The sequence below is a fragment of the Canis aureus genome, chromosome 29 (genome assembly GCF_053574225.1).
Source record: "Canis aureus isolate CA01 chromosome 29, VMU_Caureus_v.1.0, whole genome shotgun sequence".
In the NCBI taxonomy this organism is placed as follows: Eukaryota; Metazoa; Chordata; class Mammalia; order Carnivora; family Canidae; genus Canis; species Canis aureus.
In genome coordinates, this window is record NC_135639.1 from 7,434,758 (window position 1) to 7,504,717 (window position 69,960).

A 69,960-nucleotide genomic window follows, 5' to 3' on the forward strand; every position below is an offset into this window, starting at 1 on the left:
CCGGCCGTGCGCCCTGCTCCCCGGGAAGCCAAGAAAAGTTTGGCAGAGGCCGACGCGGGGAAGGACGCCAGCCCAGGGGACTCAGCTCGGCAGCGGGAGCCCTCGGGTAAGGACGCGAAGCGGCCCCGGGTCCCGGGAAGCCCCAGCCCAGGTGATGCGATGGGGGGGGGGGGGGGTTGGGACGTGGGTGGACAACCAGGGACCGATGAGTGGTCGTTAGCGGAGCCTTCACCAAAGAGAGAAAGCGCACAGGACAAGGTGCAAAGTGTCGCCTCGTCTCTGTGTTGGAACTAAATTGAGGCAGAAGAGAGCCCCCCCCCCCCCCCCGCCCCGCATCCTGGGTCAGGGATTTGCCTACCCAAGTCCGTCCCTGCTCACCGGCCAAGCCACTAAGCAGCACAGCTGTTTTGCTCGCGCTGGAAACTAAGCAGCCAGCGTCCACCTTATCCAGGCCCATTCACCGATGGGGCATTTGGTGCACCCAGCACGTGCCAGGGCCTAGAGCAGAGACTGAGATAAAAGTCATGGAAAACTTCAGAACCTGCGAGGTGTACACAGCATCATGAATATTGCCCCCATTTTACGGATCAGGGAGCTGAGGCTAAATCACGCGTCGGTGTCTTGGAGTGCGAGGTCAGGTGGGCGCACCTAGTGCCCACTTCCAGCCAACTAGACACCTGCAGAGATTCCGCTGCCCCACGCGCTCGGCCCTCTCTCCCCAGACCCAATCGCCGACTGGGGCGGGAGCAGGGGTGGGGCGGGGTGATGGGAGGCCTTTGGTCCTTTCTCCTGGAAAGCTTTTCACTTACTCCTGACTCTGGCGGGCACCCGATGAGAGGTCTGCGAGAGTTTGTGTCTGGAAGGACGGACAAAAGACAGCGGGATCCGTGCTGGGTGGAGCGTGGGCACGAGGTTCCCTGGAGGGACGCGGAGTCAGGGGCGCAAGTCCGAGGGAGGCTGGATGCGGCACAGCCCCCCCCCCCCCACTTCTCCTCCCTAAGTTTGGCAGTGATTGTCTGGGGTCTCGGGGCGCCTCTGGCGGCTGTGCTTGGGCCCGGGCAGTCCGCCCGGTAATTGTTCCGATCGCCCCTCCGAGGGGCTGCGCTCCCCTCCCCCCACAGCCATGATCGATATTCTATTACTGGAGCCTGCATATCTCCTGCCCGCAGCTTGCAGGTACCGACTTCAAACCCCCTTTCCCTGTCTGATCCTAATATTGTTCGATTAAAACTTACCTTTAATAGATGACATCTATCGATCCGGTCCCGCACAAATCTGAAACTCTATTAACACGGCAGGAGAGAGAAGATGGGAAAGAGGGAATTTCACTTTAAAGGGGGGAGGGGGGGGAAAGGGAGCTTAATAACTTCTTTTTTAATTGCTAGGAGTTCCAGACCAAAATAGGCTTCTAGGGACTAGGGAGGGAGACTGAGGCCTGAACGCACCCGACATCTCGATGTCTCCATCCATGTACAGTGCTCCCACCCGCCCGATACCGTGCAATATGGTTATTATATATTCTTAATGGGGGATCGTCATTCATTCATTCATTCATTGCAAATTCATTTCTTGGACGTCCACTAGATAGCAAGTGCGTAAAGGGCAAGAGGCCACCGCACCCCTAAACCCCAGCTCCTGGGAAGGGTTTGCGAGGGTGCGTGCCCGCGGGGTGGTGGAGGGAGCGAGAGGCGGGGGATGCGCAGGGCTGGGGGCGCTGGAGAAGAGGGCGGGGCGGGGAGGGGGGTCCGGCGACCCCGAGGGGCTGGGTCGTCCCGGGCTTCTGGTCACGCTCCGCTTCTCCGCTAGATGCTGCGGACCGCGGCGCGGGCGCGGCGTCCCCCTTGGAAGGCTCGGAGGCCGAGGAGGCGGAGGACGAGGACGAGGAAGCCGAGGACGCGGGCGCGCGGCGGCCGCACGGGCGGGCTGAGCGCCTGCAGGCGGCCCCGGCGCGCTCCCCCGAGCCCCGGGCGGCGGCGCTGGCGGCGGCGGAGCGCGGCCCCCGCGGGCTCGCGGGCTCCCCGGGCTCGCCCGGCTCCCCGCGGCCCCGGCGGCGGCGCGCCGAGCCCCGCTGCGCCAAGCCGAGGCGCGCGCGCACCGCCTTCACCTACGAGCAGCTGGTGGCCCTGGAGAACAAGTTCCGGGCCACGCGCTACCTGTCGGTGTGCGAGCGCCTGAACCTCGCGCTGTCGCTCAGCCTCACCGAGACGCAGGTCAAAATCTGGTTCCAGAACCGGAGGACCAAGTGGAAGAAGCAGAACCCGGGCGCCGACGGGGCGGCGCAGGCGGGGAGCGGCGCGCCCCAGCCCGGGGCGCCGGGGCCGGCGGCGGGCGCGGGCGGCGGCGGCGGCGGCGGCGGCGGCGCGGGGGGCAGCCCGGGAGCGCCGGGCCCCGCCGCGCTGCCCTTCCAGACTTTCCCCTCCTACTCGGCGGCCAACGTCCTCTTTCCGGCCGCCAGCTCCTTCCCGCCGCCGGCCGCAGCCGCCGGGGGCCCCTTTGCATCCTTCCTCGGGCCCTCCTACCTGAGCCCTTTCTACGCCCCGCACCTGTGAGCCCCGCGCCTCTCGGGCCTCTCGGGGCCCACCGGGTCGGAACTCGCGAGTGACTGGCGTGGTCGGCGGCTCCCGGTTCCACCGCGGGCGCCCACGCGCAGGGACCGCCCCCTCGTGGCGAGCGGCTGTCTGCGCGCCCCTTGGCTCCCGGCCGTCGGGAGGCGCCAGCAGGGGGCTCGGCCGCGCCCGCTCCGGCCTTAACCCCCTCGACTCTCCCGCCCGCCCCCCGAACCCACGCGGGCCACGGAGGGGGTCAAGGAGGGGCCCGGCATCCCGGCCGTCCTCTGCGCCTCCCGCTCCTGCACCGGGCCCTTCTCCTCCGCTCAGGCTCCGTTCAGCTCTGGGGTCTGCGTGTCCCGAGCAGGGATGGAGATTCGGGGAGCCAAGGCTTCCTCCTGCCCGCCCGTCGCTCACGCTAGGATGGAATCTTCTTCCAACATTTTAGCTCCCTCGGAGGGTAAGCAGCCTCCCCCCCTTCCCAAGCGGATTGTTTCCCTTTTCATACTCGATGTTTGGCCCAAACCCAGCGGTTCCTCCCAGATACTGAACGAGCTGGGTCCACGAGCACACACTGCCGCTGTGAAATGGACTATTTTTAAATGCACAAAACTGCACATTTTTAGATCTTCGTTTCAGATTGGGACTTGAGCGCAGTTCTTGTTCCAAACAGATTCCCCACAGGCTGTCCCTGAGAGAATAGGCATTTTACTTTTCTAAGAAGACCAGAAGTTTCTGCTAAGAAATGTTAGTAACTTTCCGGCTAGACTTACCTGCTCACGCACATGCGGTTCCACGGTCCTGCAGATTTTGAGAGCAGCTTTGACCAACCAGGCCAAGGCCTCCCTTGCTTAAAAATGTTAATGAACGGACTAGTGGCTCAACCAAAATCTTGACGTCTATGCCTCAGGCTGCCTGTTTTGCTTTGCAGTATTTGATTTGCAATATTTGATACTTTTCATACATCTGTCCTGGCGTTGCCTACGCTCCCAAATAGTGAACAGTGCAGAGAGAGCACAGCTCTCCTGCTACACACGAAAGTCATGAATCAGACTATTTTTTAAAGGCACAAACTCAACATTTTTAGAGCTTCATCTAGAGCAATCCTTGTTCCAAACAGACTCTAGGATGGCATGACATGCGAAAGATTGTCAAGGGTGTGAAAGAAGTAGTTCTTGGGCTGCAGGAGGGCCTTGGAAGCAAAAACATTTCCATCATGGATCCAACCGTGGGAACTTAACGCATGGCCCTTCGTTGAAACTGCTACTTTTATGATGTCCTTGAAAAAACTAGCTGTTTTATAAAATTCTCATGTCAGATCTGTTTGGAATACTGCCCTTAGTTTTCTAGGTATTATGTTTGGAGCTCACATCTCAGAAACCCCAATGTTCCCAAATCAGGTCACGTCTATCTCATTCTCACCTTTGTTATTTGAGGCCCACTGACACCTACACAGACACCATACTGCTTACTCCTCATTGATAGCCTGTGCCATTAACAATTTAATGAGCAAAGGCTTCTAAGCAAACCCAGTTTGGTGTCATGAACACATGATATAATTTTAAAATGTCTAGTTCTGTTATAATCAGGAATGATAGAAGATTTCCCCTGCTTCTGATAAATTAAATGAAAACTTCCTATTCACAGGACTCTTACAAGATTTGAGAATGGGTATCATTTAATTACATATCCTGTACTAATTACTCTTTTCCTTCTATGTTAAAGAAGAGTGTCCCCAAACAACACATTGTGACTTTCTAGAAGACAATTGATGCCAGATGAGATTAGAAATGCAGTTACTATAGATGAGAATGTTTGATTCACTTTACCTTTTGAGAAACACTCCCTCAATAACTGTTCATTGGATTTTGAAAAGCAACAACCCATGTGTCATGAACAGGCAGTCCAGGTGCACAGAGGCAAGATCTGTAACGAGAAACTGAATTTCTGTAAGATGTGGGAAACATTCCATCTCTCTCAGGTACCAGAGTCACAGAAGACGCCAGTTGAACAGAAAGGGACTAGGGAGGGAGGTGGGAGGCTTATCTGTCTGTGGACTAGCATGGAGTGCTGTCATTCTTCATTTTTCTTGTTTCTACAAATTGTAGCAGTCACTCCAAGTATGTGACTTTGGACTTCTGCTGCTTCGAAAGGCCCAGTGGCTTTCCAACCAAATCCTTAGACTCAACCTATTGATGTGTTTGTCTAATAAATCCTTTTTTGTAATGATTTCTCATTTAACTATTTCTTGTTCTCTGTTGGCCAAGTTTTTTTTTAAATATTTTATTTATTTATTCATAGAGACAGAGAGGCAGAGACACAAGCAGGCATCATACAGAGAGCCTGATGTGGGACTCGATCCAGGGTCCCCAGGATCACGCCCCAGGGCTGCAGGCGGCGCTAAACCGCTGCGCCACCGGGGCTGCCCTGTTGGCCAAGTTTTAAACTAATTTTATTTTATTTTATTTATTTATTTATTTTTATTTATTCATGAGAGACACACACAGAGAGAGAGAGAGAGGCAGAGACACAGTAGGACACAGGCAGAGGGAGAAGCAGGCTCCATGCAGGGAGCCCGATGTGGGACTCGATCCCGGGTCTCCAGGATCACACCCCAGGCTTCAGGCTGCGCTAAACCGCTGCGCCACCGGGGCTGCCCTTAAACTAATTTTATAATTATTGGAGTTTGTATAGGATATGTCTCCCTCTCCCTGCTAGTCTCCATAAATAGAGGGTATTTGTACCATGCTACTTTTTCATGCCACGCTAGATGCTTTTCCAAACCCATGCTAGATAAACACATAGTGGCCGTACCACTGGCAGGCAGTATATACAAACACACAGGGCCATTTTCATGGCAAAAGTGAAGCATCTTACAGAATTTTATTAGTGGTGACAAAATTAGATCAACACCTAGGTACCAGATTTTTGGGACATTAACTTCTTAGACTCACAAGTTCTTAATACCCCCATGAAGAGCCTGGCAAATTACTTTTTAGGCTTGGGATGTCCATTGGGCATAGATTTCTTTTCTCTTCTTTTATATTTTATTTATTTATTTATTTGACACAGAAAGAGAGCACAAGCAGGGGGAGAAGCAGACTGCCTGCTGAACAGGGAGCCCCATGTGGGACCCTGTCCCAGGACCCTGGGATCAGAACCTGAGTTGAAGGCAGATGCTTAACCAACTGAACCACCCAGGCACCTCTGGTCATGGACTTCTGCTGTTAAAAATGACCATTGCAGGGCAGCCCAGGTGGCTCAGCGGTTTAGCGCCGCCTTCAGCCCAGGCCATGATCCTGGAGACCCGGGATCGAGTCCCACGTCAGGCTCCCTGCATGGAGCCTGCTTCTCCCTCTGCCTATGTCTCTGCCTCTCTCTCGCTTTCTCTGTGTCTCTCATGAACAAATAAATAAATTAATTAATTTAAAAAATGACCATTGCAGATCCCCCACTTGAAACCACACAGCCAAGGAGCTACATGTGTTTAAGGGAGGGAGTGGAGAGCATACCATACATTGAGAAATCCCCATCCATTTTATTGGCACAGATCAATTTGGTGTATTTGTCTTTTTAGAAATAACTAATAAGAACCTAATTACCTAGCTTTAGGGGCGTGGGCATCAGCCTCTCTGCCCAGTGGGGAGTCTGCTTCTCCCTCTTCCCTCTCTTTCTGTGCTTTCTCTCCCTCTCTCAGATAAATACATAAAATGTTTAAAAAAAAAAAAGGAACCAACTTAATTAGCTTTAAACATTATAAGTAGGCTAAAAGATATTCTCCAATAAATGCTAATGAGTACACTTAAAAATGTAATTCCACCTTAAAGTCAGTAAAGGGAAGCATCTAAGGGTCAATGAAGTGGGAAGAGCCACTTAGGGAAAGAGATACAGGAAGTGCCCCCTCCACCTCCAGCTGGGAGCCTGAGGCAGATCCCAGAGGAACCCAGTTATGTAGACAAAGGGAGAGCCTTGGAGGAGGGTCGCTCTTGGAGGGGGGCAGCCGGAGAAAGCCTTACTTGCCACACCTAACCCTCCGTGGTTCTCTTGGGCTGTGGTTTTCAAGGGCTATAGAGGAGGCCCTTGGCCTCTGAATGGCTGGGCTTAAAGCCACTTCCAACTCTGAGTCCATATGTGAATTTGGCAAGTTCCTCCTGTCTTTGGGGCTCCATTCCCTCACCACATGCCTAGCTCAGGGGACTACAGAGTCTTTGTGCTGAAAACACTTAGCTCAGTGCCTGGCACAATGAAGGTAGCTGTTATTCCACTTGAAGCTAGAAAGGACATTAAGCACGCTGTACCTAGCCCAACCACCTCATTTACCACATTTTTATTGCAGTATAATAAACGTTCAGAAAACTGAAAATACCAGATGTGTACAGCTTGGTGCATTTTTACAAAAAGAGTACACCTGGCTGGCTCAGCTGGTGGAGCATGCGACTCGAGCTCAGGGTTGTAGGTGGAAGCCCCATTTTGGGTGTAGAGATTACTTAAAAATAAAATATTAAAAAAAATTCACCCTTAATCATCACTCAGATCAAGAAACAGAACAAATGAGCCCCTAAGAGACCCCTTGGGTCCCTTTCCAATAATTACCTCCCCTAGGGTAACCACTATCCCGACATCTAACCACATCGATTCATTGTGTCTGGTTTTCTTTTCTTTTAATTATAAAAATGGAATCCTACAGTATGTACTCTTCTGTGCCTGGATGTCTTTGCTCAGCATTTCTTATGAGTTTCATCCATGTTGTGCGTTATTCATTCCTATTCCGGTTGGTGTGTTATTGTATACACAACTTATTTATCCGTTCTGCTATTGGTGGGTAAGCAAATATTCTTTCATTATTTTTTTAAAGATTTTATTTATTTATTCATGAGAGACACAGAGAGAGAGAGACAGAGACACAGGCAGAGGGAGAAGCAGGCTCCAAGCAGGGAGCCCCACGTGGGCCTTGATCCCAGGTCTCCAGGATCAGGCTGAAGGTGGCGCTAAACGGCTGAGCCACCCAGGCTGCCCGTTCTTTCATTATTTTGATTATGGTCTTACACACTTCTTTTGGTAAATGTATCTTCATACTTTCATCGGTAATATAGCAGTGGGGTTATTGGGTGCACATACACAGGGCTTTAGTAGATACAGCCAATCCATTTTTTGGTTGTAACAATTTACATCCCCACCTGCAAGGAAGGAGAGTTGTAGGTGTTCCACATCCTCCCAACACACAGGAATGACCACCTTTATCATGTGATGATCCTGGAAGTAATCACTTCGCCTTTTGGCTAACATCAAGTGTTGATGATTCTGGAAGATATGTAGTAGTATCACATTCTGGTTTTAAATTTCATTTCCCAGTGAGTAACGATGTTGATCATCTCTCCATATGCCAGTTGGCCGTTGGGGATCTGTTTTGGTGAAGTGCCTGGTCAGATCCGCCTGCTGATAAAATAAACGGAGTCTTGGGATGCTTGGGTGGCTCAGTGGTTGAATGTCTGCCTTCAGCTCAGGGCGTGATGCCAGGGTCCTGGGATCAAGTCCTGCATCAGGCTCCCCACAGGGAACCTGCTTCTCCCTCTGCCTATGTCTCTGCCTCTCTGTGTGTCTCTCATGAATAAATAAATAAAATATTTTTAAATAAATAAGTAAATAAATAAATAAATAACTGAGTCTTAGAGGAGGTGACTTACATAAGGTCATCTGTATTACCTAAGAAACTGAGACTCAGTGAGGTTTTGTGACTAGCCCAAGGTAACACAGAGAGTAAGAGAAGAGCAGAGGGCAACCTGGGTGGCTCAGTGGTTTAGCACCTGCCTTCGGCCCAGGGTGCAATCCTGGAGACCTGGGATCGAGTCCTGTGTCAGGCTCCCTGCATGGAGCCTGCCTCTCCCTCTGCCTGTATCTCTGCCTCTCTATGTCTCTCATGAATAAATAAATAAAATATAAAAAATAAAAGAGAGAGAGAGAGGGAGAAGAGCAGAGCCTGAAAGCTGGGCCTAATGACTCCAGGATGATTTTTTTTTTAACTGGGAATATTCACAGGGTCTCAAATATCAGCCCATAAATTATTATATTAATTACAAATGGAAATGGGTTTCTTTACAGTGGTGAAATCTGGAGGATATTCCTTGACCAACTAATCACATTCATTCACATCACCAAAATTAGACAAATTAACATCATGTCCCTCCTGGTGTAATCGGGATGATTTAAATTGTACATCAGGCCACCAATCATATACAAGTTTTTAGTAAAGTATTTTTTTTTTTTAATGATCTGATAGCTATTTGGGCTATTTGTAGTTACAGTGTCAGTATTAGAAAGAAAGGGTATTCCATTGCTCGTCCTTCCTCTGTCCCCTGCCTCTTTCCTTCCTGCCACAGACATGTACAGAGTACCCATTGTGTGCCAACTGTTGTGGATGGTGGGAATTTATTAAGCAAATGAGTCCCCAGGCACAGGGTAGATTACACTCTGTGTATCTCTATTTTTTCTGTGACCATGGTAGTTTATGGAGCCAAAAAAGAGGACGACCCTTTATTTCCTCTCTACCGTGTACTAGCTCTGCAATCTGAGGTGAATTTTTGCAAGTTTTTTGAGCCTGAGAGGTGCACAGTACACTCTCAGCAAATGTTAAGGTTCTCCCTGCCAATGTATAAATTGGCTTATGTAGGTAGCTGACTGAGCCAGCCAGGTGCCCCGGGACTGCATTTTAAATAAACGCTCTTCCAGGCAGCTGCTAATCACACAGTGCTCATCCTTCGCAAGATTTAACCTGGCCAAGAACACTGGGGGCGGGAGAGAACAGTAGACAGTCCACACAAAATAGCTGAGTGGACAATCTTAGAAAATGATTTATTTTACGAAATCGATTCCCTTCTTTGAACCATTTTGTTTCGTGCATAGTTAATACGTTTACAAAATGTTCTCTTTGCTTCTAAATAACTTGCAGATCCGAAGGTAGAAGAGGCCAGGTGTGGGGGAGATTTAGATAGCACTTACAGAGCACCATATCCACGAGATCCAAAATTAACACGGATGTGCAGGAAGGTTTAAGAATAACCATAAAAAGGCTAGTTTATTTAAAAAAAAAAGATAAATAAATAAATAGCTAGTTTATTCCCTTTTTGAAAGTTCTCTTCTGGGGCACCCCGGTGACTCAGTGGTTGAGCATCTGCCTTTGGCTCAGGTTGTGATCCCAGGGTCCTGAGATCGAGTCCCACATCGGGCTCCCTGTATGGAGCCTGCTTCTCCCTCTGCTTATGTCTCTGTCTCTTTCTCTGTGTCTCTTCATGAATAAATGAATAAAATCGGGATCCCTGGGTGGCGCAGCGGTTTAGCATCTGCCTTTGGCCCAGGGTGCGATCCTGGAGACCCGGGATGGAATCGAATCCCACGTCAGGCTTCCAGTGCATGGAGCCTGCTTCTCCCTCTGCCTGTGTCTCTGCCTCTCTCTCTGTGTGTGCCTATCATAAATAAATAAAAATTAAAAAAATAAATGAATAAAATCTTAGGAAAAAAAAGAAAGTTCTCTTCTTTCACAACTGCATTTTCTTCTAAGGGATTCTAGTTTTGCATGGGAGATTCTCTTTGGTACATCATCATTGTGGCTGGCTAAGTAACTCCAAGTTCTCAGGGATTCAGGGATTCAAAATATTTAGTTCCTATGAATATATCTACGGGAAGAAGGAAACCAATCAACTCCTATTGGAACCTAAAAATCCCCACTTCCCTTTAAGCAAGATTCTGATGGAATCTTTCTAAAGACATCAAAGTTCAAGCCTGTCTCTGATTTGAAATTAGCTTCCTTCCATATAAATCAGTACAGTAATATTGGTGAATTGGAGCAAATGGCAGTTATTCAGGAGATATCAAAAAGATACCATGTCTTATCTGATAAATTCACAAGCTGACTTAATAAAAATACCTTACATGTGAGTCACACTTCTTAATCTCTCAAAACACTTTAAGTTCTTTAAGCTTATTTATTTATTTTTAAAGATTTTATTTTTTTATCTGAGAGAGAGAGCGCATACAAACCGGGTGAGAGGCAGAGGGAGAAGCAGACTCCTAGGTGAGCAGGGAGCCCAATGTGGGGCTCCATCCCAGGACTCCAGGATCATGACTTGAGCCACAGGCAGCAGCTTAACGAACTGAGCCACCCAGGTGCCCCAGTTCTTTTCAATGTGTAAGTAGGGGTGGCCATTCTGTGTTAAGCCATTGAGGAATCCCAGATTATTTTGCACAGCAGCTAGAGTACTGTACTTTTCCCATCAGCAATGTATGAGGGTTCTGATTTCTCCACATCCTTACCAACACTTTTTATTTTTTATTTTTATTTTTTTAGATATTTATTTATTTATTTATTTAGAGAGGGGCAGAGAGACAGGCAGAGGGAGAAGCAGGCTCCATGCAGGGAGCTTGATGTGGGACTGGATTCCGGGTCTCCAGGATCACACCCTGGGCTGCAGGCGGCGCTAAATCGCTGCACCACCGGGGCTGCCCTTTATTTTTTATTTTTCTTTTTTTAAAAGATTTTATTTATTTATTCATGAGAGACAGAGAGAGACAGAGAGAGACAGAGAGAGGCAGAGACACAGGCAGAGGGAGAAGCAGGCTCCATGCAGGGAGCCCAATGTGGGACTTGATTCTGAGTCTCCAGAATCACACCCCTGGGCTGAAGGCAGTGCTAAACTGCTGAGCCACCAGGGCTGCCCACCAACACTTTTTATTATTATTATTTTAAAATTAAAGCCAATCTGGGGCTCCTGGGTGGCTCAGGGGTTGAGCGTCTGCGTTTAGCTCAGGTCATGATCCTAGAGCCCTGGGATGGAGTCCCATATCGGGCTCCTCACAGGAGCCTGCTTCTCCCTCTGCCTGTGTCTCTGCCTCTCTCTTTGTCTCTCATGAATAAATAAATAAAATATTTTAAAAGTTTGAATTAAATTGAAACCAATCTAGCGTGTGAAGTGTATCTCATTGAATTTTGATTTGTATTTCTCTAATCACTAATGATATTGAACATCTTTTCAGGTGTATGTTAGCCATTTATATATTTTTGAAGAAATGTACATTCAAACCTTCTCATTTTTTAATTGGGTTGTCTTTTTGTTGATTTTTATTTTTATTTTTTTTATTTTTTAATTTTTTTTTTATTTATTTATGATAGTCACACAGAGAGAGAGAGAGATAGAGACATAGGCAGAGGGAGAAGCAGGCTCCATGCACTGGGAACCCTACGTTGATTTTTAATAATTCTTTATGTATTCAAAACACATACCCCTCCTCCAACTTTTTTTGTATATTAAAATAAACATATAGTTCAAAGACTCCCTCCTCCCTTGCTTTGCACAAAGACTTATTGAGCACCTGCTGTGTGCCAGGTGCTCTTCTATCATCTGGAAGTGCAACAGAGAGATCCTGGCTTATGGATCCAGGCAAGGGAGGAGAGGTGGGGGGAGTGACAATCACAGACGGCTGTGCACTTGGTACAACAGAGTGTAGAAAATGCCATGGCCTTCTTGTCGCTGTTTCTGTATGAAGGAACACTCTCCTTAGCACTGATGTCATTTGGAATTCAGGCTAGACATAAATATGCCACTAATGCCACCTTTGCCGTGCTAGTTCAAATGATCTGATTTGTGTTATACAAAGGTCTTGCCAGACATTTATAACTCCCAGGGTGTGGCAAAACATTGATAAAACACTATTATCATAGAAGTTAATGGGATTACCAGGATAAGTTCCAAGAATCAGAGTTACTTGTTTTCCTGAGATGAGTCATAATTGTTTCTTTCTCCCCTACAAACTTTCTAGCTCCATCTTAGTTTTCCAAAATAATTGTTTGAAAATATTTTATTCATTCATTCATTCATTCATTCAAGAAAGAGAAAGCAAGAGAGGAACAAGGGAGAGGAAGAAGCAGACTCCCTGCTGGGCAGGGAGCCTGACTTGGGGCTCAATTGCAAGACCCAGGGATCATGACCCTAGCCAAAGGCAGACGCTTAACCTACTGAGCCACCCTGGCGCTCCCCAAAATAATTATTTTAAATTTATTTATTCATGAGAGACAGAGAGAGAGAGAGAGGCAGAGACACAGGCAGAGAGAGAAGCAGGCTCCATGAGGGGAACATGATATGGGACTCGATCCCAGGACTCCAGGATCACGCCCTAGGCCGAAGGCAGGCATTAAACTGCTGAGACACCCAGGGATCCTTCCCCAAAATAATTTTAAGTAGAACTACTTCCAATGGTGTAGAGAAATATATTGCTTCCTGGCAGCAAGGTTTATGGAGTATAAACCCAGGTAATTGGATTTGCCAGTGGATTTCTAATTTTTCTTTCAACTCCAGAAGACAAAAACACTATGTTAAAATAACAGTTTCATGGCAGGACAGATATAGGATGTTTTGTCCTATCTTTCTCTTTGGAATCTTCAATATTTAGCAAACACACCTACAGAAGCAGCTGGGACCTTGACACCAACACTTATTTTCAAAGCTGAATTGGATCCCACATAATCCTTCTTTGCTTGCTGTGGGTCAGGCACTGTGTCCCTGGGAGTACACTGGTGCACACGACAGACCAGATCCCTCTCCTCTAGTCCTGCCACATACCAGTGCAGTGGTATTCCAGAATAAAAAATAGTGAGCCTACATCCCCGTGTATGTATTTGCTTAAATTGTTACACGTCTACTACAGTGCTAATAGGTTATTTACATTGCAAAATAAAAACACACATTGAAAAGGATAAGGTTATAAAATATAAATCAAATTTCTAACATTTCCTTCCTGCACATTCCTATTTCATCCTTACACCCCGTTCCTACTTTTTAAAGATTAGTGTCCTGGGGGCATCTGGGTGACTTGGTGGGTTGAGCATCTGACTCTTGATTTCAGCTCAGGTCATGATCTCAGGGTTGTGGGATCAAGCCCTGCATCCCTGCATCGGGTAGGGCATGGAGTCCATTTGTCCCTCTCCCTCCCCTCGCTTGCAAGTGCTTGTGCTCTCTTTCTATGAAAGACATAAATCTTTTTTAAAAAGTAACAAAATAAAGATTGGCATCCTGGCAGACAGGATGATTCCTGATACATTGCTCTTCTCTGCCTGGGCGGCCAGCTCCTTCTGCAGGAGGACTTAGCACCTACTACATTTTGTATTATGTCATGTCTGCTCCTCTCATCTGGGACAGCCTGCCTGTTTCTTTCTCTCTCTGTCTCTCTCTCTTCCTGTCAATTCGCCCATATATTTTGGGGGATCTTTTACCTCTCACACTGGAATGTGTTGGCACTCAATCAATTGCTATTAAATGATTGAAATATTTTTTCACTTTTTGATTAGTCTTATTTTGTTGTATTCTCTGGTGTCCAGGGATGGTTCTGTTTTTCCACTATCTTTCTGGAAATTTGGATAACAAATCTAAGGCCACATCACATTAAAAAAGAAGTCATTCATAACTTTTGCCTCGCAAGGGACGTAATTTTGTTCTTACCAGTCATCATAGGTGGATAAGATCAATAAACCCAACTGCTTAGAAATATGACCATGTGGGTGAATGTTGCAGTGGGAAACCACTCCAAGTTTTCAACTGCTCTCAATTTCTGCACTAATTGCAAACCAGCACCAGTCCAGGGATAAGTCCAGGATTACACAATAAGTAGCCTGCTTTTCTCTCTCTCTCTCTCTCTCTCTCTCTCTCTCTCTCTCTCTCTCTCTCGTCTGAGAGCTGGATTTAGAGTCTCAGCCTTGAAATTGAAAATGCAGGCCAGTCCTTTGAGTCAGCAATCCTACTTCTAGGACTTTATCCTACAGATACATCTTCATGAAATGTCAGAGATGAGGTTACTTATTGTGACTCTGTTTGCAATAAAAAAAGATTGGAAATAATCTAAGTGTCCAGCAATGGGGATATTCATGCAGCTATAAACAAAAGAGTGCAGGCCATCTCTCTGTGTTGACATAGAGTGTGCTCCAGGGCTTCTTAAGTGGCTAGGTAAAAAGAGTCTGTGTAAACCTGCTCTTTTGGGTGTTAGAAAGTGGAGGAAATAAGGGCATGCATTTGTATTTGGTTCTATTTGTATGAAGTAACCCCGGAAGGATAAAGGAGCTAATATAAAGGGTTGCCCCTGGTGGAGGATATCTACTGCATTGCTTTGGGGCAGGAGGAAGACTTCTTGGGTTGTACTTTTCATTTGTAAATGAGGCAAAGGTATTAGCTATTTACAAAACAAAAAGAAGTTGCTGGGAGGAGAAAGTGTCAAGGGAGGAAAGTAGTTCTACAGATTTATTTAAAAAAAAAGAGAGAGAGGCGAGGGAGGCGAGGGAGGCGAGCGGACAGCCGGGGAGGGGGCGGGGGGGGGGCGGGGGAGGCGGAAAAAAAATTAAAAAAAATTAAAAAAAAAAAAGAGAGAGAGAAAGAAAATAAAAAAAGAAAAAAAAACCCAACTAGATACTTTACACAATTGGAAGGTTTCCAAAGTTCCTTCGAATGTCACTCTTTGGAAATTAAGAAGAAAATTGGAACTGTCTTTTAATAATCTGCTCAGTGGGACACTGGGCTACCTCCCTGGATTTATCACAAGCTTCTTTTAGAAAATTAAACACAAAGGAAGGTGTGACCAGAGCTTGTTCATGGATCAGAAGAAGGCCAGCTCAGAGTGAAATTCTTTTTTTTTTTAATTTTTATTTATTTATGATAGTCACACACACACAGAGAGAGGCAGAGACATAGGCAGAGGGAGAAGCAAGCTCCATGCAGGGAGCCCGACATGGGATTCGATCCCGGCTCTCCAGGATCGCGCCCTGGGCCAAAGGCAGGCGCTAAACCGCTGCGCCACCCAGGGATCCCCAGAGTGAAATTCTTAACATATAATCCAGCCCAGTTGTGCTTCCCAAACTCCAAGGAGCAGATTAGAAAACTCTAGGGTGGTCGTGTGTAGGGCCAGGGTGGGAACAGTGTCTGAGGATCTGAGAAACACTTCAACGACTGTTTTTAAAAAAAGTTGTCTTTTCTTTTTTTTTTTTTTAAGATTGTATTTATTTATTCATGATAGAGAGAGAGAGAATGAGAGAGAGAGAGGCAGAGACAGAGGTAGAGGGAGAAGCAGGCTCCATGCAGGGAGCCTGATGCAGAACTCGATCCATGGTCTCCAGGATCACACTCTGGGCCCAAGGCAGGCGCTAAACCACTGAGCCACTCAGGGATCCCCTGCCTTTTCTTTTCTTTTTTTTTCCCCCTGCCTTTTCTAAATAAAATTTACTTCAGCAGATCCCAGTAATAAAATATTGTTGCCTTTTTAATCTAACTTTCTAAGTACAATACACAATTTACTTAGATTTCAGTAGGAATCTGCAGAACATGGAAGGGTCAAGGCCAGATGATGATCATGAGGATTGCACGCAAAAGAACCTTTACTTATCACTGTAAATAAAAATAATAATGCCCCCATGGCTTGAGCCGCTGGGTAGCTTCGAGGTAGCTGGGTGTTTTAGAGTGTCACATCTGTCTGTGATCCTCAGGACAACCCATTTTACAAGGTGGGTAAGTGAGCCATGGGGTCTCAGGTTGCCAGCTAAGGAGTGGAGTCAGGATTGACTTCTAGATTGTCCAACTTCAAATAAAAGTTATCCAGGTTTTGGCACTCAGAGTTGGCCTTCACGGAATCAATAAAAAAAAAAGTCATTGCAAAATATGCTGGGCTTCTTAGTACCTGGACAGATAAGGATGTAAATATTTAACTAGTACTTGAGGTTTCTCTTATGTTTTAAATTAATGAGCAATATAAATATTTTCCAATATAAATGGCTGCAAATTCCCTAGAGTTTTGTGGAAATTTTTACTTTAACTTTTTATGTTCTTAGTTGAAATTCCTTCTTCTGGACACCTGGGTGGCTCATCGGTTGAGCATCTGCCTTTGGGCCAGGGTGTGATCCTGGAGTCCTGGGATCGAGTCCCATATCGGGCTCCCTGCATGGGGCCTGCTTCTCCCTCTGCCTGTGTCTCTGCCTCTCTCTGTGTGTGTCTCTCATGAACAAATAAATAAAATCTTAAAAAAACAAGATATTCTTCTTTTTTAAAAAGATGATTCATTTATTTATATGGGGGTGGGGAAGAAAGGGAGGGAGATAGGATCTCTGCTCAGCAGGGAGCCCAACAGGGGGTTCTCAAGACCCTGAGATCATGACCCTGAGATCATGACCTGAGCCACCGTCATGGGTTGGATGCTAACCGACTGAGCCACCCAGGTTCCCCTGAAATTCCTTCTTCTGATTGTCTCAAGCATGGAATTTGATTAAGATGGAATACCTGACTTCTTTGCTTTTCCATTACCTATTTCTTATAACATTGACTGGCACCCTTTACCTTGGGAGTCTTGGGTTTCTCTTTAAAAGTGTTAGATTACGTCTTTAAAGCTCTTCAGTGCCAAAACAAAACAAAACAAGACTCTTCGGCTCTAAAATCTACCATGCACTTACATCTCTCTATACGTATGTTCAAAATACCTTATTTATTATGTTTCATTATTCAGAATTAACTGACTTTTCAGCTCCATGAGCTGAGTCTCTTTAAACACTACCTGTTCAGCTGATTGAAATAGGCTTTACTTCTAGGTGGGTGAGCTGAATTGGTCTGGTTGACCTCCATCTTCTGGTTGACCACTTCTAGATGGGTGAGCCAAATTGGTCTGGTTGACTTCCTCAACCTCCCATTCTTTCTCTACTCAGCCTTTCAGGCACAAGGTGTCCTCCAGCTACAGTCACCAGTTCCCAGGGCCCTCTCAGAGGCCCCCCATATGGACTCAGTTCTGTCTCCCTGAGATATGGAGATCTCATGACCCATGCTAAGGACTGGTCCACCTCCTTCCTTCCAGCACTCATTGTTATAAACTTACCACACCCAGTGACATTCCTTAAGCACTTAGATAACTAACAGGGTGTTAATGAACAATAATGGTTTGAAGTGTTCTCTTTTCTTCAACCCAGGCTTCTAGGTCTTTAGTCTCAATGGCTGTTACTAATCCAAGAATGGGGAAGGCTTTGAGCAGCCTGGGTTTCTGGAATCCCAGGATCATACTCCCATAATGGCCACTTGCTCTGCACTAATTCCTGCCCCCAGGAATGCGGTGTAGAATAATCATTACTGCTAAAGGCACCACGAAGATGGGAGGCTGTAAAAATCCCGCAAAAACAGGCTCCAGCTTCAAGAACTTTATAGAGTCAGCGGGATGATAAGGCACAGACAGAACTACAGGTATATGGTAGTGAAACAAAGACTGCAGGTGTGTGACCCCTGTGGCCTTTGTCACTAGGGAGTGTGTCATGTGGAGAAGGAGAGGACCTGCAGCTAGCTTGCTTTTTCTTTCTTTCTTTCTTTCTTTCTTTCTTTCTTTCTTTCTTTCTTTCTTTCTTTCTCTTTCTTTCTTTCTTTTCCTTCCTTCCTTCCTTCCTTCCTTCCTTTCTTCTTTCTTTCTTTCTTTCTTTCTTTCTTTCTTTCTTTCTTTCTTTCTAAGATTTTATTTATTTATTCATGAGAGACACACACACAGAGAGGCAGAGACACAGGCAGAGAGAGAAGCAGGCTCCATGCAGGGAGCCTGATGTGGGACTCCATCCCGCAACGCCAGTAATCATGCCCTGAGTTGAAGGCAGGCACTCAACCACTGAGACACCAGGGTGTCCCACATATTTATTTATTTAGAGTGCATACAAGCAGGGGCAGGGGGAGAGAGAGAGAATCTCAAGCAGATTCCCTGCTGAGTGTGTAGCTTGGATGTGGGGCTAGATCATGACCTGAGCCGAAACCAACAGTCAGATGTCCAAGACTGAGCCAACCCAGGTGCCCCCATGCAGCTGGATTTTTTTCCCCTTTTTTCAAGATTTTATCTTTATTCATGAGACACACACACACACACACACACAGAGGCAGAGACACAGGCAGAAAGAGAAGCAGGCTCCATGCAGGTCCCATGCAGGGACGTGGGACTCGATCCTGGGACTCCAGGATCACGCCCCGGGCTGAAAGCAGGTTCTAAACTGCTGAGCCACCCAGGCATCCCTGCAGCTAGATTTCTTAAGTGGAGTTCAGCTGCTGGGGAGGGAATGGATGTACTCGGGCAGACAGAACTATCAGAACTAGCGTTTCAGTTGCAGAATTTCTGAATCTCTGCCTATCATTCCCAGGTCAGAACTAAGTTTAGAACTTTTTTTTTTTTTTTTTTTAAATTTATGATAGTCACACACAGAGAGAGAGAGAGGCAGAGACATAGGCAGAGGGAGAAGCAGGCTCCATGCACCGGGAGCCCGATGTGGGATTCGATCCCGGGTCTCCAGGATCACGCCCTGGGCCAAAGGCAGGCGCCAAACCGCTGCGCCACCCAGGGATCCCCTAAGTTCAGAACTTTTACCGTCTACTCTCCAGCTCTTTTACCATCTACTCTCTAGCTCTGCTCCTGCCAGATCCCTTCTGGTCCTAAAGAGGTTTACTCTCCCCTAGACACAACTGTCTGCCCCAGCTCAGTGCAATAGCAGCAGGAGGGAGTCATGTATGCTACTGGGTCTTTTGTGAGGATATTTTTCTAGGTTGAATATAACCTGGGGGAAGGTAAATTTCTCCTGCTGGGTAAAAATCACGAAACATTTATTTTCTGAGTCTCTTGACCAGAGTTTCTCTTTGGCTGTCAGCTTGGATTTTTCCTTTTTAATTAATTCAAAGCCAAGTATATGTAGGCTGCACTAAACAAGTAATAAGAAGGTGGATAATGAAGGAAGTAGTGATAAGTCAAAGGCCTGCAGAATCCATAAGTTATTTTTCTGGTCATTGAATAATTGAGACTTGCCTATAGGAGAAAACGAAGGGGGATACTTGGGTGGCTCAGTGGTTAAGTGTCTGCCTTTGGCTCAGGTCGTGATCCTGGGGTCCTGGGATGGAGTCCTATGTCGGGGTTCCTTGCATGGAGCTTGCTTCTCCCTCTGCCTGTGTGTCTCTGCCTCTCCCTGTCTGTCTCTCTCTCTGTGTCTCTAATGAATAAATAAATAAAATCTTTTTTTTTTTTTTAAGGAGAAAGTGAAGACTCTTTTTCTCTTTTTGTGTAGTTATAGCTTTTTTAGATGATCAGGGTTGCCAGATTTCAGTTCACTCCTGTTGAAAGAGCACTTCTTGAATTTCTTTCTCACTAAAGTAACCCACGTGCTTCTTGCCTGATTCAAAACTCCTTGCGGAACTGGGCATGCAGGCACTCAAGGGACTTTGTTGAGTGAACTAATAAAATTAATTTAGGTGTTGGTTATCTACTGTAGGGTCAGTCTTTATATCTCCCTGATTTATGGCTCCTGAATAATTACTTGAATATATGAATAGTTATAGAGGATAAAAAATCTTTGTAAAGGATGTTTTGTTTTACATATTCCTAGATTGCACAAGTAAAAAATTAGCATACAAACAGAACAGTTCTGTTTCTTGGTTGAAAACAAGCTGCTTTCCAGTCCAAGGCTTCAAGGCCATGTTATGCTGCAAAATAACACAGCAGTAGAGAAACCATAAAATATTATCATGTTCTTTGTACCTATTGCATTTTTTTCTGATAAGAGAGAAGAGATAAAACCCAGACATTCTCAGGAGTTTCTCACATTTGAAAACTTTTTTTGTTTAAGAGCATCTTATCTGAGAGTCCAAAGGCAATGCAACATATTTTGATGTTACACTCAGATCTTGGGCGTCATGCTCCCCTTCGTGAACTCAGGAACACCTGTCCCTACTTGCTAAGACTTAAGAAAGGATTCCTGGGCTCTGTAAGAGTTCCCAAGAGCTGGGCTTAGCTCTATATACCTGCCCAGGTTTGTAGAACAGGACCTTAGAGAAACTATCCCTCTCTGACCTGTTGGGTAGAATGACCTAACTTCCAAGAAATTACACCATATTTAGAGTTGTGGAGGCACATCAAAGAAGTAAAAGACAAAGTCCTGTTCTCAGTGAGCGCCGGAGAGCCTGTGGCTGTAACAACTGGAGTAAGTGACCTTGGTCTAGGGAAGGGGGAGCCAAGGAGGACAGAATTCCTTTTGGTGTCTTGCTCTGGACATCTGCAGACACAGGCTATGCTGTTTACAGCTCTGCTTCTGTGCCCACAGCATTTTCCAGCCCTGACCACAAAGCTTTGAGTTTACTGTCTACTCAGCTAGGACTAATCTTAGTTGCTTATGTGTGTTGAATGTCTTCCATTTGCCTCTGTACCCCGTCTACTCTCCACCCTTTCCCACCAGGTCTGTGTCCCAGGACAGTAAGTTGCAGAGATTTCCCTAAAGGGGCTCTGTAGGTCTCTGGCTTCCTAATGTATTCAGCCCATGGAGAATTCTGGTAGGAGATGGGAGATCAGGATCTTATCACTCCAGTGCCCTCCCAGGGGGGGTCACTGATGACCACAGCTTAGGTAGGTAGCTTCTCCTTTCTTCCTCTCTTTGGGGTTTGGGAACACCTCCCTGTCAGCTTAGGGTTGACAATGGTGCTCTGACTCTGGGCTACTTCTCCATCCTTTTTTTTTATTTTTATTTTTTTATTTTTAATAAAAAATTTTTTTAAAAAAAGATTCCACTTATCTATTCATGAGAGACACAGAAAGAGAGGCAGAGACACAGGCAGAGGAAGAAGCAGGCTCCATGCAGGGAGGCCGATTTGGGACTCCATCCTGGGTCTCCAGGATCACACCCTGGGCCCAAGGCGGCGCCAAACCGCTAAGCCACCTGGGCTGCCCTACTCTCCATCCTTGTGGTTTACCCGTCTATGCTTCAACAATTCCTTTAACAAATGCACCTCAGATTTCCAGTTTGGAGTGTGCCATTTTTTTCCACCTGGGATCCTGACTGGCCACATAAGTCTTTCTTTCTTTTTTCTTTCTTTTCTTTTCTTTTCTTTTTCTTTCTTTCTTTCTTTCTTTCTTTCTTTCTTTCTTTCTTTCTTCTTTTTCTTTCTTTCTTTCTTTCTTTCTTTCTCTTTTTCTTTCTTTTCTTTTTTCTTTCTTTCTTTTTTCTTCTTTCTTTCTTTCTTTCTTTCTTTCTTTCTTTCTTCTTTCTTTCTTTCTTCTTTTTCTTCCTTTCTCTTATTATTTTTAAAATATTTTATTTATTTATTCATGGAAGACACAGAAAGAGAGCCAGAGGCCTAGGCAGAGGGAGAAGCAGGCTCCTCCCTGCAGGGAGCCCGATGTGGGACTGGATCCCAGGTCCCCGGAATCCCGACCTGAGCCCAAGGCAGATGCTCAACCACGGAGCCCCGCAGGCGCCTCTTCCCTTCCGATTCTACTACGAGATTGTCCTGGACTGTGCATTCTGAGTTCTGAGTTCTAATTATGGCTGGTGGAGGGCGCTCCAGACAAACGTACACGGGGGGGGGGGGGGTGTCGCGGTCATGCAAGGGTCTACCCGCAGCCAGGAGGAGGCGGGCAGTGCGGGGGCAGCCGTGATGACTTCTGGGGGTGCGGCGGGGCGGGGTTCGAGGGTCCTGCAGCTGAGTCTGGGGTACTCGGTGGCCGCCCCCTAGAAGGCTCCGCGTGACAAGGGCCAGGCGGGGAGCAGGGCCCGGGAGCGCAGGCAGGAGGTCGAGCGGGTCGTGCCGCGCCCCGCGGCTGGGGCCCGGCGGACTTTCCTACCTGCCCATCCTCGTCGTCCCGCCAGCCGCGGGCGGACAGCGAGCGGGCGGGCGGCCGGGAGGCGCCGGGCAGGACCGCGAGGAGCGCAGCCCCTCCCGGGAGATGCGGGCGCCGCTGGAGCCCGCGGCGGGGGGCGGGGCGGGGCGGGGGCGGGGCCGGCGCGGGCCCACGCCGATTGGTGCTCAGCCCTGCGCCGCCAGCCAATGGGCGGCGAGGGCGTCTGGGGGGCGGGGCGGAAGCCGCGTCTTAGGCTCTGTGACGCGCCGCCGTCGCGCTGCCGCGCTGTCGACGCCGCGTGTCCCGGGCGGGTGCGGAGGCGCTGCCAGGTACCCGCGCGGGTGCGGAGGGGCCGCGGCTCGGGGGGTCGGGCGTCGGCGGCGGCGGCGGCGGGCACCGCGGGGCCCTGGGCGCGGCGCATCCCGGCGGGGAGCGGGGGGAGGCGGAGGCGGCCCCGCCTGCCGGGGCGCCCGGGTCCCTGCGCCTGCGGGTGTGCGGCGGGAGGTGCTGGGCGTCGGCCCCGCGCACGGCGGGCACCCCGCGGCCTGAGCTCGCCCGGAGGCTGTGTCCCGGGCGCTGCGGAGCCGCTCAGGGAGCCGCGGCCTCTGTGCTGGGCGGGGGGCGCCGGGGGAGACGCTCGAGAGGGTTGGAGGCCCCGCGGGCAGCGCCCGGGCCCCCCTGCTGGTCCCCGCCCCCCCCCCCCCCCCCCAGCGTCGTTTCCCCTACGGCCTTGATGCAAAGACGGAGCTGGAGCCTTATCTCCAGGAGCGCGCGGACTACACGGGGCGGCGTCCAGGGACTGGGGCCAACGGGGTTCAGCTGGAAGACTTCGTCCTTCGGCTTCTTTGCCGGCGCTGCTGAGCATCCCTGGATTCCGGGTGAACTCAAGGGGCCGCTTGTTCTCAGGGACCTGTCTCCGGGCTCCACCTTTTGGTAACTCTTCTCGCTTTCAGTGTGACCCCCTCCCCCCCTTTGAAAAGGTGATGCTTGCTTGCTTATTTATTTATTTATTTAATTTATTTCTATTTATTTATGATAGAGAGAGAGAGAGAGAGAGAGAGAGAGAGAGGCAGGCTCCACGCAGGGAGCCCGACGCGGGACTCGATCCCGAGACCCCAGAATCGCGTCCTGGGCCAAAGGCAGGCGGGAAACCGCCGAGCCACCCAGGGATCCCCTCTTTTTTTTTTTTTTTTTTGATTTTTGATAAGGTGTGATAAGGGAGAAAAGGAGGAGTGAGTTTGAAATGCATTGGCCTTAATAAATGACGAATCTTTTAGTTTTCTCAATTCTAAATCTCCTCTCTGGCGTTGGGGGGGAGCTTCCGTGGGCAAACCGGTTTCTCTCCAGTTTGAACCTGGAAGTGTTCTTCACGTAACCCAGTTTCTTTATCTTACCTCTTTGAAATGAACAATAGACTGTCTTTCATTAGGATGACTTGGCTTCATCTTCGGAAAATCTAGTTCCAGACGCTGAAAGAGTTCCAAATATTAAAGTAGAGTATTTTTTTTTTTTTAAGATTTTATTTATTTATCCATGAGAGACACAGGGAGAAAGAGGCAGAGACAGAGGCAGAGGGAGAAGCAGGCTCCATGCAGGGAGCTTAGCACAGGACTCGATCCCAGGACCCCAGGGCCACGTCCTGAGCTGAAGGTGTGGCGCCAAACCACTGAGCCATCCAGGCTGCCCTCAAAATCTTTTTAAAAAAGATAAATGCACTTTTTAATTAAAAAAAAAATATTTTTTAAATTTGACACCACGAGCAGGGGGAGTGGCAGGCAGAAGGAGAGGGAGAAGCAGACCACCACCACCCCGCCCCCAACTGAGCAGGGAGCCTTACATGGGGCTGGATCCCAGAACTCTGGGATGGAGACCTGAGCCAAAGGCAGGTGCTTAACAGACTCAGCGACCCAGGAGTCCTAAATGTATTTTTTTTTTTTAAAGATTTTACTTATTTATTTGAGAGAGCAGAGTGGGGGGTGGGGGCAGTTGGGGGGTGCACAGAGAGGGAGAAGTAGACTCCCCGCTGAGCAGGAAGCTCCAACTCTGGGCCCCATCCCAGGACCTGGAGCTTTTGACCTTGGCCAAGGGCAGCTGCCTAACCAACCAAGCCACCCAGGCACCCCTGAATCTCATATTTTGAAATAGGAACTGGGGCACCTCTGTGCTCAGTCAGTCAAGCGTCCGACTCTTAATTTCCGTTCAGCTCTTGATCTCAGGGTCATGAGTTCAAGCCCTGGCTAGGCTCTGTGCTGGGCGTGGAGCCTACTTAAAAAAAAAAAGTAAAATAGAGAGGAATAGACTAAATTCTGGAGGTGTGTGGAGGGTGTAGTCTGGCAGAGCCAGTCCTTTTTCAATAGTGATGGTGAAGGTGTTTGCCAGTGACGCAGTTGAGTTGAATCTTAGCCAGATTATGTACAAAAAAAAAAAAAAAAAACCCCACCAAACTTTTGTTGGCAGAACTTAAAAAAAAAAAAAAAAAGGGACCGTATTTGTGAATGGTTACCTCAAGAAAAGTAAATATTTGACCAATATAGTAAAGCCAAATTTATTCCACAAGTGGAATATTTTAAGTGGTTTTTCTTTTACAGTAATTAAAAAAAAAACTATAGTGCGTGCTAAATTAATGCTTTAAAATGCAGCCTTTTATGGAAATTCTATTTTAGGTATGTTTTCATGTAGGCAGGATGGATTAGATAGAGAGGAATAATAATAGCTTGAAGAAGGGCTTTGTGAACTATGTAGATTACTGAAAACAATGTTAAAATATTCCCGGTCAGTAGTAATTTGTTTTCTTCAGCACCTGAGTATGGGCCTTGGTTAAATGCATGACAACAGCCAGGACTGGTTATGTTTATACCTGTTTTGTCTCCTAAAGGCCTTTAAATTTAATGAAGTAAAGTTTTAAAAGTTTTTGTTTTAATCCCAGTGTGTTAGCAGACAGTGTAGTATTAGTTTCAGGTGTGCAGTTACGTGATTCAGCACTTATTTTTGACACCAGTGCTCATCACAAGTGCACTCCTTAATCCCTGTCCCCCGCGCCCCCCCCCCCCTTACTCTGCTCCACTAACCACTTGTTCTCTATGGTTTAGAGTCTGTTTCTTTGTCCCCCCCCCACCCCATGATCCTTTGTTTTGGCTCTTAAATTACACATGAGTTAAATCATATGGTATTTGTCGAAGTGAACTTTTGATGGAAAGATTATAGTTGCTTCTGGTGCTTTCTTAGAGAATGCTAGCTTTCTCTGAGAGCTAGGCTCAACTCGGTTAGGGTTGGGTGATTTTTTTTTTTTTAAATTTTTTATTTATTTATGATAGGCACACAGTGAGAGAGAGAGAGGCAGAGACACAGGCAGAGGGAGAAGCAGGCTCCATGCACCAGGAGTCCGACGTGGGATTCGATCCCAGGTCTCCAGGATCGTGCCCTGGGCCAAAGGCAGGCACTAAACCGCTGCGCCACCCAGGGATCCCAGGGTTGGGTGATTTAATCACCTTTCTAGATGACCTTGCTCTCTATTGCTGCCTTGACTCCTTTAGGAATCCTAAGTGTATTTAGGAATGCTCTGATGTATTTGGCAAACAAAGGATACCAGTGAAATGTCCAAACCTGGGCTGGGTTCTGGGAATGCAAAGTGAATTTTAAGATATGGTTACTGTAATTTTTTCTTTAAATTCTTTTTTTAAAATTTTTATTTATTTATGATAGTCACAGAGAGAGAGAGAGAGGCAGAGACATAGGCAGAGAGAGAAGCAGGCTCCATGCACCGGGAGCCCGATGTGGGATTCGATCCCGGGTCTCCAGGATCGCATCCTGGGCCAAAGGCAGGCGTCAAACCGCTGCGCCACCCAGGGATCCCTGGTTACTGTAATTTTAAGGAGCCTACTGGAACTCTATTTTTTTTAAAGATTTATTTATTTATTTATTCATGAGAGACACAGAGAGGCAGAGACATAGGCAGAGGGAGAAGCAGGCTCCATGCGGGGAGCCCGATGTGGGACTCGATCCTGGGACTCCAGGTTCACGCCCTGAGCCAAAGGCAGACGCTTAACTGCTGAGCCACTCAGGCATCCTGTCCTACTGGGATTCTAGAAGGGGGACCCACATGAAGACCAGTGTCCTAAAATATTAGGACCTGTGACAAAAATCTGCAAGATTTGTGGGAATCTTCAGGAGGGTCTTATGTCATAAATTCTATGGGTGCGGGTGAAAGAAAGCTAATGTATATTGAAAGAAAACTAATGTATATCGTATTTATGCATAGAAAAACGTGATTATAGAATTGCAGGTAATTTTCTTGTCTGTGTTTCTGATTTTTTTTTTAAATAAATTTTTATTTATTTATGATAGTCACACAGAGAGAGGGAGAGAGGCAGAGACACAGGCAGAGGGAGCCCGATGTGGGATTCGATCCCGGGTCTTCAGGATCGGGCCCTGGGCCAAAGGCAGGCGCCAAACCGCTGCGCCACTCAGGGATCCCCTGATTTTTTTTTTTAATCAAAAAATTAGAAGAGTGGGATCCCTGGGTGGCTCAGCGATTTAGTGCCTGCCTTCTGCCCAGGGCATGATCCTGGAGTTCTGGGATCGAGTCCTGCATTAGGCTCCCTGCATGGAGTCTGCTTCTCTCTCTCTCTCTCTCTCTCTCTCCCCCCCTGCCCCTCCCTCTCTCTCTCTGTGTCTCTCATGACTACATAAGTAAAATCTTTTAAAAAAAAATATTTTATTTATTCATAAGAGACACAGAGAGAGGTAGAGACATAGGCAGAGGGAGAAGCAGGCTCCCTGCAAGGAGCCCAATGTGGGACTCGATCACGGATCCCGGGATCAGGACCTGAGCCAAAGGCAGACACTCAACCGCTGAGCCACCCAGGCATCCCAATAAGTAAAATCTTAAAAAATTATGTCCACAGGATTCTAGTTATATCATCACACTCCCAATTGCAGGACTTTTCTCAGTTGAATATTCAGAATTCATCTTTAAAAAGCCTTAAGGAGGACAGTACTACTAATTTTTTTTTTTACTAATGTTTGAATGTTATTTTGTTGGTAAGTTGTTATTATTTTTTATTTTTTTTTTTAAGTAAAGATTTTATTTATTTATTCATGAGAGAGGGAGAGAGAGGCAGAGACACAGGCAGAGGGAGAAGCAGGCTCCATGCTGGGAACCGGATGTGGGACTCCAGGATCACGCCCTGGGCTGAAGGCAGGCGCTAAATTGCTGAGCCACCCAGGGATCCTCTTAAGTTGTTATTTTTTAATAGGACTGCCTGAACTCTACAATAAATGGATCTTTTGTCCCATGTCTGTTGCAAATTAACTGAGCAAATACCTTCTTATATAAGATGAGACTGTTGAATTTAGGTAATTTCAGAGATTTCCTTTTCACTCAGAATACTGTGAATCAACTTGTTAATGAACTTAAAACATGCTAATCAGGGGGCGTCTGGCTGGCTCAGTTGAAAGAGTTTATGACTCCTGATCTCAAGGGGTTTTGAGATTAAGCCTCACATTGGGTGTAGAGCTAACTTAAAAAAATGCTAGTTAGAGTTTTTAGTATTTTTTAAATATTTCACTGCATAGTGCCTCTCTGCCTGCTTCTGGTCACAGAGCTGTAGACCTTGATAGCAAAATCCTTACAGAGTAGTTTTTTAGAATTTGACCCTGTCCCCGAGATACAAATGAACTTCTAGACCTAATTGTTGTAATCCAGCCTGCACTTCCTAGGGGAAATGACCTCTGCCTTTCTTTTAACCACAGGCGGTTTTCTCAGAGCTTTTCAAAGCTTCTTTTCCCCTTGGTTTTGTTTTGTATGTTGCCTAAGCTTTCTCTGTCCAGTGTGACAACCTAGGCAGACGTTCAGCTTCATTTGTAATAACTTTTTCTGATTATAAACGTAGTTCATGATCATTAGAAAATGTGGGAAGTACAGAATAGTAGAAAACCAGTGAACATTTTTGTGCCTTTTCAGGTGGTTTTTCTTATCTTACTTATAATCTTGAACATTTTGTATATATGGTTTCTTTTTCACTTAAACACATTGTAAAACACCTCCAGGTCATAATACTATAATTATTTTAATAATTTTTTTAAAAAATTTATTTATGATAGGCACACAGTGAGAGAGAGAGAGAGGCAGAGACACAGGCAGAGGGAGAAGCAGGCTCCATGCACCGGGAGCCCGATGTGGGATTCGATCCCGGGTCTCCAGGATCGCGCCCTGGGCCAAAGGCAGGCGCCAAAGCGCTGCGCCACCCAGGGATCCCTTAATTATTTTAAATGACAACATGTTATGTATGTGATTATATTGATCCATTTTTATTGTTGAATATCTTTTATGCATGAATGTTTCTCCGCATTCCTGAGTATTTATAATAGGATCTTCCGAGTGAAATTACTAAACCTCCTAACGCTGTGATAATGGCTATAGTTCTTTGTTCAGAGTATACCACCATGGAACACTGTGTTTTATTGCTAATTTGATCAAGGTAAAAATTGCGTTAATTTTTAGTTGGTTTAATAGAGCATTAATTCTTACTACATAGAGCATAAAAAGGCCAAGAAATAAAGTTAAAATCCATGTTTTAGACTTCACAGTAGTACTTTGGGGGAAGTTCTGTCTCATTTTCTATAGCTAGACCTTGCATTTTTGCTAGCTGCTATCTCCAGTCTGTTAGTTCCTAAATAATGTGCGTTTCTGAGATAAAACCTGGTAAGAGCTAGGACCTTCTTAGGAAAATGCACTTATGCGTACAATTCTGCATTTTATTTCAGGAGTTATTGGACCCTCTGAAGACTCTCCCTGGACCTCAGATTAAAAGTCTGTATTCTGATCTGAACCGTGGGAAGAAAGGATAGTTGGTGAGTCTTGGCAAACTGAGTGCTGGATTTTGTTTAGTAACTGTGAATTTCTGAGCACACTGGATTTACCAGGTCGAGCCAAGCTGAAAGGGAAGTAAGCCAAGCTCCATGTATTAAGTTTTTGCTAATTTGGCAGCTCAGTTTGAGTGCCAGGAGGTTGTGTGATTTGACTTGTCTGTCATTCATGGGAACTCTGTCTAAACATGAGTTAAGTAGTCTTTTTAAAAAATAAGTATAGACCAAAAAAAATTAATAATTAAAAAGACCTAAATATGCTTAATGTTTGGCAACTACTTAAAAATATTCTATTTTGGTGGGGCCGGGGAGGAACAGAGGGGGAAGGAGAAGGACAAGCAAACTCCATGCTGAGTGACTGAGCCCCACCCCTGAGATCATGATCTGAGCCCAAACCAAGAAACCAAGAGTCAGAAGCTTGACTGACTGATGCAGGCACCCCTGGCAACTTTCTATTAATCTTGAAATTGTTTTTAAAAAACATCTTTAAAGATCATTTTAAAAGATGTCGTTGCTATGCGTTTATTTTTTATTTTTTTTTATGTTTTATTTCCTTTTTCTTAGCTTCTTCCATAGCTCAGTCTTTACCTCAAGGTTTCTTCTGGTGACTATTAATGGGACAAAGAGAGGCAAAGCCATAAGGGAATCATTGTGGTGGGGCTAGTTTTAGGGCTGGTGGTGACAGATGAAACAACCAAGACTCTGAAATAGAGATTGTGAGGAAAGGCTAGTTTGCTCAGTGATATTTAGGTTTTGTTACTAAAATTCTTAGCTCATTGTAGTTTGTTTTATAGTTACTGATCACCTTTATTTCCTTTAAATAATTGCTTTTGTGGTGCAGTTTTTGGTTTCTAGAAGCAACCGTCCTGGCAGAGTAAAGTGTTTTTTGGGACTTACCTGTTTTCACCTCTTATGTGTGTATATGTAAATAAATGTATATAATATATATTTTATATAATGCATAAAATTTTATAATATATATGTCTGTTTTGATCTGTTCACCTTATTGTAAAAGCTTTTCAAAATATGTTATAAATTACCAAATATTTTTTTCCTAGTCTGTTTGCCTTTCACTTTTGTTTCTGATAATTTTGTGCTGTAGGAATTATAGATATGTGTGCTCAATAATAGATTTTACATTTTGTAGTTTCTGTCTATGGTGTTATACTTTTTTTTTTTTTGAAGATTTTATTTATTTATTCGTGAGACAGAGAGAGAGGCAGAGACATAGGCAGAGGGAGAAGCAGGCTCCATGCAGGGTGCCTGATGTGGGACTTGATCCTGGATCCTGGGACTTGAGGATTATGCCCTGGGCTGAAGGCAGGTGCTAAACCGCTGAGCCACCCATCATCCCTATGGTGTTATACTTGAAAACACCCTTCCCTTCCCCCAAGAAATCACTGTTTCCACTCCACACCCATTCTTTTTCCTCTAGAGCAGTCCCTGTTTTATTTGTAGAAGCCAAATTCTTTCTCCATGTTTCCATTCCTTACATACAAGGAAGGAGTTGGTATACGAGGTAGTTCTCGTCCCACGATCACCTCCTTCTCTGATTTGGTCTCCTTACTGGGACAGATCTGAATGGATCCTGCCCCCCACCCCCGCAGTTCCTTTTTAAGAGGTGCTCAGTCTGCAAGGTCAGGTACCACCTCTTTAGCCTCCCCCATGTCCCCCTCCACCTTCCCCTGCTGTGCCTGACTCCCCCAGCATGAGTTCCTTGTCCTTGGAGGTACTCAGTGCTGATGACTTCAAAAAAGTCTGTGTTTAATAAAGAAGTCTCGAGTGGCATAGAAGATTGTAAGTGAAAGGGAAAGCCCCTGACCTCCCATCCATAGTTTTTCTTGATTTCCTTACCTATTACAGCCTGCTGTAGTGCTTGTCAGGTTTCACTCTAAACATTCATGTGCTTTTTCCCCTTAAGCTTCCCAGGTCTCTGTTCTCTCTCATTTGCTTGATTCTTTGGCGGGCTGTGGTAAATTGGTTAACACATGATGAGCTGATGTACATGGACTCTGGGAACATTCTTACTCTTACTGCCTTGTCTTCTTTTTGAATAGGTGAGTGGTATTCCTACTTGAAGGACATGATGTTTTCCAGACTAGCTCATTTGCAGACCGTTGCTGTGCTCCGTCGTGGAGTTCATTCTTCAGTGGCTTCTGCTACGTCTGTTGCAACTAAAAAGACAATCCAAGGCCCTCCATCTTCTGATTACATTTTTGAGCGAGAATCTAAATATGGTGCACACAACTACCATCCTTTACCTGTAGCCCTGGAAAGGGGAAAAGGTACATTTTGAATTAATCCAACATCCCTTCTCTCTTTTGCTTGAAACCTTTTAAAAAGATTGCCTTAAAATTTTCTCAGTATACATTTTTCCAGGTGCATTTAATTTCTCTATTGCAGATACAGTTAATTCAACATTTATTGAGTTTCTAGTGCTTGCTGTTTTAGCTACTGAGGGGAGATACATAGATGAACTCAGTCTTTGCCATGATGAACCTGGCCAAGAACAGATGTAAGATACAGAAGTGCTATCGTTTTTTTCCCTTTGACTTTTCTCTTGGCATAATTTTAGGCCTAAAAGTTACAAAAGTAGTACAAATAATTTTGTTTTACTCTTCACCCAGATTTTTTTTTTTTTTTTAAGAATTATTTATTTGAGAGAGAGTAGAGGGAAGGGGCAGAGAGCGAATCCTCAAGCAGACTGCCTGCTGATCACAGAGCCTGACCCAGGGCTCCATCCCAGATCCCTGAGATCATGACCTGAGCTGAAATCAAGAGCTGGTGATCCAACTGACTGAGCCACTGAGGCACCCCTCTTCACCTGGATTTCTTGAGTGCTAACATTGTTTCACATTTGCTTTATCATTTTCTCCCCCTCCCAACACACACGTAGGGACTCGTGTGTGTGTGTGAGCTACATTTTGTCCTTGAACTGTTTGAGAGGAAATTGCAGACATGTGATGCCTCTTTATGCCTAAATACTGAGTGTGTCTTTCCTAAAATACAGGACTTTCTCTTACATAACAATAGTGTAATTATCAAGATAGGGACATTAACATTACTACAGCATCATTATCTAATCTACAGACCTGATCAGATTTTATTTGAAATCTGTCCTATTGTAAAAGGAAAATCTCATATCATGGGTTACATTCAGTTTTCAGGTCTGTTTAGTTTTCTTTAATCCAGAACAGTTCCTCAGTCTTCATCTTCTTGATCTTGATGTTTTTGAAGAGTACAGGTCAATAATTTTGTAGAATGAACCTCAGTTTGTAGTTGGCTGGTAAGGTAGCGACCGCCAGCTGTCTTCAGTGCAAAGATACTATGTTGCCCTTTTGAATATCTTGTGGAGACATGATTTGAGATTGCAAACTTTTACTCACACTTTTAGCATCCATTAATTGTTCTCTGCCTGAATGATTACTGATAGTTGCCAAGTGGTAATTTAATGCACGTTTTGAAATAATAGCCTTAACCTAATAAAATCTAAGTTTATTACTTAGCTCGGGGCCAGAAGATGGTGTATAAGAGTATTAAACATTTAGGGCAGCCCCGGTGGCTCAGCAGTTTAGCGCCGCCTTCAGCCTGGGGTGTGATCCAGGAGACCTGGGATCAAGTCCCACATCGGGCTCCCTTCCTGCATGTAGCCTGCTTCTCCCTCTGGCTGTGTCTCTGCCTCTCTCTGTTTTTCATGAATAAATAAATAAAGTCTTATTTTATTAGTAAAATAAGTAATAGTAAGGTTTTTTGAGGAGATAAGATGCAGAAGCACTTAACACAGTATGTTAAATAACATGGTAAAACTTAGCTGGTAAGCTACCTAATACGTTTTTATATTTATGGTCCATTAAAAGATTTTAAGTGTATATAACTTAAAATTTACCATTTTAGCCATTCAGTTCAGTACCACTAAGTACATATTCAGTGTTGTAGAGCTACCACCTCTAGTCCCAGGACTTTATTACCCCAGAGGACCCACTATAACCATTAAGCAGTCACTCTCCACTCTTCCCTCTCCTAGAACCTGGCAGCCACTAACCTGCATGCCATCTCTGTGGATTTGCCTATTTTGGATATTTCATATAAATGGAATGGCCACAATATGTGGCCTTTTGTGCCTTGCTTCTTTGACTTAGTGTAATATTTTCAAGGCTTACCCATGTTGTAGCACGTGTTAACACTTCATTGCTTTTTATGGTTGAATAATACTTCATTATATGGGAGATCCCTGGGTGGCTCAGCAGTTTGGCGCCTGCCTTCCGTCCAGGCATGATCCTGGAGTCCCAGGATCGAGTCCCACATCGGGCTCCCTGCATGGGGCCTGCTTCTCCCTCTGCCTCTCTCTGTGTGTGTTTATCATGAATAAATAAATAAAATCTTTAAAAAAAATACTTCATTATATGGATAGATCATATTTTATTCATTCATCAGTTGATGGACATTTGTGTTTCCACCCTTTGGCTATTATGAATAGTGCTGCTATGAGCATTTGTGTACAAATTTTTGTTTGAACACCTGTCTTTGACTTTTGGGGGTATATACCTAGGTGTGGGATTGTTCAGTTGGATGGTAACTTTATGTGTGACTTGCTGAGGAGGTGCCCAGCTGTCTTCTACAGCTACTGCACCATTTTACAATATACATGAGTTGCAGTTTCTAGCAATACATGAGTTACAATTTCTCCATGTCCTTGCCACCACTTGTTTTCCATCCTTTCTTTTTTTTATTTTTAAAGATTTTATTTATTTATTCATGAGAGACACAAAGAGACAGAGAGAGGCAGAGACACAGGCAGAGAGAGAAGCAGGCTCCATGCAGGGAGTCTGATGTGGGACTTGATACGGGGTCGGGGTCTCCAGGATCAGGCCCTGGGCTGAAGGCGGTGCTAAACCGCTGAGCCACTAGGGCTGCCCCACCATCTTTTTCTTTTCTTTCCTCTTCTTTTTTTCCCTTTCCCTTCTTCTCTTCTTTCTTAACTATTACCATCCTTATGAATATGGAATGCTATTGGTGAGGTTTTGATTTCCATTTCTCCAGTAATGGAGATATTGAGTATTATACGTGTTTTTTTTTTTTGCCATTTGTATATCTTCTTTGGATAAATGTCTATTCATTTTCTTTGCCCATTTTTTTTTCTTTGCCCATTTTGAATTGTTTTTTTTGCTGTTGAGTTGTAAGTGTTCTGGATACTAGATCCTTAGCAGAATGGATGTATGAATTGGAAATATGAATATATTTCCCATTCTGTTGGTGGTTACAGTCCACAAATCATGATTTTTACGTTCTGTAAAACTTCTGTTTTAAATTTCAAAACCCAGTATTCTAGGAGTGAAGGTTTCACTCCAGACTTTATAAACCTTTTCATGTTATGGTGTTCCCGTTAAATATGTAGTTTCAAGCTGAACAAACAATTCCTTATAAACCAGAGTATTTATAGTGAACCCTACTATGCTTGAGCTAAAACATGCCTTAACCACAATTCTGTGTTAAGTAGAGGTTCCTGTGTAGGTATTCAGAAAGCTTGCCAACAGTTTTCATCTTTGAACTTTATGTAACTTTATGTGATTTTTCTAAGATGACTCTCTTTTATGTATTTAGGTATTTACGTATGGGATGTAGAAGGCAGAAAATATTTTGACTTCCTGAGTGCTTACAGTGCTGTCAATCAAGGCCATTGCCATCCAAAGATTGTGAATGCTCTGAAAAATCAAGCAGACAAACTGACCTTAACATCCAGGGCTTTCTATAATAATGTACTTGGTGAATATGAAGAGTATGTTACTAAACTTTTCAACTACCACAAAGTTCTTCCTATGAATACAGGTAAAATATTTCCTTTTGACGTTAAATAGCCAAGAAAATAATCTTACTACTTTTTGATAATTAAAAAATTTTTTTTTAAAACTGAAAACCTTTTTTCTTTATAGGAGTGGAGGCTGGAGAGACCGCTTGCAAACTTGCTCGTAGGTGGGGATATACCGTTAAGGGTATTCCAAAATACAAAGCAAAGATTGTTTTTGCAGGTATGTGAAATTCAGCGTTAACTTCTGTGATAGGAACTTAAATGACATTACTGTTTTAATTTACTGATGGGATATTTCCAGTGTGTTTGCCTCATCCATGATACATTATTTGCTGAATGTTTCATAAAAATTGAGAGATTTCCTCTGGGGAAATTATTTCCAAGTATTTCTACATAAATGAGGTTTTTCTCTGCTAAGTAACTTCCTACTTCCTACTCCCTAAAACGAGCGATAAGATGATTTGTTTGTCATCTGCTTATCAGATTTTTTTCTTTTTCTTTCTTTTTTTTTTTAATTTTTATTTATTTATGATAGTTACACACACAGAGAGAGAGAGAGAGGCAGAGACACAGGCAGAGGGAGAAGCAGGCTCCATGCACCGGGAGCCCGACGTGGGATTTCATCCCGGGTCTCCAGGATCGCGCCCTGGGCCAAAGGCAGGCGCCAAACCTCTGCGCCACCCAGGGATCCCTATCAGATTTTTTTCATAGTAGGTTTCTCCTTAAATAGATGGTCTTTCTGGTATTTTGTCAGGTTGCTGAGGTTGGATTTTGTTAGAGTGGGGCCATGTCCTAGTTGTGATATGAAGTTTGAATCTTAGTATTTGATGAATTGTTGTACCATGTTGTCAGAAGCTGTTGGAAGATGAGGACTGGAGTTGCCCTGGATGTATTTCTGGGAATGGTGGAGAGGAATGACTTGGATACTGATTTGGGAGGTGAACAGTTAATTCAGATGTTGGAATCTGACCTTCCTCCTCTCCAGCCCTACCGTGTATTAGCATCTTATTTTATTTAAAATTTACTTTTATTTTTTGAATAAAATAAAAGGGTGTATGTAATTAAAGTAAAAGTAGACAACTTGCTGAGCTTGGAGGTCAGTGTTCACCCACGAAACCACCACCACAATCTATGCCACTACCCCAAAAGTTTCCTTTGGCCGCCCTTTTTTTTTTTTTTTTAAGATTTTATTTATTTATTCATGAGAGATAGAGAGGCAGAGACACAGGCAGAGGGAGAAGCAGGCTCCATGCAGGGAGCCCGACATGGGACTCGATCCCGGGTCTACAAGATCACACCCTCAGCTGAAGGTGATGCTAAACCACTAAGCCACCAGGGTTGCCCTCCTTTTGCCTTAATTATTGCTAGTTGTACTTTTTTTACTCATTTTTTTTTTTTTACTTGAAGTATAATTACCATACAGTGTCCTGTTAATTGCAGGTCTACAATGTAGTGATTCAGGATTCTGTACATTCTTCAGTGCTTATCATGTTAAGTGTACCCGATGCCCTTTATTTCACCCATGCCCCCCCACCTTCTCTCTGGTAACTACCAGTTTGTCCTCTGTATAATATAGTCTGACTCTTAGACTCTTTCTAATGATGTTCAATTGCTAGATTCCGACTTCTTGGTAAAGCTTTGATTTTAATTTTTAAAAACATGAAGTACAGACAAATTTATCATTGCTCATGGTCAAAATTCATTCTTTTGATGGTTGAAATTGTTAAATATTCTGATGGCCAGGTGTAGTTATCATTTGGGCTTGATAGATTACTGTTCCCAAAGAAGAAGTCTTGGCTCACCTGTTATTTTGGAATCTTGTACCTTAGTTGTAGGATAGCATAACATAACTGTTTCTTGCAAACAAAAATGGCATTTCTGGTGATTTTCATTCTTACAGACTATTGGTCTCTTACATATTAGCAAAAGGTGTTTGTTTTTTTTTGGACACATCTGCCTTTTTGTCCCACATCTGCCTTTATTGGGAGCAGCAGGTGGGACACTTCCAGCAATAGTAAAAAAAAAATTAATTTACAAAAGCAGGAGTTCAGGGAAGCCACCTGGTTGGAACCCTTGGGTGCTCATAACATAGATGCCGATCCAGAGCAGCAGAAAGAGGACTCCAAAGCCCATGAAGAGTGAGGCCACCAAGGAGATGAGGAGTTCTTTGTAGATATCCCGAGTGTACTTGGTGGAGGTGACCTCATAAACAAAGACCCAGGTGGTAAAAAACACGCCAGTTGCCAATAGCATCACAGTCAGATGGGGGAAAACCGCAGGGTTCACTGGGCTGGTGTATCTGCTCATGGCCTCAAGCTCCATTTTGCCAGGTATAGGGTCATCCACCGTTGCAAAAGGTGTTTTTATCTGTGTACTGAAAGCAGCTGTTGAGTGTGGGGTAGAGATCGAGAAGACTATTCCCAGCTGTAAGTCCCTTACACTGGCAGAGTAAGGCACAGAGAAGGGAGACTCCTGAGTCTGTGCGGAGGAGAGCAGATAGGTTCCTGGTCTGACAGGTGCGTTTTCTTTTTTCTTTTGTTTTTTTAGAGAGTGTACACTGAGAGGAGTGGGGCAGAGAGAGAAGGAGGGAGAGAATCTTAAGCAGTCCCTGTGCCCAGCTCAGAGTCTGTCATGGGGTTCAATCCCACAATGTGGAGATCATGACCTAAGCAGAAATTGAGTCAGACACCTAACTGACTCAGCCACCCTGGTGCCCCTGGTGTATTTTCTTTTAAACAAGCCTGGTCAGAATCAATGTGCTATGACTGGTGGACAGGTAGGGTGGGGGTCTCTCATAGGTGGGAGATCCTTTGCAAGAGTAGTAGTATTTAGAGGTGCTTTAAGCCAAAATACAGTAATTCAGTACTGGGTTAATTGAGTTGGTGCTGGCAGAGCTGGTAAAAGTTTTTAAAAAAAGGCTCTCTGTTATTCTCTGCCCAAGCCTCTCTGTTACTCTCCATTATTTCATTCCATGCTTGAATGTAATCCAGTTGAAATTATTATTTTTATTTTAAAGATTTTATTTATTCATTAGAGACACACAGACACAGGCAGAGGGAGAAGCAGGCTCCTTGCAGGAAGCCTAATGTAGGACTCCATCTCAGGACTCCAGAATCATACCCTGAGCTAAAGGCAGATGTTCAGCTGCTGAGCCACCCAGGCGTCCCCACCTGAAATTATTTCATGCATTTGCTTTACTCGGATTCAGGTTATGGTGTTTCTTCCCTCTAGCATTTAAGCAAACTCGCTGAGGGCAGGGAGCCCTCATGATGACCACTCTGTCCCCAACACCTCGAACAGTGCCTGACCTACGTAGTAGGGCCTCACACTTATTAACCAAATAATTTAATGGGTAAAATATGTTCCTGAACAAAAAAAAGTGTCAGTCATTTAGCACATGAAAGATTATAATACCAAGAAAGGCAAATTTGAAAGTGTTTAAATTGCCTGAGGATGTTTTCTGCAAATGAAATTTAAAGTTCATTCTATAGTATTGGTTTTTTATTATTTATTTTATTTTATTTTATTTTTTTAAAATTTTTATTTATTTATGACAGTCACACACACACACACAGAGAGAGAGAGAGAGGCAGAGACACAGGCAGAGGGAGAAGCAGGCTCCATGCACCGGGAGCCTGACGTGGGATTAGATCCCGGGTCTCCAGGATCGCGCCCTGGGCCAAAGGCAGGCGCCAAACCGCTGCGCCACCCAGGGATCCCAGTATTGGTTTTTTAAAAGGAAAATACTAATTCTCTATAAAGGATATTCTTCTCTTATTACTGTCGTAATGTTCCATGTTTAGACAAACGTGTTGAATCCCTCAGTTGTCAGAGTTTGGGATAATTGGAAAAAAAGACCAGTGTTGACCCTCTGGGGCTGCATGTACAGTCTGGAGGTTCCATAGGGGAACCTCCAGTATCAGGTTTGTTTTTTTCCCCCCCAATATCAGGTTTTATTTTAACAAATGAAAGCTCACTGGAGGTTCCATAAAGCAAACCTTCATTTAAAAAAAAATCAAACTTCTTAAGGTATTTTTTTGGGGACAGTGCTTATTAAATTTGGAGGGTCTGTCTGAAATAGTCTATTTTTCCTTTTCAGCTGGAAATTTCTGGGGGAGAACATTGTCTGCCATCTCCAGTTCCACAGACCCGAGCAGCTACGATGGTTTTGGACCGTTTATGCCAGGTTTTGAGATCATTCCATACAATGATCTGCCTGCTCTCGAGGTATTGCACATAGCGTCATGGGGCTTGGGCTCAGAGCAAATAGAAATTCAATTTGTTAGGGGCGCCCAGGTGGCTCAGCGGTTTAGTGCCACCTTTGGCCTGGGGCCTGATCCTGGGGACCTGGGATCGAGTCCTGCATCAGGCTCCCTGCATGGAGCCTGCTTCTCCCTCTGCTGTGTCTCTGCCTGCCTCTCTCTCTCTCTCTCTCTCTCTCTCATGAATAAATAAATAAATAAAATCTTTAAAAACATTTAAAAAAAATCAGTTTGTTAAATGTGTGCTTTGAAAGTAGATTTGGGACTGTAATGAACATCTGTCTCATGTAAGTTGGGCCAAGATGTCAGACTAGTCTCTTGTGACAGTCGGCTAGTTTCCAGCACGAGGAAGTCAGGTGCCGTGGTCTCATCCTGAGAACCAGCTACTTTCTCTTTGTATACTGCATGAGTAGCTTGCAGAGTATGTGGGGTATTTTCCTTTATTTTTAAAAAAGATTTTATTTATTTATTTATTTATTTATTTGAGAGAGAATGAGTAGGGGAGGGGCAGAGGCAGGGGAGAAGCAAAGTCCCAAAGTGGGGCTCCATCCCAGGACCTGAGCCTAAGGCCGATGCTTCACTGCCTGAGCCACCTAGGCGTCCTTGGATAGTGTATGTGTTTAATTTCTTTACTAGATAAAATTGCTCCATTTTCACTTAGCCTTTTAAAATTATGAGTGGAGAAAAAAAACAAAATTATGAGTAGAGGACTTGTAAAATAAAAAGATTCACTGAAAATGTCATTTATTTATTCATTCATTCATTCATTCATTCGAGACAGAGGGGGACAGAGACACAGGCAGAGGGAGAAGCAGGCGCCATGCAGGGAGCCTGACACAGGACTCGATACCGGGTCTCCAGGATCACACCCTGGGCTGAAGGTGGCACCAAACTGCTGAGCCACCTGGGCTGCCCAGAAAATGTCTTTTTAAAAGCTATGTTTTTTAGTTTTTATAATACATTAACTGTATTAGAGAATATAGAGTAGCTTAAAGCTGAAGTGTTTAGAGCTTTTGGTAACTGTCAAATATTATATGCGGTTTCTTTTTTTTTTTTTTTTAAGATTTATTCATCTGTTCTAGAGAGAGATTGAGAGCATGTTGGTGGGGAAGGGTAGGAGGAGAGGGAAAGAGAATCTCAAGTAGAATCTGTCTGGAATGCAGAGCCTGATGCGGGGCTCAATCCCATGACCCCAATCATGACCTGAGCCATAACCAAGAGTCTGACGCTCAACGAACTGATTGTGCCACCCAAGTGCCCCAGAAATGTTATATACTCTGAAGTCAGAATATAAGTTAGTACAAAAACTAAATTTGCATACTTAACATAAAAATATGTGCGGTGTGTGATTTCAGATTTAACCTATTTTTAGTCTGTGTAACCAAATAGGATAAAAAAGGAAGTTACTAAAACTTATTCATATTTTTTTGTAGCGTGCTCTTCAGGATCCAAACGTTGCAGCATTCATGGTAGAACCAATTCAGGGTGAGGCGGGCGTCGTCGTTCCGGATCCCGGCTACCTGATGGGTGTGCGAGAGCTCTGCACCCAGCACCAGGTCGCCCACCTTCCATCTGCCTGCCTTGCTTAGGGCTGGTCGGGTTGGAGCAAAGATGACATCACCTTTCCACCAGGGGGAGACTTCATTCTGAGAGCCTCAGAACTTTCTAGTACACTTTATCAGCAGCCTGCACAGAAGCTGACTTTTTGCTAGCCCTGGAAACTGGCCAAGACAGGGCCGGGTAGAGCTGCAGACTTCCTGGCCCCAACTGTGGTTCTTTCCTCTCCACTCCTGCAGCCTCTGCTGTGATCCTTCTCAGACCCTTGCTTATTTATCCATCTGTTCTCTTCCTCTTCCCACCAAGCTAGTTCATATTTAAGAAGTAGTAACTATTTGATGAATGTTTGGAATAAGCAAGTGAATTAATCTGTTTCCAGAGAGTAGTTTTATCTAACTGCACCCTCCACCCCACAACAAAATGCCCAGTCTCTACCCTAAAGAATAGAGTGGAATGGGCCCCCAGGGAAACTGTGGCCTGACCTAGGAAGTAACTGTGTGTCCATAGGGTTTTCATAGGATGCTGCTGACATTATGTTGGTAATTAAAAGGTTCCCACAGTTCTGAGGGGATGTCAGAATGACAGATTTGTGTGGGGAATAGTTCAATGTGTTCCCCATGGAAACAAAATCGATAATTACTGTATTCTGTTGTTTCCCACCAGGTTCTGTTTATTGCTGATGAGATTCAGACAGGATTGGCCAGAACTGGAAGGTGGCTGGCTGTCGATCATGAAGGGGTCAGACCGGATGTAGTTCTTCTGGGAAAGGCACTTTCCGGAGGCTTATACCCTGTAAGTTGTAGGTTTGGCCTCTCTCTCTCACCCCTACTCTCATGAAATCTGTCCTTAAGATATTTTTACGTCAGCCAATTGTGACAGTGTGCATTCCTGTGGTTTGGGTATACGTCTCCTGTGCTGCATGTCACCTGGAATGCATAACAGAAACATTTCAGAGTTCCAGGGGGTCGATCCACTGAGTTAATTTTAACTGGAGAACTGCGTGTGCCTTGGAATTGCTACAGCATTTGTTTTGGACAGAAACATTTTACCCCAGAAGTACACTTAGAACCCTGTGCTTTTTTCCATTGTTCACAAGCCTAGCATTACTAATTATCTAAAACCATGACTGATTAATGTAGAGGTTGGAAGAAATTTGTTTTAGTTTTGTCCTTGAGTTTACCATTCAGAGCCAGTCATTGGTACTGGAAGAAGGGTAAAGGGCTCTGAACGTAGCGCAGGATGTTGTTTTCTAAGCAGTTAAACCAAGCATTTCACCTTGAAAGTGGAAAGAATTCTAAATTCCGTCGTTGTAGAAACCACTTTCCTCTTCGTTCCAAAATGCTCTTGTTCTGTGCCATTGAAGCGTGCCCGACGTGCTCGCACTGGGCTTAGGGCCTCACCAGTTTGTCACTGGCAGTTATGATGAAAGATGTGCAGCCCTAGTTAGTGGAAGCTTTATGTCAAATTTAATACCAGCTTCATAAATATTTGTGTTCCCGGTGTGCTGAGAATGGGAACAGTTAGTCTGAGAAATGATTTGGTTGGTGCTGAATTCTCTCTCGCAGGTATCGGCGGTGTTGTGTGATGATGAAATAATGCTGACCATCAAGGCGGGGGAACATGGGTCCACGTACGGAGGCAACCCGCTAGGCTGCCGAGTGGCCATCGCAGCCCTGGAGGTAAAGACTGACTCTGATGTCTGGTGTCTGTCTGTGTCGACGTGACTGAAATTTGAGCCCATTGGTGTCGTGAGAAATATAATAAGATTGCCAAGCATCATAGAATATGAAGTCCAGAGGAAGGGCAATGCATTCTCAAAAAGTAATTTAACCTTGAACTAGTAGATGGGAATTCTCCAGGGGCTTCTGAGTTATAGTCACCTGGGAGTTTGGGCTCGTAGATCCTGGGTGGCTCTCAGAGCTCTTACTCTGTGACCAGACCTGGTCTGCAAGGCTGTTTTTGTTTTTTGTTTTTTAAAGGTTTTATTTATTTTATTTTAAGAGATAGTGCACAGGAGAGGGAGAAGCAGACTCTCCGCTGAGCAGGGAACCCGAGGAGCAGGACTTGATCCCAGGACTCCAACATCACGATCTGAGCTGAAGGCAGACGACCTGAGCTGAAGGCAGATGCTTAGCTGACTGAGCTGACCAGACGTGCCCCCCTGAATTTTTTTTTAAGTGTCAATTTGAATGCTTTTAGACTTATTCCTTAGGTGCCTACTACAAGGAACAAAATTATGTGATTAAGTAAAGGGAACTATTGTAGTTTAAAAATTAGTTTGGGATGCCTGGGTGGCTCAGTGGTTGAGCATCTGCTTTTGGCTCAGGTCATGATCCTGGAGTCCCGGGATGGAGTTCCACAATGGGCTTCCTGCATGGAGACTGCTTCTCCTCTTGCCTTTCTCTCTTCCTCTCTGTCTTTCTGTGTTTCTTATGAATAAATAAATAAAATTTTTAAAAAATAATAAAATAAAAATTAAAGTATATTCAGTCCATTGATTTATTCAACTAAGAAGATACCAGTTGCATTAAAGAAATTTTTTAAAAAAGATTTTATGTATTTATTCATGAGAGAGAGAGAAAGAGAGGCAGAGACACAGGCAGAGAGAGAAACAGGCTCCATGCAGGGAGCCTGAGGTGGGACTCGATCCTGGGTCTCCAGGATCAGGCCCTGGGCTGAAGGCGGCGCTAAACCACTAAGCCACCTGGGCTGCGTGCATTAAAGAAATTTTAATTCCTATTTTGCCAACGAAATCAGATCGAGGATAGATTTGTGATTAAAGTAAGGTTCCTTTTTTTTTTTTTTTTTTTAAGATTTTATTTATTTATTCATGAGAAACACAGAGGCAGAGACATAGGCAGAGGGAGAAGCAGGCTCCTCACAGGGAGCCTGATGTAGGACTTGATCCCGAGACTCCAGGATCATGCCCTGGGCTGAAGGCAGACGCTCAACCACTGAGCCATCCGGGTGTCCCCTAAAGTAAGGTTCTATTTGAGCTTTTATATGTTTAATTAGAAACTAAACTGGTTGGGGTGCCTGGGTGGCTCAGTTATAAAGCATCTGTATCTTGATCTCAGCTCAGGTGTGGATCTCAGGGTTAAGTTCAAGCCCCACATTGGGCTCCATGCTGGGTATGGAACCTATTTAAAAAAAAAAAGAATTAGGGATCCCTGGGTGGCTCAGTGGTTAAGCATCTCCCTTCAGCCCAGGGTGTGATCCTGGAGACCCGGGGTTGAGTCCCACATCAGGCTCCCTGCAGGGAGCCTGCTTCTCCCCTGCCTATGTCTCTGCCTCTCTCTCTCTTTCTCTCTCTCTGTGTCTCTCACGAATAAATTAATAAAATCTTAAAAAAGAAATTAAACTGGTATAGGCTTTGGAAAACAGAAATGAAAGTCCAGTGACTGATCTTTATCTGATCATGTTCTTCCTTTGCTTATAGTCCATGTTTCCTTCCAAAGAACAACCTAAAACAGGGTAGTCTTAGCATTTGTGTAATTTCTCTTTAAACACAGGTTTTGGAAGAAGAAAACCTTGGCGAAAATGCAGAAAAAATGGGTATCATCCTGAGAAACGAGCTCATGAAGCTGCCATCTGACATTGTCACTGCTGTCAGGGGGAAAGGATTACTAAATGCTATTGTTATTCGAGAAACCAAAGGTATGGACACAAATATTTTATTCAAGATGTTATTTTTATGGGAAGGACCAAAACACATGTGGTGTTTTATCTGCTTGTTGGGTTCCCCTGTTTGAAATTGTTGACCAGGTCTTTTACGCAGAGTTATCATCTGACTTCGGTTAATGGTCTCTGAAAGTAGAGCCCAATCCTACAGGAAGGACTTAACTACTTTGACCTGTTTTTGTTCTGTGACATCATTTGTTATTTTGCCATAGGTTACTGATGCGGCACTTGGAGATGCCCAGTTCCTTGCTCTTACTGCATGGAGCACTTCCCTAGGAAGTTTCCTCTTGCTGTCTTACCCGCCTCATTCAAATACTTAGTATGGCAGTAAAGGTGGCAGGAGCAGCAGTCATGATGACGAGTGACGCTGCTGATGGTGATGAGAATAACCGCCCCCCACCACCACTGAGTGTGGGGAGTTTCAGTATGCTGTCTGTAGTAGCCCTCAAGGGCTCTCTGCTGGATTTTCCTGTGATAACCCTTCCTTTTAAAGCAGGGATTCCAACCTTGGCAACCCTTTAGAATCACCTGAGGAACTTTTCATTTTTATCTTTTTATTATTTTTTAAGATATTTACTTAATGGGGCACCTGGGTGCCCCTGTTGGTTAAACGTCTGCCTTTAGCTCGGGTCGTGATCTTGGGGTCCCAGGATAGAGCCCTGTGTCCAGCTCCCTGCTCAGCAGCATGTCTGCTTCTCTCTGTCCTTTTGCCCTCTACCGCCCCCCCCACTCATGTTTTCTCTGTCTCTCAAGTAAATAGTCTTTTTTTTTTTTAAAAAAAAGATTCATATATTTTAAAGAAAGCACTCATGCTTGAGTCCATGGAGAGGAGCAGAGCGAGAGAGAATCTCTAACAGATTCCACACTGAGCACAGAGTCAACATGGGGCTCAATCCCATGACCTGAGCCAAGACCAAGAGTTGGACACTTAACCGACTGAGCCACTCAGGTGCCCTTGCCCTCTGAGGAACTTTTAAAAACTTAATCCAAACCTAGCTTCCCCTTGGAGGTTCTGATTCGATGGATCTGGGAGGGGCCCAGTACCCTTGTTGATTCTCATGAGCAGCCAGCGTCGAGAATCCTACTGCAAAATGAAGAGAGTAAAAAAAAAAAAAAAAAAAAAAGTCTCTTTCCACAAGCTCCCCATGGGGAGCACATCCATTTTTGGGAATGTGCAGGGTTTACTGTGTTTGAGGATCACTCAACGAATGCCCATTAAGTTCCATGTATTCTCCCCAAATTCTTTTTGCATTGGTCCCTCATAATTAGTACAATAGCCTTAGCACATAATTGTTTTGCTTGGTCTTTTTTCATTTTTGAAAGACTTAACAAATCTGTATGTCTAATCATACCATTCAAACCTGGTTATGCACTTGCTGAAAAATAAACTCATTTTTAAGAATAAGAACAAAGCAAGCTTGCAACCCCAAGCCATCTTTCTTTAGTAGGCCCTGGGGGTTCTCTTCTGCCGGGCGGCACTTTGATCAGCATGTGTGTTTGACCATTTTTCTTTAGATTATGATGCTTGGAAGGTGTGTCTGCGGCTCCGCGATAACGGACTTCTGGCCAAGCCGACCCATGGCGACATCATCAGGTTTGCACCTCCACTTGTGATCAAGGAGGATGAGATTCAGGAGTCTGTGGAAATCATTAACAAGACCATCTTGTCTTTCTGAGGAAGAGACAGTTTTCAGTGGGGTCCGGCGCCAGCTGGAGACAGCAGTTCGAGCAAGTCCTGGAGCGCTCCTGGGCTTGACATAGGCATGTGCCACTCCTCAGTGTCTTCAAGGACTTTTTTTTAATATACATTTTTTTTCAGTTGATGCATACTAGAATGACATTTATAAACATGCAGTTTGCTATGTAACGTGACTAAGAGAGTGGAATGGCATTTCTATTCGACTACGTTTCTGTGTGCGTATGTGCTTTATAAGGTGAAATGTACCCACCTGTATATAGAGAGCCTTTTAATCAAGCCCTTCAGTATAATTTATATGTTTTTATCATTTCCTTACTGATACAAATGTTTTGTGTTTGAGAAAGTTACATGGGATAGTAGTACAAGGAAGACTTGCTTAACCTTACAAAGTTAAGTTCTCATGATTAGTTTTTAGGAAGGATTAATGGTTAAGCTTATATAAAATACTGGATTTCAGGAAACTTCATATTGGCCAACACCAGGGTGTATCCTATGAATGTCACTTTGAATTGGGAGTTAATGTTTAACGTTCCCAAATTATGTTTTAAATGATTGATTTGTAAGAAAGGTTTATTTTCAGTGTTTCTTGACATTTAAAGCAAAGCCTCTATTTAAAGCGTCTGTTTTGTGATCAGTGTGCTATGACGGCAGTAACCGATTACCTAACATTTTTAAGCTTTTTGAGACTGTTCTTGTTTTATTTTGTTTTCTAAGAGCATTTCAGCAGCTTCGGTGGTATCTAGAAAAATAGAAATTATAAAAAGAAAGTCTCTTATTATATTCCCTTCTCCCCTTTGACAATAATTGCTTTTTTCCTGTGCTTATTACTGATATTTACCATTTTTATTAAAGTATCCTTATTATGCATAGTATTGTGCAATTTTCCCCCTCTTTTTAAAAAAATCTGAATATAGTATTTTGGATGCTTTTCTATGTCATTAATTAGAAGTTTATCTCACTCTGTGATGACTATCATATGTAAATGTATTGTAATTTCATAATGGGGGACATTTGAGTTGTTTCCAGTTTTTCACTCTTTAAACAAAGCTTGTGACTACTTTATGTTTATATAGTCCATGTGTGTGGAGGAGGTCTCTAGGGGTGGATTGCTGTGTCAAAGGGAATGAACTTTTGTTTATATTTATTTTTATTTTATTTATTTATTTTAAAGGATTTTATTTATCATGAGAGACACAGAGAGAGAGAGGCAGAGACACAGGCAGAGGGAGAAGCAGGCTCCATGCAGGGAGCCCAATGTGGAACTGATCCATGGACTCCAGGATCATGCCCTGGGCCGAAGGCGGTGCTAAACCACTGAGCCATCAAGGGATTCCCTATTTTTACTTTTAAAAATAATTTATTTTAAGTAATCTCTATACCCAGTGTGGGGCTCGAACTTACAGCTCTGATTGAGAGTTGCAGGCTGTACTGACTGAGTCAGCCAGGCAGCCCGGGAATGAACTTTTATTTTTTTAATTTTATTTTTTTAAAGAGATTTTATTTATTTATTTATGCATGAGAGACATAGAGAGGCAGAGACACAGGCAGAGGGAGAAGCAGGCTCCATGCAGGGAGCCCGATATGGGACTTGATCCCGGGTCTCCAGGATCCCACCCTGGGCCGAAGGCAGCATTAGACTGCTGAGCCACCCGGGATGCCTGGGAATGAACTTCTTTTTTTTTTTTTAAAGATTTTAAAAATTTATTTATTCATAGAGACAAGAGAGAGAGAGAGAGGCAGAGACACAGGCAGAGGGAGAAGCAGGCTCCATGCAGGGAGCCCGACGCAGGACTCGATCCAGGGTCTCCAGGATCATGCCCGTGGCTGCAGGTGGCGCTAAACCGCTGCACCACCGGGGCTGCCCGGAATGAACTTTTAAACGCAGTTAGTGCCATGTGGCTCCCTGCCACTCCCGGGTTCCAGTGAGTTACTTCGCAGCAGCGTGGGGTTCATGACTAAATGTGTGAATGGTTACAGGAGGGTCTGCTGGTACCATGATGGCAGCGCTTACTGGTCTGGGTGGGCCATTTAAATGATTTAAATGTTTACAGAGCCCAGACGGGTCTGTGACACTGGAGCATGGTTTCCTCCTAACACGTTCAGAGGCAGCCGGTTTTCCATCCCTGGTTTGGACTCAAGGACTGGGTATTTCTGGTGCTGGTGCCAGTCTCAGCCTTCCCTCCAGGCCTCCCGGAGGTCCCTGATGGGAGCCTCCAGATGGCCTTGAGGCTGCACATTAGAACCACCGGGACTGCTGGGATCTCCGGGGTAGCACCAGAGCATCAGCAGGCTTAAAGCTCCCCAAGAGGACTGTGTGTGCAGTCAGGGTTGAGAAACCTGGCTCAGGGGCCTTCCTAAAATGCAGATCCTGACTCGGTGTGAGCGGGACCAAGTGCATTTCCAGTGAGCTCGCAGTGGGCTCCGTGCAGAGGCAGCCTCTGATGCTGCCTTTGGGCATATGATCATCAGTCAGGAGTCCGTTTGATTTGCATTCAGCAATTCTCACCCTTCAGAGAAGCCCTGGAGGCTAGGTCAGTTCAACAGACCAGCAGGCTTCCTGCTAACTTCTTTGCAGGCCTTAACAGCTTGAGACAGGACCCAGTAGGAAAGCACAGGGTGCCCTGGGGAGCAGTTAGAACCCTGGGTGCAGGAAGGTGGGATGTCGGGGAGTCTGGAATTCCTTTGGCCTCAGTGGAGGAAGGGCGGGAAGCAGGGAAGTGGGATGATGCTGAACATACTAGAAAAGCCTGCGGGGGTGGGGGGTGGGGTAGGGGGTCATGTTGCAGACCTGTTCACCCAGCGCAGGCTTCCTGGTTTGCTGGCTGTGTTTGCGGGCGGGGGTGTGTGGGATGTGGAGAACCAGGAGGAAAGACCCACGCGCTTGCACTTTATAGTTTGTGGCGTGGGGAGCTTGGTGAGGGGAGCCCAGGTAGTGGGGAGGCAGGAAGGAGGTGGAGGCTTTGGGATGTTAGAGCCAACGACTTGTCTTTAGAGCCTCACTCTCCCCATGGGAGGAAGTAGGGTAATGCCTACCTTTCTGGAGAGGTCCAAGCATTGAGCATTGAGCCCGAGAGGGTAGGGGGAAAATCTAGGTCAGTAAGGGAGTAGCTGACCTAAGAGGTGCGTGTGATCACAGTCAGGGGCCCCCACCCCTCTCAGAGGAAGAGAAAAGTGGTAGATGGGGGTGCTAGCCAGAGGAGGTGATGGCGCAGAGTTAATGGAGCTGGCTGTGCCCTGACAGGGAGGAGTGGCCCGAAGCAAAAGCCATGGAGAAGATAGGAGGCCCATACAGCCCCTGAGTTGAATCAAGCTCAAGGAAAGATAATCCAGGTGTTATTTTGCATATATAATGTCACACACCATGTGTTGATTGGTTGGAGCTGCCGTAACAAAGTACTGAGGGCTGAGTGTCCATAAGTGGCAGGAATTTATTTTGCAATTCTGGAGTCTGGAGGTCTGACGTCAAGGTATCTGCAGGGTTGGTTTCTTCTGGGGCCTCTCACATGGTCTTTCCTGTGTGTGTGTGTGTTTATAAGGACACCAGTCACACTGGGTCAAGGCTCACTAATGACCTCATTCTAACTTAATTACCACTTTAACGACCTGATCTCCAAATACAGTCACATTCTGGGGGTTAGGACTTCAACCAATTAATCTGGGAAGAGGGGCACAATTCAGCCCCATAAGAAACCCCAGCGAGGATTTGTTCTTTGCATTTTGACTTTCTAGGACACCTGATCTAAATTTATCCTTGCACACATAAGAAAACTGAGGTTGGGTAAGACCTCTGATCTACCTAGGACAGTACGTGAGGCAACATTACAGTGCATTTGAGACACGAGGAATTCAAAGTTCCCAGCCTCTTCCCTGTAAGAGAGGAACACACCATCTGGGGGCCGCCTGTAGGTATAGATGTGTGCTTAATGCTGGCTGCAGACAAGGGTCACCTGGTTTGCTTAAAAAATGAGTATCAACATCTAGGCTTCACAGCAATTGCATCAGAATCTCTGGAGATAGAGCCTGGGAATCTGTATATTGGATGCCCCCCAGGGGAGTCTAATGTGCAGCCTTTGCAAAATGGGTGTTGAAGGTAGATGTGTGAGTGGATGAGTGTGAATGCAGGGGTCGTGCACTCAACTTACCATGGGGGGCCACTGGTGAAAGAGGACTGCATGGGTTTTTTTTTAGTACATTAATTTTTTTTAAAGATGTTATTTATTTATTAGAGCGCACAAGCTGGGAAGACTCAGAGGGACAAGCAGACTGACTGCTAAGCAGGGAGCCCGATGTGGGGATTGATCCCAGGCCCCCGAGATCATGACCTGAACCATAGTGAGAAACTTAACTGACCGAGCCACCCAGGTGCCCCTAATTGGTACATTTATTTGAAAACAGTACCACTTGACTAACCCCAGAGGGGAGGTAGTGATTCAAAGAAATAGCATTTATTAAACAGTGTGTGCCAAGCACTATTCCAAATCTGTTGTTTTACCACAGGTACAATCATTCCCATTTCACAGATGAGAAAACTGAGTCTTAGGGCAAAGAAACTTGTCTTGGGTTATTAAAATAATAGGTAGTGGAGGCCTAGAGCCCTGGGTGGTCTGGGCTTCTCTGGGGAGGCAGGGGGTAGTCCCAGGTGGCCCAGGGGCTGGGGGGCCGGGGGACAGACAGTGCCTCCATTTGTCTGAGGAGTGGTTGAATGGCCCCAAGTGTGCATAAAAGCATTTCAGTTTGTTTCTAACTTGGGTAATGGATTCTTTTTTTTTTTTTTTTTTTTGGCGGGGGGGGTGGGGGAATGAATTCTTAAAAACACCAGCAGGACCCATTCAAATGAGTAATATATTAAAAAAGCAGCTTAGTCCACTTAGGAAAAACTGCGATATATTTCAGGACTTACTCTATCTACTGTTTCATGCATGTATAATGGCTCAGAGGAGTTTTATTAGCTCCCAGCCTTTATTTTGATTAACTTGCAAATGAGATCCCCCCCCTGCCATGCACTAGTCCAGTCCCACAAATCGTTAATGAAATATCTGAGCTAATATGGCTTTTATAATTTGCATCACAAAACCTAAGTGCAGAGCAGATGGTGGCTAAAGATAAGTGGGGGTGGAGCAGCGCTGCTTGAAAGCAGCCCGTTCAGTAGGGCTGTGGCTCTGGCTGAGGAGGGCCTGGGTGCCTTCTGACCTTGGCCGGGGGGAGAGGGACAGTGAGAGCTGCTCGCACGAGTCCCCAGCCCCCAGCCTCTTCTATCTTCCTTCTTATCACACAGCCCTTGAACTAGTGGCTCCCGAGTGCCAAGCCCTGTTGTTGTTAACGACCCGGGTGGAAGTCATGACTCCTGGAAGGGATTTAAAACTAAAGATGCGAACAGCATGCAGAGCGGCAGGCCTTCCCCCAAGAGGACCTGTTGCTCGGACCCTCAGGACCTGGGTGAGGGTCGTGTCTGCCCGGGAATTCTGGAGCCACGGAGGGTCCACCGCCAGTGGTTGGGTGTTGGAACACGGACCTGGGGGAGGGAGACGACTTGCCCGGCGCACACAGCCATGCGGCAGGCCTGGGACCAGGACCTGGGGGCAGCCTCCTGGTTTCCCAGATGTGGGATGGCGGCAGGGGTGGCAGGCGAGCTCTTCCCTCTGCCGGAACCTTATGCAACGAGGGGTTGAATCAAGCCAGTATTTCTTCAGGTGTGGCTCTGGCGGGGCCGGTCTCTGGAGGTGAGGCCCAGGAGGGACTTGGGTGAGCCTGGGCCCCTAACGCTGGGCTCTCGGCGCCTCATGAGCCCCCGGGGGGTCTGAGAGCCCCGCAGACCGAGTCAGGTAGGGACCTGCCAGAAAGCACCCCCGCCTTTTGTGAGGTTCGCGTCCCCCAGTCTCAGGTGTGTAGATCCTCTTGTGACTTAGTTATTCCTCTGAGTCAGCTCCTTGGAAACGGGAGGTCCCATGACTGCGGGGAAGGGGCTTCGGGCGGTGGGCAGAGGACAGGGCCGCGCCCCTCGACCCCGAGACCCAGCGCCCCTCCGCAAACCGGGGCCGCCTTAGGGCCGAGCGGCTTGCAGGCCCGGGCGCCTCGGGGCGGCAGGGGGCGCTGTCCGCCAACTTTTGCTCCCGGGGCCCGCGCTCAGGGGCTGGGGAGCGGGCGGGGGCTGCGCCCCGGGGTCGCCGGCGGTCCCTGGGCCCGCGACGCGGAGCCCGGCGGCGCCCGGGGTGCAGGGGCGGCTTCCGTGACCCTCGGTTATTGCTACTAAACCCGCGCCTCGTAGGAAGCTGGAAAACGTGGGGACGAGGCTCCCGCGGCTGCTCCGCAGACGATTGCCCGGGGGGGTGGGGTGGGGGGGGTCGCGCCCCCTCTCGGGGCCCAGACGTGCCCTTGCAGAGGTGCGGGCTCCCGGGCCTGGTGACCCGAGGCCGAGGCCGCGGCAGGGAGGGGCCCGCCTGTGCACCCACCGGGCAGGGGCAGGGGGCGCTGTGACCCCGCGGGCGGGCCCTGCTCGCCCCCCCCACGGGCTTGCGGCTTGGGGCCCTGCAGGGCGGTGCAGGGGCGGGGGGTGGCGGGGTGGGGGGTGGGGGGGGTGGCTCTCTGGCTCTCTGGGCCTCGGTGTGCCCCGGTGGCGTGGCGGGGGGAGGGTGGGATGTGGGCCCTGGTGCTGGCCTGGCTGTGGCTGCCTGTCCTGCCGGGGTCACCCAGATAGTGACCGGCTGCTCCAGCGAGGTCTGGCGGGCCCTGGGTGTGTGGGTGCCAAGGGCAAGGAGGCCCTGGACCCAGACCTGAGCTTACCGCCCTCTTCCTGGGTGGGAGGGACATGGAGGGGCAGCTAAGAGGGGTGATATCCCTGCCACTCCAGGGAGGAGTGCCCCAGGGAGGGGCCCCATGGCCTTGGACCACTTAACTCATTCAGAAGATGGGAGCAAAGTCCAGGGTTGGGGACAGCGCATTGGGTTCTTGGTCCTGCTTGTCTCCGCCTCTGCCCCTGACCTCTCCTCTGGGAGTTCTCAAGCTCCAGAGGGCCCTGGGATGGCCTGAGACTTGATAAACGTGCTGATGCCCTGGGCCCTGCTCCACAGGTGGGTTCTGTAGGTCTGGATGGCCCCAGGAATCCTGCGGGGAACAACCCTCCTGGGGTCTGATTGTGGATCCCATGACCCCAGCGCTGGGTCAGGAGGTGCTAGGCTAACAGAGTGGAGGGGAGCTACCCACTCCAGACCCATTAACCCGCAAGGCCTTGTCAAGAGTGAGGGATTTGGGGCGCCTGGGTGGCTCAGTGATTGAGCGCCTGCCTTCAGCTCAGGTTGTGATCCCAAGGTCCTGGGATTGAGTCCCACACTGGGGCCTCCACAGGGAGTCTGCTTCTCCCTCTGCCTGTGTCTCTGCCTCTCTCTCTCTCTCGTAAATAAATAAAATCCTAAAAAAAGAGAGTGAGGGATTTTAGTGATTTGGGTGGGGAGCTTTGGGACCTGAGTCAGTGTTTCACTTAGGAAAGCTCATTGCCCCCAAGGAAGTGAGGACACCCTGGGCTTGGGTGACCTGGAGGTCCTAGTCCCAGGTTCACCTGCCCAGTACCTGTCCCCTGGAGTACACCCAGGGGTCTGCACAGGGTCTCAACCTGATGAGTGAATAATGATCCTAGCCTTCCTGACTGAGGGCCAGTTCATGCTTTAGAGTCATGAAACCCTACAGCAGCCCCACAAAGTTGGTGGTACCCAGACCCGGTCCCAGGGAGGCCACACAGCTCTTAGAGTCTTCAGACTTCAGGAGGAGAGGCTTGATCCCCGTGGAGTCTGGTACCCACCTCGCCGGCCTGTGCAGTGGAGTTAACTGAAACTCCAAACCCCATGCTCCAGACAACAGTGCTCTCATGTTCTCCAACCCAACAGTGGATGGGGCTGGTTCGGTAAGCAGGGTCTGGGGTGTGGCTGGGTCCAGCCTGGTCTGGAGGCCAGGGGTGGGGGAGGTGGCTCCCACCAGTGGCTTCTGTGCCCCTCACCTATTTCTGATGCATGGGACCGAGCCCCAGTCCCCAGGCAGAGCTGTGACCCCATGCCACCCCACCGGGAGCCTGGCCCTCTCTGGAGGTGCTCTGCTAGTTTGTGCTTTGGTGGAGTCTGGGCAGTGTCCTGCGGTGAGGAGGAGTCTGGGCCCCCCCTTTGGAGGAATGTGCGTCTCAGAGGAGCCTTCTCTAGGCTGCTCTGGTGCAAGGTGGGGGAGCTGGGCAGCCTTGGGTGTGGAGCGAATTGGGCTGCAGGAGCGGCGCCGGGCCCCTTGTGCCAGAACTCAGCCTCCCCTCCTGCCTGGCCTTGGCTGTTTGTGCTTCTCGCCTCCGGAGTAGGTTTGTTTGGGTTGACATCCCCTACAAACACCCAGCCGAGGCACCTCTGTGGCAGCCAGACCTAGCCCTGCCCGTGGCCAGCCACTTTTCCAGAGGAAAGCGCGGCCTCACAGGAGCCCCAGCACGGGCCAAGGGGCGAAGTCAAACTTGCATGGAGGGTAAATAGCCGAGGACCCAGGTTGGCCTGGTTGGGATGCCGGCTGGCTACAAAGGGACACTGTGAGGAATGCCCTCGGAGCAGAAGGGACCCATTCAGTTGTCCCAGAACGGGATTTGCCTGCTAATTAGGTGGGGAGGACCCTGGCGGTGGGTGGGCTGCAGGAAGGGGTTTGATGGGGAGGGGGGAGCCAGTGGTCCTGTCGGGAAAGAGCCTGGTGGTTCTGACCAGCTTGAACCAAAAGCCCAAACCTGGCCTTGCAGGCCAGCTGCTCCAGAACCCCGCGGGGAGCTTGTTCAGAAATGGCACTGCTGGGCGCCTGGCTGGCTCAGCCCATGAAGCACTGGACTCTGGATTTCAGCTCGAGTCATGGTCTTGGGGTGGGGGGATCGAGTCCCTCTTCGGGCTCCACGCTTGGCATGGGGTCTGCTTGGGATCCGTCTCCCCCCCCTCTCAGCCCCTCCCTCCTGCTCACGTGCTCTGAATAAATAAGATAAATAATCTTAAAAAAATAGCAAAGCTGTCCCAGTCCTCCCCGACATAATCCAGCCCTAGGTGGGGGACTTAACATAATGCCAGGTCCCTGCCTGGTGCTTTGAGAGGTTCAGACCTTGCACACTGCTCCCCTCAGCAACCTGGGCAACGGGGGCAGAGACGGGGACCCCTCTAGCCCGGGGGCAGGAGGAGGCTCACAAGCGTTGTGTTCCTTTTTTTTTTTAATATTTTATTTATTTATTCATGAGAGACACACAGAGAGAGGCAGAAACACAGGCAGAGGGAGAAGCAGGCTCCACGCAGGGAGCCGGACGTGGGACTTGATCCTGGGTCTCCGGGATCACGCCCTGGGCTGCAGGTAGCGCTAAACCTCTGGGCCACCAGGGCTGCCCCAAGCAGTGTGTTCCTTTCCTCAGTGCTCCGGGCACCTAGTTCTCGTTGTCCATGTGCCTTGTCGTGAGAACGTGGTGAAGAACCGGGTGCTTACGTTTCATCTCGTTGTTGTACCCATTGCACAGGTGAGAAAGCCGAGGCTCTGCGAGGCTGGCCGATTTGCCCAGGGTCAAGCTGTGCTGCGGCCAGGACTTTCTCCACGAGTCTGCTGTCGGGGGGTGGATGTGATGATGTGGAAAACCCCACAGTGATGGGACTGTGCAGCCCTGTCGGGAGCCACGGTCCACATAACCCCTCGCTCCCTGTCCATGTGGCCTCGCCGCACAGAGGACCAGCTTCAGGGGCGCGCAGGACTCTAGGTGGGGGAGGCGAGGGAGAATCCCGCAGAAGTGCTGACTGATAATGTGAAGACAGGCCCCGGGGGGCCTGGGAAGGGGACCCACTTCTGTGCGGGGACGCCCACCCATGCACAGTGGTGGCAGCTGAGAGTCATCTCTAGACCCTTCTGGAGGTGCGACTATTTTTACAATACCACTAGCTCATGTGCTTGGAAATGGTCCAAATGCAGCTTGGTGGGCATCTGCTGGGCTCATTGAAGGTCACCTGACTTTGGGCCCACCCTCTAGGCCTGGCATGCGGGCCAGCACCCAGAGGACACTCGCCGAAGGCTAGTGTGAGTGCAGTAAGTGCATCCCAAGGCAGGGATTGCCAGGCTGAGTGGAGCCAGGCTGCCCGCTGCTGGACTTTGTGCGGGGGGCTGCGCGGGGCACGGTGGTCCCACGAGAGGCAGAGAGGCTGAGTGGGCTTGAACAGGGCTGAGGGGTCCTGCGCAAGGCTGGGGGTGCCTGGGCAGCTCCCTGGAGTACACCCAGGGGTCTGCACAGTGTCTTGGTGCCAGGTGCCAGGCAGTGATGGGCTGACCACAGGCACAGGCCCCGGGCAGCCCCGGGGCGGCACTTGGTCCGCATGCCAGGCCATGCCAGGGGACGTCCCTGCCACAGGCCTCTCATCCTCCTGGGCAGACCCCCTCCCCGCCCAGAAGCCACCTACACGGTGAATTCCCTTGCGAATGATTTCATGACCCAAGTGAGGGGAGAGCTCATTCCCATTGTTCTCTCCCAAGAACGCTGAAGAATGTGCTTGGACAGGTAAAAAAAAAACGGGAAAGGTTTGCTTAGCTAGCAGATTGTTCCCAAAGCAATTCACAATTTGGATTGAAAAGTGGGTTGCTGTTTCTCAGGCCGTCCCTTAAGGCCTGGTAGGATTTTCATTCCAGCTCAAGGCAGGAGAGAGGGAGCGTGGCCGGGGCTCTGGGAGGCTGGATGCAGCCCAGGAAGGCCCCCGGGCTGTCCGAGTCTCTGGCATCTGCCTTGGGTCCCCACCTCTGCTCCGGGGTCTGTGGGCGGGAGACGTTGAATATGAGACAAAAATCTGTGACTTCCGGACCCTGTAAAGTCTTACTTTGACACTAGACACGTTAAAAATTTTTTTAAAATATATTTAAATATTTTATTTATTCATGAGAGACCCAGCAGAGACACAGGCAGAGGGAGAAACAGGCTCCTTGCAGGGAGCCCCATGTGGGACTCGATCCCAGGACCCCGCAATCACGACCTGAGCCAAAGGCAGATGCTCAACCACTGAGCCACCCAGGTGCCCGAAACTAGAGACTTTGAATTTCAGAGCTCAGAAGACCCTACAGAGCCCTAGGCGGGAGAGACTTCACTCAAGGACACGCAGCAGGGTAGCAGCAGGAGCTGAACTTGACCCCAGGTCATGGGACTCCCGACCTGGTGCTTTCTCGGGACTCGGAAATCAGAGTGGAGCCTGGTGTGGGTCTGGGTTCTTTTAGACACAAACCCTCGTGTGCTAATGACATAATCGCCCAACATGAGGAAGTAGATCATTCAGAGCAATTATCAAGTGAGATGTTTCTTGAATCCAGGTGTCATGGAGCAAAGTCATGCTTGCTATCGTCTGAGGGGCCAGGACTTTACTTCGTCTGTTTTATAGACGAGAAAGCTGAGATTCCGACCAGTAAAGTGACTGACACCAAATGCACGGGACGTCAGAGGCAGAGCTGGGGCGCCGTCCCCCCAACACTCTGTCCCCTGGTCCAGTGGTCCTCAGGCCCTGGAGCACTCGGCGGGGGGTCCCCCGCATGCACCTTTGTAACAGACGTCACGGGTGCTTCGGTTGAGAACCCTCGGATCAAACATGCAATGATCAAATCCAGAAAGTTTGGTCAGTGAGGAGATGAAGACAAGTGTCCACTCCCTGAGCATTGAATGATTTCATCTTGGACAACTGTCCACGGATTCACGTTCCTGGGTCTAAGTCAGACCACAGTGCGTTGTGATTACGTGTTTGATGCGGCCCTGCCCCCAGCACTGGGAGTTTGGAATCCATGGTCCAGCAAGCTTTACTGCGTACCTACCTCGGAGGCAGGGGATGCGGAGTTGGGAGTCTACAGAGAGCACCCCCGCCGCCCCCCCAGCCGGAGGCCAGGAAGCTGCCTTTAGTTCTTCATTGTCTGTCTGTCCAGCTAAGAGGCATCGTGAGGGGTACAAAGCAGAACAGGCTTCTGGTTCTCTGAGCTTTGGAGTTTGTGCAGGTGGGATGTGTGCTGCTCCTGCAGATTTTTTTTTAAAGATTTCATTCATTCATTTGTTCATTCATTCATTCATTTTGTAGCATGAGCAGGGGGAAGAAGCAGAAGGAGAGGGAGAAACAGACTCCGGGCTGAGCGCAGAGCCTGAGCCGAAACCAAGAGTCAGATGCTTAACCTACTGAGCATCTGGTGACTCAGCGGTTTAGCGCCGCCTTCAGCCCAAGTGTGATTCTGGAGACGGGATCGAGTCCCGCGTCGGGCTCCCTGCATGGAGCCTGATTCTCCCTCTGCCTTTGTCTCTGCCCCCCTCTTTCTCTCTCTGTGTCTCTCATGAATAAATTTGAAAAAAACAAAACAAAAAAAAAGACGACCCTCCCAGGACAGGCCCTGATGTCGCTGCCTTTCCGATAGCGCTGGGGAAGCCGGGCCCCATCTCCACCGCCGGAGGGGCCTGTGGTTTCTGGTGATTTATTGTGCTCGCAGCACTGATGTTCGCAAGGCACTGCATATTTATTCCAGTACAGAAATTTGCTCCCTAAATACACACATGCAGGAAAACAGAAGAGTCAGAGTCTGGGAGGCTTTCTAGGGAGCGGGGAGAGGCTGCTTTCTGATTTCCTCAATGTGCCTGCCCCCTCCCCAGCGGGGCATCTTGAATCAATTTACAGAAAACTGCCAAGGAAGTCTTGAGATGGATTGATTTCAGAGATTGGCCAGAAATTTCAGCTTCACCCAGGGTTGGCACGGTGCTTACAGGGCCAGGGACAGTGCCAGGGGCCAGAGGGTGAGGTTGAAGAGAAGATAGATGGCACCTCAAGGTCACAGGGATGGAGAGACCTAAATAGTAAACCTGAGGCAGGTTAGGGGAGGGGCACAGACTTGCCGGGCAGAGCTGGGTATAAGCGATGGGGCATGGAACAGGTGGCATTTTATTTTATTTTTTAAGAGATTTTAATGATTCGAGAGAGAGAAAGCTCTTGCCTTCTCTGCAAGGAGTGGAGCAGGAGGAGGAGGGGGAGGGGCAGAGGGAGCAGCTGACTCCTGGCTGAACAGGAAGCCCTGGCGGGACTCGATCCCAGGATCTATGGGATCATGACCTGAGCCCAAGGTCGGTGCTTAACCGACTGAGCCCCCCAGGCGCCCCAGGAGGCGGCATTCACATGGGGCCTCATAGCCGAGCAGGAGTGTGATTGGCAAAAAGAGGGAGTCAGGCCCAGAGGCCTGCTGATGGGATGTGGCTGCTTTTCCCTGGCCACAGAATGGGCAAACTGGTGCAAGGAGGGCCAGTCACGCAGCTGTCCAGGCCACCTGTCTGAAGGGCAAACAGCATCACAGGAAATAAGCCTGATTGGCAACACGTCAACTTGGGTTTGGGGGGTAGAGAGAAACGAGCAGCCTCTCAGGCGGTGCCTGGCTGGGAAACGACCTGCAGTGAAGTCTGCTTCTCCCACAGTCTCTCTCTCTCTCTCTCTCTTTTAAAGATTTTATTTATTTATTCACGAGAGACAGACAGAGAGGCAGAGACACAGGCAGAGGGAGAAGCAGGCTCCATGCAGGGAGCCCGATGTGGGACTCGATCCCGGGACCCCAGGATCACGACCTGAACCAAAGGCAGATGCTCAATCACTGAGCCACCCAGGCGTCCCTCCCACAGTGTCTCTTACGTGTGCTCAACAGATGTGTGTGTATCAAGCATACCTCTCGGAAGGTACCAAATTATGAGCCTTCTTGAGTACCTGCCCCTTCTCTGGCCCTTACAGTCGGGCGCTGCCCTGAGCTGAGGGACCCCCGAGTTTGGGCCTGGAGGCCCCGATGCGCAGCCCCCGGTTCATTCTGCATCCAGGCAGTGAGGCAGTTGAGCCCTGCTCTCTGAGGAGGCAATTTGGAATTGAACGGCCTTCGAGAAGCTGGATCAGACTCAGCTGCCTTGGCTGGTTACCCTGCTCCTTGGGCAAGCTGTCTCTCTGTAAGGCTTTCCCCGGCCTTCATTCCTTCTGAACAGTGTGCGCTGGGCTACCGCTCCACGGGGATTCTAGCCTGGGAAAGGCCCTGGCTCTGCCCCGAAGCACCTGGGATGTTTGCCACCCTTCCTCACCCCTGCTCATCTCACCTGCATTAGGATGCTGGTCCCAGCTCCTTCCCCGGAGATCTCTGCTGACAATTGGCCAACTGTCAGGCCAGAGACTGATGACTAAACCTTCTGGTAGTTTCATGCCCCAGATATGCCCTCGGTGTCTGAAAGGCCAAAGATGTGGCCTCATTGCTTGGCTACTGTGTGTTGCAGCAGAGCCAGGCAGGCAGCTGAGCGCGTGCCTTCGCCCGGCCCCAAGCTCTCCCTGGCTGGGCCTTCGAGTGCTAAGCACGTTGATCTGCTCCGCGTGGACCAGGGGGTGAGGGGAAGCCTCCTGCATTATAAATATACTTTTTAATTTCAAAAGTAGTATATGTGTATATGCTCACTGCAAAAAAAAAAAAAAAAGTATAGGAAAAATGTACAGGAGAGCAGAGAAATTATCCATCATCCCATCTCGCAGAGAGCACTCCTGGTGATGTGCTAGCATCTTTCCTTCTGGGCTTTCTGTCTATACCCTCACACGGTGATGCCTTCCAAAACCGGAACACCAGGGGTAACATACTGGCTGGGAAGGCGGAAGTTAATTCGCCATCTGTGTTTACCTGAAGAGTGCCATCTGTGGTCCCGCTCACTTATGCAGATCACCTAGGTCTGGGGGCTGAGGGTGCATCGTGAGGTTCTTAGACCTATAAGGAACCAGGGCCTTTGGGGAGAAGGCTGGGCACCAAGTCCCCATGCCCAGCTGCCCAAGGTTGCAAGTGAGGGCCATCTGTGGGTTGGGGAGGCCCCGTGTGGCCGCAGCCTAGCTGTAGGGTTGGGGTTGGCTCAGGATATCTCTAAAAGAAATCCATCTCTAGGAAAGGAGACCCCTGGGCTGGAGAGCAGGGCTCCACCCCGGGCAGAAAGTCCTGCCTCTGGTCATTCTTGTTCATCAGGGCCAACCTGCAGTGTCCGGAGGCCCAAGTTACCCAGGGTCGTCCCACACACCTGCCTTCCCACAGGTTGGTGAGCAACTGATATTTCGCCCAAGTATTTTTTTTTAAGATTGATTTATTTTGAATTTTTTGAGGTTTTTATTTATTTTAGAGAGAGTCCATGAGTGAGCAGAGGGAGGGGCAGAAACCACCCCAAGCAGACTCTGGGCTGAGGGCAGAGCCCATTGTGGGGCTCGATCTCACAACCCTGAGATCATGACCTGAGCCGAAACCAACACTGGGTGGCTCCACCACTTCACGACTGTGCCACAGGTGCCCCTGCCTGAGATTTTGAAGAAGTCAAGGGCACCAGGTTCCCTTCCGCTGGGGAGACTGGAGCAGGGCGGTGGGCATGACGGGGAGCGGGGGCTCACACAACCTGAGGCTCATCAGCAGCATCTGTGGCCCCGGCCCTGGGAATGTTTGGCTCTGTGTCGGACGACGGTCCCATCACGCGCATCAACCCCAGGCCGTCGCTGTGGGCACTGTGCACCCTTTCTTCCCTGACTTCCTCCCCGTCACATCCACCTTCCCTGCTCTGTCTCTGTTGGCAGGGCAGGCGGTGTCACTGCAGGGAGGGCCCGCCCCCCAGGGACGGTTACGCAGTACCCGCACCCAGGTGCCACCTGGTCCCTGGAATCACGGATGTGTTTGCATTATATAATCATCCCATCATATGTATTATTATTTTGTTATTATTGCAGCTATTTTTAAAAAGATTTTATTTATTTATTTATTTATTTATTTATTTATTTATTTATTCATGAGAGACACAGAGAGAGAGGCAGAGACACAGGCAGAGAGAGAAGCAGGCTCCACGCAGGGAGCCCGACGCGGGACTCAATCCCAAGACTCCAGGATCATGCCCTGGGCCGAAGGCGGCGCTAAACCGCTGAGCCACCCAGGGATCCCCTTATTGCATCTCTTTGACACATGTGGAAATGGAGGCTGGCTCAGCACTGGACGGGCCGCGGGGGACCCACGGCCCACAGAGAACCTTCTCCGCTGGCTGGGAGAGTGTCCAGCCCCTTTCAGGGAGGAGCTGGGTAGGGAGGGTGCTCCCCACCACCATCTTCTCACCCTGCTCCCTCTTCTCCATTTCTTCAAAACTGTCAGTGCCCAAAGCAAGAACTGGGCCCTCTGCCAACCGCCGTGGACGCTCAGCTGATCCAGGATGGGTGCTGGGGTGGAAAAGGAGGAAAAAAGGCCTTAGGAAGGAAAGGGCACTGGGAGGAAGGTCCTGAGGACCCCCATGTGGTCTTCTCCCGCAAAGAGGGCACAGCATCCGGATGCTACTTGGTGCCCACAGCCGGCCGTCTAAAATAAGCACAGCAGCCTGGCAGGGAACGCCCTCCCCTGTCCCCTGGGGACCCTGGACACCATCCCAGACAGAGGGGCAGAGCCATGGACTCCCATGGACTCTGTACGGTTTTTCCTGTTGCAGAAGAGAAAGCTCAGGCATAACTTCTGTGAATGACCCTTGCAGGGACGTGGGGAATGAAAAATATACCACCTCCCTCCCCTTAAGAAAGGGTGCCCAGAAGCGAGGGCTGGAGGACACCTCAGCTCTTTGAAGTGGAATGACCAAGAGAATTCCTTTATACCTGGATTCGAAAGTCTGTAGCATCACAGGGGATAGGGGTGTGGAGGGAGAAGGGGTTGGGGACTTGGAATGTGTCTTGGCTCTGCCCACCTTCTTGCAGAAATCACCTGACAGCTGTTGAAAGATAAACTGAGGCATATTCACCATGTTAGGGGTCTGAGCAAAACTCAATTAGGGTCAGGGATCCAATCGAGCAGATAGAAAGGAGCTCTGAGGAGCTGTACAAAATAAAAGACTTTTGCAGGCAGAAGGGAGTGGGAATAAGGAGGCTAAACTGGTAAAAATGTTATTGCAAAGTCACTTTTCTTTAGGGGATGGCAGGGGCCTAGCAGGCAGATGACCTAACTAGTGCTGATCAGGGGATTCCTGATTGACTGCTTTTTTTTTTTAAAGATTTTACTCATTTGAGAGCGAGTGCAAGTGACAAGCATATAAGCAGTGAGGGGGAGACGGGCAGAGGAAGAGGGAGGAGCAGGCTCTCCATGGAGCAGGGAGCCCGATGTGGGGCTCAATCCCAGGACCCTGAGATCATGACCTGAGCCCAAGGCAAGTGCTTAACCAACTGAGCCTCCCATCCACCCCCCAATCAACTGGTTTAAGATTCCATTTCTGGGAGCGCTGAAGCTACTGAAGTCTGGGTTTAGTGACCTGGGGCTTAGCACAAGCGATTCCATTTGAGGTCTGTTGTCTTGGTTTTGTTTTTAAACATGGCCTTTCCATAACGAGTCCTCCTGTCTGGGAACCCACAGCAATGATTGTGGGGAGGCGACAGCATTTCCCCCCATCCTTTACCTCTCTGTCGGGCTTGCAGCCTGTAATTTGGGAGAAATTATACACTGTGATGTCTTTGTTAGTAGCCCCGAGGGGAGGAAGCAGGAGGTGAGATGAGGGGACTTTGCCTCCAGAAACCAAGCAGAGGGGCTCTGAGGGTCCAGGAGGACAAGGACCCTGTATCATGGTAGGGGATACATATGTGAAGGGTGGAGGCACCTGTGGGGCAGGAATCTGTTCACTCACGTGCTAAAGATGGCCCAGGCATGGCGCTTGGCCCTGCTCCCACCTCCACTGAGTCTGTGTCCCCAACTCCAGCTCCAGGTCTCTGGAAACAAGTAACACTGGGTCTGCTGACCTGACTGCCCGGTCCCTCGCCGTGGAGCCGCTCTGGGAGGGTGAGTGATGGGTGGTAGCCGTCTCCCAGAGAGGCCAGGCCCAGCTGCACCACCTGCCTTCACCCACCCACCAGGGCTCCCCTTCTTCGCCAGGGTCTTCAGCGTTTCAGCATGCTGGCCTTTTCTCTTCTCGGTTCCCTGTTCTGCCAGGGACTGACCTAAGAACTTCATGGCGGTTATTCCGGGAACGGGAATAACATGCCCAACTCCAAAGCAAAATTCCTAGAACCTTCTTGGATCCTTGGAGCCAATGCCCTGGTCTGGGCTTTCTGTACCATCTTTTTCTGACATAGTTGCCAAAACCCCCAAAGTCTCCTTGCCCGCTCCCTCCATCTTGAGGGGGAGCTTGGTGAACTTGGCCTACTTTGCACCTGCTCTTCCTTTTGTCACCCTGACCTTGCCCCAGGAAGGGACCGAGCAGTGCTATTGGAGGGAACAGTAAGTCAGCCAGGGCCCAGGCTGCTGCAAGAAGAGATATGAGGGCATTTTCATCTCAATAGAGAGTCTCTGAGGATTAAATGAGAAAATACAGGGAACCTGTTGAGCATGGAGCCCAGGACTGAGTTTGCCAGGTTTGCTTACTCCAGCATCCAGCCCACAGCACTAAATTAATGGAAGAATTTGGGGCTATAAAGATCGGTTAAGAGTGCAGTGGGGTATCAAAATAGGGTATGGGGATGCCTGGGTGGCTCAGCAGTTGAGCGTTTGCCTTTAGCTCAGGGTCTGATCCTGGAGACCCGGGGTCGAGTCCCACATCAGGCTTCCTGTACGGAGCCTGCTTCTCCCTCTGCCTATGTCTCTGCCTCTCTCTCTCTCTCTGTGTGTCTCAAATCAATAAATCAATAAATCAATAAACAAAATCTAAAAAAAAAAAGGTACGGATGCTGCTTCAAAACAGAGCATCTCAATGGCTATCCAGACAGCCTACTCATTCTAGAAACCCATCCCAGAAAAGTAGCCCAAATTTTTACAGCATAACTTAGAAAGTGGACAATGAGCAACAGCCTCAGTGTGAGACAATAGGATGGCTGACAAAAACGATGGGAAGCCCTCATTTTGGATGGTTAGCATAACATTAAAAGTTGGGCTTTCAAATAATATTAATGACGTGGGAAAATGTGAAAATCAATAGTAAAAGTGAACCTGGGTTAGAATGGAGTCGGAGGGCTGGCAGCGGAAGCTCTCAGGCTCTATCCCTCCTCGTCAGTTGCAGAGCCAACGGGAAGGGAGGGACCTTCCAGAGTGGGTACTGCTCTAACTATCCCAGCAGGAGGAGGAAAGACTTTCCTTCTCCCCCGGTGACAGCCTAACCAATGAGACGTGGTCACAGATCAGCCAATGAAAAGCTACCATGCTTCAAACTCCCAGTTTATTCCAATGGAATTTTATTTATAACCGCCCTCCTCACATCCCCTTTTCCTCTATAAGTGAGTGTTCCTCTCCTATGTTCTCTGGACTTGCCTGTGGTTTCGCAGTAGCTTGCTTGTCCTGGATTGTAATTCTCGGTTATTCCTGAATAAAACCTTTTTTTTTTTTTCTGATAAAACAACTGACAGTTCTACTTTTTTTAAAGGTTAACAATGTCCACAACAAAATGTTAGGAGGGATGCAAAATTATGTGTAGCCAGGGCCCCAGAATAAACCTAAGCTTCATCTAACAAGGGGGTGTGTGGAGGCAGGGCAGGCTGAAGTGCATCCTGGTTGTGAATGGTCAAGGGACCATGATCAGAGCGTGCCCTTGGGGTAATGGAGACCGTGACAGGGGGCCTGGGACCTGGGGCAGCCTGGAGCCCAACCACATTGCCAGGAAAAAAACCCCGGCAAACTCAGTCCTTGGCCCCATGCTCAACAGGTTCCCTGTATTTTCTCACTTAATCCTCAGAGACACTCTATTGAGATGAAAATGCCCGGTTCAAACCAGCTTAAGCTAACAAGGAATGATTGGCTCATGGAACTAAAAGGTTTAGCAGTATAATTAGTTTCAAGCCCAGCTGGATGCAGGGGCTGGAAGGTGTCATCGTGCCCCATCTCTCTGACTGTCCTTTAGAAGCCGAATCTCACTCAGTGCTGCTGAATCTCAGTGCTTTTCATCACCCCAAAGGGCACTTTCTGCATTATGGCTAAGATGGCCACCCGCAGCCAGAATGTACCCCAGCCTTTGTAGCAATCCCAGCAAAAACAGATGGTTCTTTTTTCCTTTTGGAGACAGAGAGAGAGAGGGAGAGAGAGAGAGAGAATGCATGTGCAAGTGGTGAGAGAGGCAGAGGGAGAAGAGAGAGAATCTTACATAGGCTCCATGGTCAGTGCAGAGCCCCACATGGGGCTCGATCTCATGACCCTGAGATCATAACCTGAGCCGAAATTAAGAGTTGGATGCTTAACCGACTGAGCCTCCCAGGTGTCCCCCAGATGGTCCTCTTTTTTTAAGTTTAAAGATTTTATTTATTTCTTTGAGGAGGGAGGGGAGAGAGTGAGAGAGAGCATGAGCACAAGCAGGGGAGGAACAGAGGCAGAGGGAGAGGGAGAAGCATACTCCCCACTGAGCTGAGAGCCTGACAAGGTGCTCGATCTCTGGACCCTGAGATCATAACCTGAGCCAAAGGCAGACGTTTAGCCAACTGAGTCCCCCAGGCACCCCCCAGATGCCTTTTTTTTTTTTTAAGATTTCTTTCTTTCTTTCTTTCTTTCTTTCTTTCTTTCTTTCTTTCTTTCTTTCTTTCTTTCTTTCTTTCTTCTTTCTTTCTTCATGATAGAGAGAGAGAGAGGCAGAGACACAGGCAGAGGGAGAAGCAGGCTCCATGCAGGGAGCCCGACGCAGGACTCGATCCCAAGACTCCAGGATCGCGCCCTGGGCCAAGGGTAGGTGCAAAACTGCTGAGCCACCCAGGGATCCCCAAGATGGTCTTTTTTAACCAGAAAAATCCTGGTTTTTAATCTTAATGAGCCTGGTGACCCATGCCCATCCTCAACAAGTCATGAATGAATTTACTCCAAGAAAAATGGACTCCATCTCCAGGAGACGGAGTCGGGTTGCTGGGCAGACAGGAAATTCTGAATGTCTACTACAAATCTCCAGTGTTATTATCTTCACTTTATAGATAAAGCCAAGGTTGGAGAGGCTAAGTTACCTACCCAAGAACACACTTACCAAGCCACCGAGGACCCGGGATCCTAACCTAGGCTGGCAGCTGCCAAAGCTCATGCTCAGACCACTTTCTTACACCACTTCTATTAGTCTGCTTGGGCTTTGGTAACAAAATGTCATAAGCTGGAGGGCTTAGTCAACAGAAATTAATTTTCTCACGGTTCTGGAGGCTGGAAAGTCCCAGAACAAGCCCTGGCAGAATCGGTTTCCAGTGAGAGCCCTCTTCATGGTTTGCAGCTAATGCTTTCTGTGCCCTCATGTGGAAGGAAGAGAGATGTCTGTCTCCTTCTTCTTGCAAAACCACTGGCCTTACCAGATTAGGTGGCACCATCGTGACCTCGCCTAACCTTAAGAACCTCATAAAGGCCCTATCTGCAAATACAGTCACATTGGGAATTAGAGCCTCAACATCTGAATTTTTGGCAGGGGATGGGGCACAGTTCAGTCTACAGGGCCGCTCGTTGGAAAGAGGAGCGAGCCAGCAGCCCAGTCTTGAATGCAAGAGGTCACACAGAGCTCAGACCCTGGCCCACTCCCAAACCCTCCCACCAGCATCCCAGAGCCAGAGCGGCTGCAAGCAAAAGCCGGCAGACTGTGTGCACTAAACTGTGCGTCAATCAGAGAGCTTAGTTGCAAGCAGCTGAGGCTAATTTTGCTCATTAAAGCAAACCAGAAATGCATTAAATGCTATGGAGCAGCTCACAGGACAGCCAGACGACTAGGTCTGGAGGCTGTGCAGCCGGGGACAGTGTTCCAAATCACTCTGCTGAGCTGCCCCGGGAAGACACCTGGGAGAGTGGGAACTGACACCTCCCTGCGTGCTAGTGACCCCGGTAGTGAATGGGCTGGCCATCGCTGCTTGAACCCAACCCTGGAAGCCTCTAGAACTGACACGTGGGTATCTCCCCTACCCTCGACCTCCCTGGCGTGGTGTCCAGACTCTGTGTCCCTGGCTTCCCTGGGCATCTAATTAACAAAACTCTTTTTTTTTTTAAAGATTTATTTATGAGAGAGAGAGAGAGAGGAGAGAGAGAGAGAGAGAGAAGCAGATCCCATGCTGAGAATGGAGCCTGATGTAGGGCTTGATCCCAGGATCCTGAGATCATGACCTGAGTCGAAGTTAAGAGTCGGATGTTTAAATGACTGAGCCATCCAGGTGACAGAACTCATCAAATGTCTGTCCCCTTGGCTGCAAGGGAGGCTGGGAAGGCAGGGGCTTCTGGCATTTTCAGTGTCTATAATGGGATGGGGCCTCTGCCTTTCTTCAAGCTTCATGAATTAGGAAAGGAGCGGAGCATACAAGGATGCTAGGTGGCCAAAAAGTGACCCTGATCGGAGCAGCAGAGCCACTAGGAGGCAATACATGGGTGTGTGTGTACATATCTCTATCTATATCTGTATCGAAATCTGTCTCTGTGTATATATATCCATCTCTGAGTCTCTGGTCCCCCTGTTTTGGCCTCATCCCCCCCACAGTGAGAGGCTTTCCCAGCAGGCATGTGACCCAGTTGGTGGCCAGCAGGATGCAGGCCAGATCTCTTGGGAATCTGTTAACCAAACCTGTCTGTCTCAGAGCAGGTCCATGGCCAAACACCAATGCCCTGTGCTGGTCTAGAAACATCCACCGGACCCTATTTTCTGTGTGGTCAGAGTGAGCAGCATCTCCTTAGCTCTGCCTCCCCAGGCCCCCTCTAAGTTTTCATTAGGCTTATTAATAAATTATGGCCACATCCCCCTGCCCATAAAGTCGACTTGTTATATTTATAGCTCTTGGAAAACTCCCTGCCCAAAGCCTCAAAGCCCCCACCCTGCCAGAGCCCCTGCCTGGCCCACGGTGCTCCTTTCCCAGAGCCACTATTTGAGCCTGGCTCCGACGGGGCGCTATGGCATCTGCGGGCACATGCAGGTAAATGGTAATGGGTGACCGCCTCCACCTAAACAGGTCCAATTTTGTCAGAAAGCAGCTTAAAACCACCCTTGGAGAAGGAAACGTGTTTCATTTAGGGGAAACAGGAAGAGTCTGTTGCTGTTTAAAGTTATGTATTTTTCATCTCCTTTTTTTTCCCCCTAAGCCCTTCACAGGAAGCAGAATGGGATTATCTGAAGCCTGTTTTTCTACACACCAGGAGCAGAATTCAGAACAATTTTGCTCTGACCCAAAGAGACACTTCTGGAAGATTCTCAGGGTGCAGAGTCCTAGCTGGAATCGCTCCCACACGAGGGGGGTGGGAGAGCCAGTGTATGAGTTTCCCTTTGCTGCTGTAACAAATACCACACATGCGGTGGCTTAACACAGCACAGTGTATTAATTTGCCCTTCTGGAAGTCAGAAGTCCAGAATCAGTCTCACAGGGCTAGGGTCAAGGTGTGGGCTGCGCTGTTGCCTGCTGGGGGCTCCTGGGGAGAAGCCCATTCCTTGCCCTTCCAGCTCCTCAAGGCCACCCGTGTTCCTCGGACCATGGCCCCTCCCTCCGTTTGCAAAGCCCAGCACTGACCTCTGCTTCCGTCATCGCTTCTCTGACTCTGGCCTTGCTGCCTCCTTCTCCCAAGGGCCTTTGTGATTCCATCGGGCCCACCAGATACTCCAGGATGGGTGGCTGAGCGTGCGGATGCTGGCCATGGGGCCACCCACCTTCTAGACCCACTCGCCATCCGCCTGAGGTCACACAGCCAGCAAGTCCTTCAGCCTTCCTGCATCTCAGTCCTTTTGGGCAACCAGTTCTCTCAAAGTGTATTTATGAGGATAAAATAGAATTTTCTAAGAATAGTGGTAAGGGTTGGCTATGTGGTAGCTGTTACTGTCACCTATAGGGCAGAGCTCCCAGGTGCAGAGGCTCCGAGCTGGGTGCTGTGGCCACAGGAGGCCTCAGCTCCTGCCTGCCTTGCTCAGGCTCCTACACATGCGCTATGCTTCTCTTTGTTCCTCTCTCTTAGCCAACCCTACTCGTCATTCTAGGCCTGACT

At 47.8% G+C, this 69,960-nt stretch overlaps 2 protein-coding genes, 1 long non-coding RNA gene and 1 pseudogene across 5 annotated transcripts in view; 2 read left to right on the top strand and 2 right to left on the bottom strand.

Moving 5' to 3' along the window:
* LOC144300970 (uncharacterized) overlaps window positions 1-1,906 on the bottom strand; it is a 2,071-nt gene extending 165 nt beyond the window's left edge. Inside the window, exons 1-3 of the long non-coding RNA XR_013367715.1 lie at window positions 1,236-1,906; window positions 810-917; window positions 1-510 (exon numbers count right to left, since the gene is read on the bottom strand). The exon at window positions 1-510 is cut by the window's left edge and continues 165 nt beyond it. This is a non-coding gene — a long non-coding RNA (uncharacterized LOC144300970). The remainder of the gene's footprint in view (window positions 511-809; window positions 918-1,235) is intronic.
* NKX1-2 (NK1 homeobox 2) overlaps window positions 1-4,787 on the top strand; it is a 4,945-nt gene extending 158 nt beyond the window's left edge. The window contains exons 1-2 of the mRNA XM_077877293.1: window positions 1-106; window positions 1,807-4,787. The exon at window positions 1-106 is cut by the window's left edge and continues 158 nt beyond it. Of these exons, the coding sequence (XP_077733419.1) occupies window positions 1-106; window positions 1,807-2,549 (849 nt within the window). The 3' untranslated portion in view covers window positions 2,550-4,787. The remainder of the gene's footprint in view (window positions 107-1,806) is intronic.
* A 17,587-nt stretch (window positions 4,788-22,374) lies between these two features.
* Window positions 22,375-47,109, top strand: OAT (ornithine aminotransferase). 3 transcript variants are annotated; one of them, XM_077877296.1, is made up of 12 exons: window positions 22,375-22,504; window positions 22,941-23,155; window positions 28,941-29,027; window positions 31,100-31,327; window positions 34,644-34,868; window positions 34,973-35,068; window positions 38,948-39,075; window positions 40,544-40,666; window positions 41,331-41,459; window positions 42,233-42,346; window positions 44,180-44,324; window positions 45,864-47,109. In XM_077877296.1, the coding sequence occupies exons 4-12, from the start codon at window positions 31,126-31,128 to the stop codon at window positions 46,022-46,024; spliced, it is 1,323 nt and encodes a 440-aa protein (XP_077733422.1). In that variant the 5' UTR covers window positions 22,375-22,504; window positions 22,941-23,155; window positions 28,941-29,027; window positions 31,100-31,125; the 3' UTR covers window positions 46,025-47,109. The 3 variants fall into 3 exon arrangements, with proteins under 3 accessions (XP_077733422.1, XP_077733420.1, XP_077733421.1); XM_077877294.1 differs by having other exon boundaries at window positions 22,941-23,108; XM_077877295.1 differs by lacking the exon at window positions 22,941-23,155 and having other exon boundaries at window positions 22,430-22,504.
* Window positions 36,781-37,190, bottom strand: LOC144300972 (dolichyl-diphosphooligosaccharide--protein glycosyltransferase subunit TMEM258 pseudogene; annotated as a pseudogene).
* Window positions 47,110-69,960: the final 22,851 nt, after the last annotated feature.

Bases quoted from the DNA above. Each gene is read 5' to 3' on its own strand.
- OAT (XM_077877296.1), top strand. From the start codon at position 31,126: ATGATGTTTTCCAGACTAGCTCATTTGCAGACCGTTGCTGTGCTCCGT. The intron at 31,328-34,643 runs GTACATTTTGAA...TTATGTATTTAG, and splicing joins AGCCCTGGAAAGGGGAAAAG to GTATTTACGTATGGGATGTA. The intron at 40,667-41,330 runs GTCGCCCACCTT...GTTTCCCACCAG, and splicing joins AGCTCTGCACCCAGCACCAG to GTTCTGTTTATTGCTGATGA.